Source organism: Benincasa hispida, chromosome 11 (genome assembly GCF_027475165.1).
Source record: "Benincasa hispida cultivar pf3 chromosome 11, pf3_genome.v1.1, whole genome shotgun sequence".
Lineage (NCBI taxonomy): Eukaryota > Viridiplantae > Streptophyta > Magnoliopsida > Cucurbitales > Cucurbitaceae > Benincasa > Benincasa hispida.
The window spans coordinates 7,920,504-7,979,262 of NC_143488.1; the positions used below are offsets into that span (position 1 = coordinate 7,920,504).

At 34.5% G+C, this 58,759-nt stretch overlaps 3 protein-coding genes across 4 annotated transcripts; 1 reads left to right on the forward strand and 2 right to left on the reverse strand.

The window, feature by feature from the left end:
- Nucleotides 1–13,867: 13,867 nt before the first annotated feature.
- Nucleotides 13,868–19,743, reverse strand: LOC120091229 (uncharacterized). 2 transcript variants are annotated; one of them, XM_090307431.1, is made up of 4 exons: nt 19,286–19,743; nt 18,574–18,704; nt 15,344–17,250; nt 13,868–14,465 (listed from the first exon to the last, which is right to left on the reverse strand). In XM_090307431.1, exons 1-3 carry the CDS (start codon nt 19,497–19,499, stop codon nt 17,242–17,244), a joined length of 354 nt encoding a protein of 117 aa, XP_090163557.1. In that variant the 5' UTR covers nt 19,500–19,743; the 3' UTR covers nt 13,868–14,465; nt 15,344–17,241. The 2 variants fall into 2 exon arrangements, 1 of the variants encoding a protein (XP_090163557.1); XR_016524736.1 differs by lacking the exon at nt 15,344–17,250.
- Nucleotides 19,744–25,837: 6,094 nt separating this feature from the next.
- Nucleotides 25,838–30,211, forward strand: LOC120090391 (replication protein A 70 kDa DNA-binding subunit A-like). Its single transcript, XM_039048021.2, has 2 exons — nt 25,838–26,364; nt 27,546–30,211. The coding sequence occupies exons 1-2, from the start codon at nt 26,069–26,071 to the stop codon at nt 29,827–29,829; spliced, it is 2,580 nt and encodes an 859-aa protein (XP_038903949.2). The 5' UTR covers nt 25,838–26,068; the 3' UTR covers nt 29,830–30,211.
- Nucleotides 30,212–31,276: 1,065 nt separating this feature from the next.
- Nucleotides 31,277–33,855, reverse strand: LOC120091474 (uncharacterized). Its single transcript, XM_039049516.2, has 3 exons — nt 33,394–33,855; nt 33,021–33,308; nt 31,277–32,240 (listed from the first exon to the last, which is right to left on the reverse strand). The coding sequence occupies exons 1-3, from the start codon at nt 33,532–33,534 to the stop codon at nt 31,593–31,595; spliced, it is 1,077 nt and encodes a 358-aa protein (XP_038905444.1). The 5' UTR covers nt 33,535–33,855; the 3' UTR covers nt 31,277–31,592.
- Nucleotides 33,856–58,759: the final 24,904 nt, after the last annotated feature.

Here is a 58,759-nt window from a genome sequence, read left to right on the forward strand (position 1 = left end):
GTTCATTAGCAAAAGAGTTATTCAAATTTGTTCTGCAGAACATAAAGACAACTTATATATGTTAAAATTGGCCAAAGCAAGAGCTATTTTAAATATAGAGATGTTTAAAACATATAAACCATTGAACCTTTTTTTACTAGTAAATCAAGTTTACGACCTCTTAATTACGAGTTAAGACGTGAATCAACATTAATGGAATAAGTAAGTTAAGTAAGTGTGGTGAATGATGTGTCTGAAATGTAAGAGAAGGAAAATTTTCTAAGTGATATGATCGTATGCATTCAGGTTGTAGCTTGGTCAATGCGTAGAGAGGGGAAAGTAACAATGGTAAGCCGAAAAAGGTAAGAAAATATGTTAAGTATGAAATGTTGCATTCTCGGGTGAAGTATAAACAAGTTAACACTTAGGAAAGATGGAAGGTTCCACGCGTTGGAACTATGAGGCACCATATGACTAACTTTGTATGCCATTGATAGGGCTAAGCTGGCTAGTGGTGTGGTAGAAGGTCTTGCGTTGATGGGAAAAGGCTTGGGTGACCACAAGGTCATGCGATCAAGTTTAAGATAAGAAATTTAGCTTAATTAACAAGTAAGCCAGATGCCAGCCTTGCAAACGTCAATAAAGTGATAAGATTGCCAGGTGGCAAGTAATTAAGCAAACTTTTCATGCAAACCCAAGTACAAAAAGCCTTAACCAAGAAAAAGACTGTTTTGCCAAAATTTTTCTATAATGCCTAAAAGTGAAGGAGTCTTATGCCATCTGAAGATTTTGAAAGTTGAAGAGCTCTCGGTAAAATGAAGAAGAATCTGAGGAATTTCTAATCGATTCTGGAGGAAATAATGCTCAAATTCTAAGGTAAGCAAAAGTAAGATGTTTAGGAGCATTTTCTTTGAAAGGAGTTTGGTTTAAATAATAAGGGAATTAATGTTATGAAGTCTGGAAGTTTGAATTTGGAATGATGTTGTGGATGAAAAAGCAAGTAGCTGCATATGAAGAATAAGCAAGCAGCTGACTCAGTGATGTTATGCGTTGATGCGTATAACATAGCCAATCCACAACGAAGGCTATTTGAGTATGTCACACATAGATTGAGAAGTATTTCAGCATTTAACCGAGCATCTTGGGAAAAGATTCTCAATTATTCATCAAGTTATCAAGTAAGATGGCCAAGGATAATTGATGCATTAATGATAGTTTAAATGCATCGAACTTAGCTATGATGCAATGACTATTGGTATGCAATAAAGATAAACTATGCATTGAGCTCAAAATGGAGATAAGTATACTGACCAAGGGATTTTTCCTTTTTAGGGCAAACACAAATTGCTGAGGCGTACAACCCCTTGGATAAGTAGCTTAAAACAATGAGTGACAAACTTTAATAAATGTTTTTCCAATGTTAGTTTTATGAATGGTTTTAACGCATAAACCCTTTTATATGAGATTATTATACAATGATTTTCATTAATGCATGCCTTATAATGAATGTTGACCACATGATCCATGTTTTTAAATGATGAAGTTATTTAAGAGTTTAGCATGCGTTTTCCATTAAGCTTATGCCATGTTTTATTGCATGATGAAATTGATTAAGTATATTCCATGTTTTACAAGGCACCATGTATTGACATGAAACTATGAGGTATGATTATTTTAAATATGCATATTTTGTATATGTTCTTAAATGTTCAAATGTTTGTGCCTTGTACAAACCCTACTCCAATGTTACTATCGAAGGTATAGTAAGGAACCCAGATTTTAGTAATGTTAGGGATCCTTGGCACCGAAGGTATGGTAAGGTGATCAAGACCCAATTCAGCCCTACGTGCACGTACGATTATGTTATCAACGTTGATGAGATCAAACAAAAAGGCCCTCTCTCTACTAAGGTTAATAGGGATTGAGCAAAATGGCTCTCCCACATGTTCAGGCAATGAAGTAGTGAAGTCTCAGAAAAATTCTAATAAATTATTTCATGATTTCTCTTCTTTTACATGATGCACACTTATGATTTTAGTTCCATTTTAAAATCCTGAATATGTTTTAATAAATTCTTTTTGATAAGCATGTTTATGTTAACTATGATTTAAAGTATGTTTTATTTAAGATACTCACTCATTGGCTTTTTAGCTCACTTTTTAAAAATGTTTTCCTCCTTAAGTAGTGGTCAACGTCCCAAGGCCTACCAGTTTTATTAGTCAGTCACTTCTCAGACCCTCCAAACTCCCTATGCCTGACAACCTCAAGTATGGAAATGTGCTAACCTTGCTTTCCTTTCTCATTACAATGTTGGGATTGGTATCCTAATTCTCCCGGAATCTCGTAGTTTGTAAACTTTGTACACATTTTTATTAATAAAATAAGAGTTATTTTATTTGCATTTACTCTTATCCAATAAACAAAGATTCGTGGTTATTGTATGTATACTTAATCATGTATATGAGATATACAAGTGAATCATGCCTTAAGTAATAACCTAAATGGTCTATAGTATAAGGATTAAGGAGGGACACCTTATCCTGGTGACACTACGGATACGGCCCGTTTTGTAGAGGTTTACAAGTGTTGTGTACTACTATAGATTGTTTGATCCTGACCATTCATGTGGAGACATGCGAGCAGGGGTGTCCTATACAAAGAGTTTGTATAATACCGGACCACGAGATGATTTGTCTCTTTATATAATGCCATTGATAATTGAGACTTACATCTCAATAAAATGACCATAGATGACATGACCTTAATCCTGAGTGTTTTGGGAACTCCTGCCTATGAGGACGGTCTTTTAATTAGTATGGGTGAGAGTGGCCAGATTGCCAATTCAACAAGCCTACCTTTTTGGGGATTTGCCTGATTGAGGAGCTGGGAACTTAATTACACAAGACAGAATTCACTCCTTCCCCGTAGTAGAGGCATGTAGATAGATTGCACCCTTAGTGGCTGATTCCGGGTCTTGAACATAGTGGTCACATCCTCTCTTTGGAAGAGAGGATCCAGTCATAGTAGGACTATGACTTATTATTCATTAGAAAAATCATGGTATTTAAAGAGTTAGATGTAACTACAGGGGAAAAACGGTAAATTGGTCCAACTGTACTTACGAACGATCTATGAAGGGTTATCGCACCGTTGATTGGTTAATATGGACACAGAAATATATCTGTAGTAAGAAGAGTGCAGTTGTCCGTCTTTGATAGAGTGTCCGAATGTTAACGGATGGTGGATCCCGTGACTAAAGAGTTTAGTCAGTTATTCACGTATTGTTGGAGCTTTAAGCTACAAGTTCATAAGGTTCCCTTGATAGCTCAATGGATTCAAGTTGAGAACCAGATTTTGGTGTTGATTTGAAGTGTTCAAATTAACAAGAGAAAACTCAATTATATATGATATAATTGGTGTAATGTATGAGATACATTAAATGAAGGAATTGATATAAATATGATTTATATAAAGTACCATAAAATAGAAAAAGAACTATGGTTTATATGTTTCATGAGATGAAATATTAAAATTATAGGTTATAAATATAATATGATAAGTTGGTTATCATATTTATTTATAATATGTTAATTATATGATAATTAATTTCTTTTTCTCTAATAACCAATTGAGTGGGAGGTTATTGGAAGTTTATAGTAACCGTGAGATAAAAGGAAAAATGGTTTTCCTAAATTTACAAGTTACTTCATTTGGAAAGAACTCACGGATAAGCTATCAAGTGAAAGAGTTTCACTAAGCGATAGCTTTGAGAGACTACATGTTCAGCTAAGTGATCACTTACCTTTGACTATACGATAGTCATTCAGTTGATCGTAGCTAAACGATCGTTTAAGAGTTGACAATACGATCGTTGACCTTTTGATCGTAGCTAAACAATCGAGTGGCAAGTCTATACGATAGGCTACCGTTTACTAAACAATCGAGCACATCATCTATATGATAGACATCATCTTATCTTCTACTTGTTCGATCATCCACTCGATCGTAAACCTTCAGTCTCTTCCTCAAGCCAAGATCATACAGAGCCTACAACTTCTAGATTCTCACACCAAGAATACCAAGGTAACCATTGTGGTGGTGTCCTCACTCAGTTCATGGATCGAGTTAGACTCGATTGGTTTCGTGGAGGCTGTGTTCGTGCTGTGTTCTGTTTGTTGCATTCGAGGTCTGTCTTGGACGCACGAGGGATTCGTGAAGAATGATTCTTCAAAGGTATGCATCCTCTATCCCTCGTATCATCTTTTAGCATGTTGTAATTTCTATTGTTGCATAACTTGTTAGTTTCCATTTTAGACTGTAAATGTTTGTGTTCAATTCGAATGAAATTTGGAACGATTCCTTCCGCTGCTTATGAAAATCCTCGTGTTTGATTTCCTTCACGGAATATTGTAGTTTAGGTGGCTCATAATGTTTTGTTATTGGTTCTTATGTCCATGCCAAGGGGTAGGAAAATAAAGTGGATGAATCTTGTATTTAAGTTTAGTTCATGAATCTTGTATTTAAGTTAGTTCATGAATCTATTGGATATGTTGATGTTGATATTTCTGGTTAGCAGTAAATTATATGTTTAAAGTTGTTGCTAAAATTATGTGTTAAGTTCTAAAGAATTATAAACTGCTAATCAGGTTTAACAGGTGCTAAGATTATAGGTTTCGAGAAGATTGTTGGACAGTTGTTATCATAAGAGGCTTGACAATTGTTGCATTCATATCTTTCTGGGATTAAGAGGATAATCTTGGGAAGGGTATGACAAAACATCTGAAACTCATAATAAAAGGCATAAATTTTCTTCTAATACCTATCTTTGGCACTTAAGACTTGGCCACATAAATCTCAATAGAATTGGGAGATCGGTTAAAAGTGGACTCCTAAATCAGTTAGAAGATAACTCTCTACCTCTTTGTGAGTCTTGTATTAAAGGTAAAATGGCCAAGAGATCTTTTACTGGAAAAGGTCTTAGGGCCAAAGTACCCTTAGCACTCGTGCATTCAGGCATTTGTGGACCGATGAATGTCAACGCACGAGGAGGATATGAATATTTCATCAATTTTATAGATGATTATTCTAGGTAGGCTATCTTTACCTAATGCTTCATAAGTTTGAATCCCTTGAAAAATTCAAGGAATATAAAGCTAAGGTTGAGAACCTATTAGATATAACAATCAAGATACTTCAATCAGATAGAGGTAGAGAATATATGGATATGAGATTCCAAGACTATTTGATAGAACATGGAATCCAATCTCGATCGTCAGCATTTGGTAACCACAACAAAATGGTGTACCGGAAAGAACAAACAGAACCTTGTTAAACATGGTTCAATCAATGATGAGTTATGCTCTGTTACCTGATTCATTTTGGGGATATGTAATAGAGACTACAACTTATATTTTGAACAATGTTCCCTCTAAAAATGTTTCTGAAACACCTTATGAGTTATTGAGATGGCATAGAGGTAGTTTACATAATTTCTGGATATGGGGATTCCCTGCACATGTATTAGTATAAAACCCTAAAAAACTAGAACATCGTTCAAAATTGTGCCTATTCGTAGGATATTCAAAGAAACAAAAGGTGGTCTATTTTACGATCCTCAAGAAAACAAAGTGTCTGTATTGACAAACGCTACATTTTTAGAGGAAGACCATATGAGAGATCATCAACCTCGTAGTAAACTATGATTGAGTGAAATTTTTGAAGAAGCTATAGATAAATCAATAAAAGTTGTCAATAAGATCGAACCAACACTTCTAGTCAGTCACATCCATCTCAAGAATTGAGAATGCTCCGACGTAGTGGGCAGGTTGTTCATCAGCCTGACCATTACTTAGATTTACCGAAAAATCAAATCGTCATACTTGATGATGGTGTTGAGGATCCATTGACCTATAAACAAACAATGAATGATGTAGACCGAGACCAATGGATCAAAGCCATAGACCTCAAAATGGAGTCTATGAACTACAATTCAGTCTAGGAATTTGAAGATCAACCAAATGGTGTAAAACCTATTGGTTGTAAATGGATCTACAAGAGGAAAATAGACCAAGCTGGTAAAGTACAAACTATTAAAGTTCGAGTAGTGGCAAAGGGTTATATCTATAAAGAGTGGGTGGACTACGAATAAATATTCTCTTCTATTGTCATGCTAAAGTCAATTAGAATACTCTTATCCATTGTCGCGTTTTATGATTATGAAATTTGGAAAATTGATGTCAAGACAGCCTTTTTGAATGACAATCTCAAAGAATGTATCTATATATCTCAACTAGAGGGGTTTAAAAACAGGGTCAAGAGCAAGAGGTTTATAAGCTTGAACTGTTGGGACTGGTGTCTTAATTCTCCTGATAGTCTCGTAGTTTGTAAACACTTTGTGAACATATTATTTTTTTTAATAAAATAAGAGTTAGTTTATAAGCATTTAATCAATCCAGTAAACTAAGATCCGTGGTTATTTCATGTAACTTAAGCATGTATGTGGAGACATACAAGTGGATCATGCCTTAAGTAATAACCTGAATGGTTTGTAGTATAAGGATAAAGGAGGGATACTTTATCCTGGTGAGACTACGGATACGACCCACTTTGTAGATTTTACAAGTGTTATAAAGTGCTACAAATGGTCTGATCTTGACCATTCATGTAGTGACATGCGGGCGGGGATATCTTATACAACGAGTTTGTATAAGATCTAACCACAAAATGATTAGTCTCTTTATATAACGCCGTTGATAATTGAGACTTACATTTCACTAGGATGATCACGGTGACATGACCTTAATCCTGAGTGAGTTGAGAACTCCTGCTCATGAGGGTGGTCCTTTGATTTGTATGGGTGAGAGTGGTCAGATTTCCAACTCAACAAGCCTACCATTTTGGGGATTTGTCTGATTGGAGAGTTAGGAACTCAGTTACACAAGACAAAATTCACTCATTCCCTGAAGTAGGGGTAAATAGATAAATTGCTCCCTTAAGGGTTGATTTCGGTTCTTGAACATAGTGACCACACCCTCTCTTTGGAAGAGAGGACTCAGTCACAGTAGGACTATGACTTATTGTTCATTAGAGGAATCGGTGGTACTTAAGGAGTTAGATGTAACTACAAGGGCAATTAATATAAATATGATTTATATTAAATACCATAATATAGAAAAAGAACTCTAGTTTATTTGTTTCATATGATGAAATATTAAAACTATAAGTTATAAATATAATATGATAAGTTGGTTATCATATTTATTTATAATATATTAATTATATGATAATTAATTCTTTTTCTTTAATAACCGATTGAGTGGGAGGTTATTGGAAGTTATGGTAAATGTGAGATAAAAAGAAAAACCGTTTTTCAAAAATCAGAAATCATTCATTTGTGTCGTTTGACAAAAGAAAGGACTATTGAGTAAAAACGTTTTACTAAACGATAGTGTCTCACAGGCTACACGATCGAGTACTGAGTTTACTATACGATAGTTACTCGCTCACTCGTTGCTACATGATCGAGTAGCAAAGTCTATACGATAGCCTTCTTCTTATTAAACGATCGAGTATATAGTCTATGCGATAGACTTCAGCCATCTCCCACTTGCTCGATTGTCTTCCTCCTTCATTCCTCTATCCAAAGTCACACAAAGCCCACAACTCCTGGATTCTCACATCAAGAATACCAGGAAAACATTTATGGTGGTGTTCTTGTTTAGTTCGAGGATTTTTCAATTCGTGTTGTTGGCTGTACTGATCGTGTGTTCGAGTACTTCTTTGGACGCATTGGAGATCGATCAAGGGATACTTGAAGAAAAAGTTCTTCAAAGGTTTGCATACTCTATCCCTTGTTCATCGTTTATAAGAAGCATGCTGTAATTTATAGTATATGCATAATCATTTGTGTTTAGGCTGTAATTGTCGTGTTCTTACTCAATGGGATTTGGAACGATCCGCTTCTGCTCATTAGATATCTATGTTTAGATTTCCTTCATGAACGATCCATTTATGGGTTGAAATAAGCTTATTGTTCCTGGAATATAAGGTTTGATGCTGTGATCAAATCTTATGGCTTTGAACAGAATGTTGACGAATCTTGTGTCTACAAGAAAATTGTCAACACTACTATAGCCTTCTTAATGTTTTATATAGAAGACATCTTACTCATTAGAAATGATGTAGGATACCTGATTGACATTAAGCAATAGCTAGCAACCCAATTCTAAATGAAAGATTTGGGAGAAGCTCGATATGTTCTTATAATCCAAATTGTTCGAAATTGCAAGAAAAGAATGTTAACCTTGTCTCAAGCATTATATATTGATAAACCGTTGTCCAGATATAAGATGCAGAATTCCAAAAGAGGTTTGTTACCCTTTAGACATGGAATTCATTTATCAAAGGAATAATGTCCTAAAACACCTCAAGAAGTTGAAGATATAAGACGAATTCCCTATGCTTTAGCAGGGATAGTCTGATGTATGTCATGTTATGTACATGACCTGATATGTGTTATGCTGTGGAAATTGTCAGCAGGTATCAGTCCAATCCAGGATATGATCATTGGACTGTCGTTAAAAATATCCTCAAGTATCTAAGGAGAACAAGGGATTATATGCCCGTGCATAATACTAAGGATCTGATCATTATAGGATACATTGACTATGATTCTAAGACTGATAAGAATTCAAGGAAATCCACATTATGATCAATGTTCACTTTGAATGGAGGAGCAATAGTATGAAGAAGCATCAAATAAAGTTGTATTGCTGACTCCACCATGGAGGCTGAGTATGTAGTTATGTGTGAAGCAACAAAGGAAGCTATATGACTTAAAAAGTTCTTAACGAATTTGGAAGTGGTTTCGAATATGCATCTGCCAATCACCTTTTAATGTGATAATAGTGAAACAATTGCAAATTCCAAAGAACTCAAAAGCCATAAGCGCGAGAAGCACATTAAGAAAATATCATCTCATCTAAGAGATGTCCAACAAGGAGATTTTATTATGAGACAGATTGTTGTCGAAGACAACATTGTTGATCCGTTTACAAAGGCCCTCACGAGTAAAGTGTTTGAGGGTCGTCTAGTGAGTCTAGGATTACAAGTTGTATAATCTAGGGCAAATGGAAGAAGACATGGGTATATGCCCTAGTTTATTGTATTTATATGTTTTTCTATCTTAAACTCAGCATTACATATATATATATATATATACACATATATATGATCTCGCTGGAGTTTTAGTCCAAGTGGTAGTATGTTGGGTTTTATGTTCTATATTCAATAAAATTGTTATTGATTTAGTGATTTGTAATCTTGAATCCAATAAACTAAGAACCCTTGGCTATATCATGAATACTTGGACTTTATGTAAAGATATAAAAATAGATCAAGTTCGAGCAAATAGCAAAAAATGATCTATAGTATAGGGATAAGTTTGGGTACCTTATCTTGAAAACACTATTGGACACGACCCACTTTGTATTTTGATACAAACGATGTGATCTTGAATCGTTCATGTGGAGACATGTAAGTGGAGGTGTCCTATGCAATGAGTTTGCATAAGACCGTACCTCGAAATAGTCACTTTTACTTTATAATGTCGTTTACTGTTAAGACTGACTATTTCAATACGATGACCTAGGTAACTCGATCTAAATCTTGAGCTAACTATGCACTCTTGTCTATTCGAGATTATACTTAGATTTTCATGGGTGAGAGTGGCCTAAGTTTGACGCTTAATAAGTCCTCCATTTCAAGGGTAAGACTGAGTAGATAGTTGGGAACATAGGGTGTGTGATGGATTTCACTCCTACCTGCTTCTAAGGATAGTAGAAAGGTTGTTCACTTAAGTGTTGTCTTCGAGTCTTGAACAAGAGACCCCACTCTCTCGCTAGCTTGAGATGGACTATATTTGGTGGTTAGATCACTAACCAATTGTTCATTAGAGAATCAACGGAACTTAAGGAACAAAAAGTAATTACATGGTAAAACGATAATTTTGACTCAGTTATAATTACGATCAACATGTGAAGGATTGACTTACCAATTAGGGTTATATTAAGTGGATAGAAATATACCTATAGTGAAGAGAGTGCAACTACTGGACTTTAGTGGGGTGTCCCAATAGTTAACGATTGTTGGTCAACTAAGTTAAAGAGTTTAGCTGGTTAAACTCAGACTGTTGGAGCTCATGATCTATAGATCCATTAGGTTCCCCTGCTAGCTCATATCGAGATAATCCTTAATGTAATGTGATAAGCGAATTTGAAATGTTCAAATTCAATTAAAGAGATAACGGTTAGTTATATATGATATACTTAAACAAAAAGTTATTTAATTATGAATTAAAAACATAAGAAGTATTGGAAATATTTAAATTCGATTTAAATATTGATTTTGAGAGAAGTTGTGATTAGGTGTGAAAATATTAATTTAATATTTGATATTAAATTAATTAAAATTAATTAAAATGTTTAATTAATTATCATTTAAGGTTTAATTAATTATTTAAAATTGATTTATTTAAAATTAATATTTAAATTAATTTTAATTTTAAAATCCAAAATGTGTTTTGAGAATTCAAATTAAAAAATTGAATTTAAGAAATTCATTTTAATACTTAGTGGATTTGGTTGGATATTTGACTAATCTCCTTACTTAAACACTCTCAAAAGCCACATTTTGCCACATAATTTTCACCAAATAAATTGATAAATTTGTTATCAATTTGTTATTAATCCTATCATTCATAGCTTCTTCTATAAATAGAATAAAAGAAGATGAGATTAAGAGGTGATTTTGATGATAAATTGATGAAAAATTCTCTCTCAAATTTCTTTCAACCAAGAACATCCAAACTCCAAAATTCCTCAAAATTCATCACAATTTTAGATGCCAGAATCCATTCTAAGGTCGAGAAATAATGGGAAAGAATCTTACAGTGGTCCACGACGTGTTCGTGATCAAAATCATCAAGTGATTAGAGAGAATTTTGAGCTACAAAGGTTGGTGTTCTTGAAACCCATATTTTCCTTTTTATACTAGTATGCTTAATCCATGAAATTAATGTAATCAAAGTGGTTTCGATCCAAATTTCTTCCACTATCACGTTTGTAACTCTTTCACAATCGTCGTTGCAATAAGTGATGAAAATTATTTCATCGTGACTACGTTGCCAGATGTGACGAAAATTTCAATCGACGCAGGCAACTTTGCGACGAATTGGGCTATAGTCGTAGGCTCAATTCATTGAACGAGAGTTTTGGCACATGAGGACATGTGACAATAGTCACTTTCGTCACATCTTGCAATGAATTTTTGATTCGTCGCAAACCTTTTTTCTTTTTCACTCTATCTTTCATTCACCCGAAAGTGAGGGTTTCCATTTCTTTTTTGTTACCCAAGTCCATCGTTTTTCTGAAAGAAAAAAATCCGCCATTCGCTGTCATCTAGGGAGCTCGTTCATCGTTCGTCCATTGTTTTTCTAAAATTGGAGAGCTCGTTCATCGTTCGCCCGCCATTCGTTTGAAATTGGGAGGTTTTTCATCGTTTTCGCCCTTCGTCTAAAACTAGGGAGTTTGTCCGTTGTTCCCCATTGCATGAGCCAGAAAGGTTGTATTCGTTCGCCATTCGCCTTTAATTACTTCTCTATTTCTTAAATCCAGTTAATGGAGGTGGAATTTCTATAAGTTTCTTGCTCAAATTTATCTCAAAGGCTTTGATATACAAAATTATTACTTTAAGGATTGATTATTGTAGGAGTGGAACTGACCAAATTCATGTAGGTATTGACCTTTAATAAAGAAGATGGGTAATGTAATTGAGTGGACATATTGATGTAGATGAATTGGAGATAAGCTTTCCATGTTCTTCCCATAACCATGGCTCAGTTTGGTCCCAAATCTAGTTTCAATAGTCTGACTAATTTTGTATATTTTTTTTAAAAAAAAAAGATTGGTTCTAAAACAAAGGAAATTTTGAGCAAAAGTCAAGTCTATTTTGATATTTTATTCATTTAAAAATTATCAACTTAATGTACTTGCCATATTTTTATGAAATTGACTAAAGTGAGACTTCACTGACTAAAAAAAAAAACATGTTTCAAACAAATTATATTAAAGAAGCTTTATCTGAGGGTACCAAAATGCCAAAATGTTATTATGAAACAAAAAAGACGTTGTGTGACTTGGTTTTAGGTTATACATGCATACATGCTTGCAAGAATGGTTGTATACTATTTTTGAAAGAAAGTGAGCTGAAAAAGTATGATATTATATTTTATCCGTGGTCATTTATATTATATTGCTTACAAATATTGAGTATTATTCTTGAAGATAAGGGATGATGGCACTTATTTAAGTCCCATCGACATCTTCCACCAAACTCATTGGTCTGTTGCAAAGGATGGACTGACGATGCAATACGTGAAGTTTATGTAAGTATTATTTAAAATGTTTTAACGAATAATATTAATTTCAAATATTTTGATGTTTATGACATTTGTTTGTTTTGGATCATATATGAGAAAATTGTTGCTTCAAAACTAGAGCAAGAAAACTCAAGTATGCCAATGAGTGATGAAGAAATTATGGTGACCATTTTAGGGAAAAAAATACAGATATTAAAAGGATGGGATATGGACCAAAACCACCTCGAAGTAAAAAAGAAACATACTCACAAGATTATGTCCAATCACTAGGGGCACGCCTTGTAAAGACAGAAGAACTTATGAAGAGTGAATGTCGAGAGAATGAAAGAAATAGAGCTACTGTGGAAGAAGTATTAGAAAGTCAATGTCAAGAGTATGAAAGAAGATTCGGTCAAATGAATGAATTTCTAGAAAGAATCACAAAAGGAAGTTCTTCTTTTGGAAATGTAATTGCACTAGTTCAACTTATGTTCATATTAGTCAAATTAGTTTTAACTTGTATATAGTAATTTCATCAATTGATTGTGATTGGTGATATAGTTCTAAATATTTTGTAATTTTTGCATGGAGATAGGGGAAGGGGGATTATGAGTATTTATGTTTTTTTTTTTTTCAGTGTGTGAATGTGTGAGTGGAGGAGGGAGGAGGGAAGGGAAAAATAATTATGTTGGGGGGGGGGGGGGGGGTGTTCGTTGCTATCGTGATTCGAGCAAGGAGTGTATTGTATAAAATAAATTGGAAAAATAAGTGCTAAGTATAAATGGAGCATTGATGCTTTGATGTGTTTAAGGAGTTATAATGCGTTGGTACGTTAAAGATATGCAATCAGAACGTATGACACTCCTATTAATGACGTTCAAGTTTTCCTAAACCAGACCTAAGTATAAATCCAATTTAGGTTCCTGGTAAGTACAAGGTCGAACTCGGGGATTCAGTTAAACAAACGCAGACCTTGCGTTGTAGTTATTGTAGGGGTTTTCTTAAATATATGAGAAAAATGTATTATTTACACTAAAGTGTTATGCCTGTGCAAGAAGATACAAAAGAGTTTAGTAGTGATTAAATGGATCATGCGAAAATGGTTTTTATTGTAAGTGATATGCGTCGGTCTAAGATGAGTGTACACAAACCAGAATTTGATGTGGATGAGATGAGATGATTTGCTTATCTTTGTTTATGCATTAAACTTTATTCAAAGCTTCTCAATGTGAATAACATACAAAACCTATCTCTAGGATGCATGCGTCTAACACAGAATGCAATAGACACCAGTAAGTCTATCTCTAGATGTACTAGGCGTCCTACTTGATGCGGCTTAGTTATTCTCTTGAACAATCTAAGTTAAAGATGCTTTTACCAATTGATCAAGTTGGCTTAAGCGTTGAAATGAAGTTTTGCATAAAGTATAAATGCATTCAACATAAACAAAAAATAAACAATGGCAAAATGTGATAGATCAAATATATGAATTTTATAAAGAAGCAAATTGTCTTTACAAAAGCAATATTCAATCAAATGCAATGAAAGTGATAAATGAGATAAAAGGAACTGAGTCAAGCCACAGAGTACTTGTAAATCTTTGGCTCAATTCTGTTGTGTACAATCACTTGTATAGGAGTTGGACGAAGTGTCTTTCTCAAGCTTGGCTTCCTCCGCTCCTTGACCGATGATGGTGGTGGTTCTCAACCCTTCTGATTGTCTTGGCACCACAGCACAGCTTAAACTACGACTATGCTAATTAGAGAGTGAGAGTCTTGATAAATTTCTATGTACTATCTAACTGTCTGCGAACTCTGGAGCGACTTCATTTATTTATAGGCGTTGGTCTTGTCCACTTGGTGAATGGGCAGCATTAAAGTCCATGCCCTGGTTAGCCGCCTGACTCTTGGAAGCTTTTCAGATGCCGCCTGCTGTAGATGCCCATACTGCAAGTGGTGATGTGACACAATCAGCCTGGATCAATGTATCTTCTCTGCATTGAATTCTCTCTGACGCATGGCCCATGCGTTAGAGCTTTCCCTGTGGCACTTCTTGATTATGCTTTAGCTTTCTGCAAAGATCTTGCAATACAATGCGTTAGCGCCGCAATATTTAGTAATAAAACTTCTTTTGCATGAGTTTGCTAATGTTTGAGTAATTCCATACGTTTCTACTAAAAATGAGGAGAATTTATCATTAAAAACCTTAGTTGTTCCAACTTAAGAGCAAAAATAACTTGTATTTCTATAAGTTATCACCACCCCCAAATTTGAACAATGCTTGTCCTCGAGCATTCCAAAATAATTCTTTGTTATCTCCTTTGTCTTAAGTGTACAGAGTTCGCCTCTCATCATATTCAGTCATAATCTTGAGACAAGAGTTTAGAAAATGTAACTCAAATTGACTCTTTTCTAAAAGGACTAATGTTCAGTTTCAGATGCAGCAGGCCTTTTATCAACAACTCCTTTCGTTTCTCAAAACATTCCCTTTTTTCTAAACTAGTAATGCGTCAGATGCTCCTTTTAAGATAAATGTTGGATAAAAAAAAATTATGAATTTTTAATTACCCATGCGTTGTTCCAGGTATCCCACTTTCGTTTTGGCTTGCCCTCACGGGTGTCATGCGAGCATCCAACTATGGGTGAGAACCCTTCACAACTAACTCATATCTAATATTCATGCATTTCAAGATACAATTTCTTTAGACTAGATAGAGGAGTTTTATTCTTCAGTTAAGAAAACTGACTGGGTGAAGAAAGAATTAATGTTTATATTTGTTGTTGTGAATTGAATGAACCCTTATACAATAGTACCTCTAAGCGAAAGCGAATCTTTCCAAATACATTGTGACAGAATTACCACATTTACATTTAAACATACAGATATGCATCGTACTGTAAATTACCGGCATGCTTAGAACAATAAACAATAGAGAGAAAAGATATGTACCAGTTGAAGACTCTTTTCTTCACCCAAATCTCGCTCTCTCCAAGGGAACAGGTACTCTCGCTCTCACTGGAATGTCAAGCTAATCGCTCACCAACACCCGATTGTCTCCTCATGGGCGGTCTCCACATGAACAAAAGCAAATTGGGACGACACCACCACTTAGAACCCTCGGTATTCTCGGTGTGAGAATCCAAAGAATGGGCTCTGTTGAGATTTGGTAGAGGGGAGGAGGATATGAAGATCGTATACAACGATCAAGCAAGTGGGAGAATGGAAAGACAAAATGTTTGATCGTTTAGGTGAAGTACACGATCATGTAGGAAAAAGGCAGCGATCGTTTATACAATCGTTTAGTAAATGCTCGGGCGCTATACGATCATTTAGTAAAACGAAGGCGATCGTTTAGAAGATGTGTGCGCATGTATGCGATCGTGTAGTAAATTCGAGCTATCGTATAGTCTCTCAGTTTACTAAGCTATAGGCAGCACACACTTTTCTTGAGCAAATTACATGATGTCTTGCAAAATGAAAACAATTTTCATTTTATTCTTCAGTTAAGAAAACTTATTGGAACTTCCCATTAATACATGGTTACGAAGAAAACGGCAGCCAATTATCCCATAATTGTCCAATTAATAATAATAAATATAATCATATTATATTCATTAACCTATAGTTTAATATCACATATAAACCATAGTGTTTTCTCCTCCATTAGATATAAATCATATTTATATCTATTTTCCTCCAGTTAATGTATCTCATACATAAAGTCAATCATATTATATATTATTAACCAATTCAATCACATCATATATAATCGAACTCCCTCTTGTCAATTTGAACATTTCAAATTGGCCCAAAAACTGATTCTCAACTTGAATCCATTGAGCTACTAAGGAGACCTTATGGATCTATGACTCGAAGCTTCAATGGTACGTGAATAGCTGACTAAACTCTTTAGCCACGAGATCCACCATCCGTTAACTACCAGGCATTCCACTAAAGATTGACAGCTGAACTCTCTTACCACAGATATATTTCTGTGTCCATCGGATATAACTAATCAACAGTACGATAACCCTTCACAGATGCTCATAAGTACAACTAGGCCAATTTATCGTTTTGCCCCTGTAGTTACATCTAACTTCTTAAGTACCACTGATCCCTCTAATGAACAATACAATATAGTCCTACTATTTCTGTGGCCACATCGTTCAAGCCCCGAGATCAGCCCTTAAGGGAGCAATCTATCTACTTACCCTTGCTTCGGGGAAGGAGTGAATTCCATCTTGTGTAGTTGAGTTCCCCGCTCCCAAATCAGACGAATCCCCAAAGTGGTAGGTTTGAGTTGGCGATCTAGCCACTCGCATCCATGCAAATCAAAGGACCACCCTCAAAGGCAGGAGTTCTCAACTCACTCAGGATTGAGGTCATGTTACTTATGGTCATCTTAGTGAAGTGAACTCTATGTCATAAACGACGTTATATAACGAGATGTTAACACTTCGTGGTCAGATCTTATACAAACTCTTTGTATAGGACGTCCCCGCTCGCACGTCCCCACATGAATGATTAGAACCAGACCATCTGTAGCAAGTTACAACACTTGTAACTATTCCATAAAATGCGCCACATCCGTAGCATTACCAGGATAAGGTTTCAAACTTGCAATTTTAGGAACTCCATTCTGATCATCTCGCTGATGTCTCCTTTCTGATCTTACTTCAGACTTTTCATTGGTATACTTTAACTATCATATAACACGATTTGAGCGTGGAGGATATGCATGGAGAATTGAATTAGTAATAAAAAAACGCTTGTTGGTCACTATCAGACATTCAGAGGTTTTGTATTTCCTTTTCTTTTAATTTGCAAGGAACAAAGAATTGATTGAATTACTGAACCTACAAATGGAAGACCCAAGGAACCCATAAGTTTAAAAAAAAAAAAAAAAAAGAAGAAGAGTGCTCAAGCATTTGGAAAGAGTGCTCAAGAAGAAGAAACAACGACAATAATATCCCAAATTTACCGCCTATGACACCTTGGAGAGTCCTTCTTTCTACCCAAAACTCCAAAAAAAAGGTGCACTAACTGCATTCAACCAACGCTTTTGCGTTCTGAGTTAGGTTTTGACAGAAAAACAACAGATGTAGGCCTAATCAAGTAAAAAATAAAATGATCGTATTGATCCCAAAAGTATCAAGCCTCCACCAAATATTAAGAGTATAGGCATATTAAGAAGAAGCAATACACCAATTCATTAGCCACCCAACAATTTTCCTAGAAAAGTGAACTCGAGTCTTCCTTGAAGAAAGAGACTCAAGAATTTTTTGAAAATGCCTTAAAACAGGACAAGGACCATACTTAATCGCACTGACCTCATGCCACAGAAAGTTTGATTCCACATGGGATCATTACAACGATCATTACAACCATTTAGCTAGCAGAACCTTGTAAAAAAGTCTCAGATTACTTAGACCCAACCCATCTTGATCAATCAACCATGAGACTACCTCCCACCTAATTGGACGAGCATCCCCTCCCTCATTCAACTCTTTCCAATAGAAAATTGCTCATAGTTTTCTCAAAGTTGAAAACAGAGACAATGTTTAACACAATCAGAAAGTAAGTCGGTATCCCATCCCATTGAGTACAATTTGGATAAATATCATCCTCCCCCCCTTGAATAAAAAGGTTTTTACTAGAAGCAAACGCCTTTCATAGTTGAGTATCATTAAAGCAATAATGTGTAAAGTGTATAATTTTTTAAAATTATATTTATTGGATGTATCTTTGCGGTGTCCATGTCCTAGTTTCTTAAAAATGGGACATAATCATGTCATTGTTGTGTCATATCTAAGTCCCATGTTGTGTCCATAATTCATTGCTTCCCAAAAATGTTCAAAGACTTCTAAAGGAACTAAATCCATAATATTGCTCAATAAATATTGTAAAATGACATGTAAAGCAAATGCAACCCTATAATTAAAGAATAAGGTATCAATTAGCAATCTATATATCAAAAAAAAAAATCAGAATTCATTGATGAGTCGTGGGCATGAAAAGAAGAAACACAAATCTTCAACATGGTTAGAAATTTACGTCATTGTATGATGTCTCATAAACAAATTCATAATAGCACAAGGTTATTGCCAGAAGATAAGTATTAAGTTGTGTATTGAAGCAAAAATGCCAAAGAGATATAGCTGAGAATAAATCATTTTAACCTTGAACACTGACGCCCAGTAGTAATCATAACGACATCTAAACTTATTTCTTTCATAGGGATAGAAAACATTCTTGGCTTTATAATTCAGTAGCCCAAGTTCACAAACCTTAGATGACCTAAGGTCCACACCTGCCAAAAGAAAAATCACTCAGAATAGGTGGTGAAGCCAACTGCCTCTTTTCATAGAAGACTAAAAGAATAACGAAATACCATGAATATGAAATGAGAGCTGACAGCAGTTAAAACCCCAAGTTTATTATGAATCAAAATATCTAAACTCTAAACAATTTCTAATACTTCCCCTAATCGAGAAGATAATGTTGCACTTTCAGAATACCGTCGTTTCTGTTATATGGTCATTGATATCTGACTTAGTTTTTAGATTATCCAGAAAACGGAGTCAATTCTAAGATAAGTTTGTACATATATTACTCCATCCGCTAACTCGATAACGAGATTCATTGTTTACAAAATAAAATAATAGTTATATCCATAGTCACGAGATTCACGAGAAGATATATAGACCAACCTTAGAACAGTCTACAAATCATTCTGTGATTATAAACACCTAGATGATAGAACCTACTATTTCAATGTCAGATAGTCTCAGACTCAGTATTCAGCAGGACGTCCTCGTCACTTCCAAAACCAAAACTATCAAAATTGATTTGAAAACAAACTAAAATAGAAGATGCAAAAGAAAAACTCACTGCTGGAAACAATCTTGCACTGAGAGCGCAAAGAAATGGGACTTGTAATTGACGAATTGGCGACAAAAATTGCAACTAAACTCAACGATAGAGTCACAAAAAAAAATGAAACTACTGGAAGCAAAAGCGCGGCACACCATCGCATAGTTAAAGCTAGAAAACCTCCCTTCGTCGTCCTCTCAGAGGTAGAGACCTCATCGTCCTCAGAATCCATCAGAGTACTGAAATTGAAAGCTAATCACTCCGATTTCTGTGATGTACGGCACAAAGTTCTAAGTTGTGAAGAGACGATAGCTCCGGCCACCGGAAACATCTATCCGGTGATCGGAGTCCCTTTGACCAGGTGAAAGATTAGATTTTATTTTGCAGAAGAGAGGGGAGACGATCGACTCTTTTCTTTTCTTGTTTTCTTTTTTCTTTTTTCTTCTTTTTCTTTTTTGGACTTTATGAATGTTTGGACAATGTATTAGAACTTTAAAAAGATTTATAATTCCATGGCGACAGGCCACGTGGCCTTTTCATATTTATAGCGAAAATTTTTCGATGGTTAATAAATAAAATGAAATTTTAGTTTCATTTCCAATTATATTTTTTCAAACTATTTTGAGTTTGATTTCAATTTAGTTGGGATATTTCAAAATATTACAATTTTATTTTTAAAATTTAAGTTTTGTTTTAACTTGACCCTAGATTTTATCATTTATATTTTTAACCTGATTTTTTCACTAATTTTAAATAATTATGAAGTAAAAATTTAAAATTACTTTTAATAGTGATGAAAAATAGTTAAACTTAGGTCACATCTAACTTAGTGAAAAGGTAATAAATCAATAGCAATGTGAAAAGTAGGTCTCGTTTGATTACTTTTGGTATTGTTTACTCGTGTTCGGTATTCGTATGACACATGGGCCCACTTTAAAATCTATAATAAAAAACGCAAATTGATTGACGAGTGGAGTGTGCTCAATCTAATGCATGTAGAAATTATGTCAATCATTACCATGACTGTTATAATTATCATTATTGTGACTATTATATAGGAAAAATTATGAATTTTGACATATTTACTATTACCGTTTCTATTACCATTAATGTTTGACCTTCGTATATAACAATAACAGTAAATGTAATAAAATTCATAATTTTAAGTAAACGAAATCAAAGGCAATCCAAATATATTTGCGATTCAAACTTATTACAATTTATCCATCAATGAAATTTCATTACGATTGCACCAATTTTTATTATGGTTTGGTAAATGTGACCTTGATTAATTATAATTCTTTTAACTTTTAAAATTTATTTAAATAAATATTAAACTGAAAATTTGATATTTAGTAAAAAAAAAAAGATTAAGAGCGTAAATCTCAACCTATAAACCAAATTAAAACGAAATTTAAACAAAATCTCAACCTATAAACCAAATTAAAACGAAATTTAAACCTCTTTAACATTTTGAAACATATATTCAAAAAAAGAAAGCAACCAAACGACACCCATTGATCCAAATTACTTGTCTTTATCGAGACTAATTGAAATCAAATACAAAATCTGATGACTAAAAGTGTAACGTTTTGAAACATATGAACCCAATGAAAACCATATTGAAAGGCGGAAACTTAGAGACAAAAAAGATATTGTTTTCTTCTAAAAAATAAGGTTGAAATATCACTTTAGCCAATACTTTGATTTCGAAATTTGTTAAGTTGTAGTTGGTGTATTTTCAATTATCTAATTTTAGTCCCCTACTTTTAATAAATCTCAAATTTAGTCTATCAAAATTAATTTATAGCAAAATTAATTAATAATAATAATTTTCATGTATAAAAATACAATATGTGAATATGTTTTCAAATTTTCTTGTAAAAATGTTATTAAATATTTTATATATAAAAAAAATCAACAATAAACTAGTATTGGAGACTAAATTTAAGATTTATTGAAATATATCGACTAAAATTGGATAATTGAAAGTAAAGAAACTGATATATAATAACTTTCAAGGTATATGAACTAAAATAATATTTTAACTTTGTTCAATTCCAGTTTATACACTTTAAAATGTCCAATTTTAGTACATTTACTAATATAAACATATATTTAGTTCCTAGGGTTTGTTGTTTATTTTTTCAAAAATTTTGGGTTATTTATTAGCATTTTCACGATAAATTTTGAAAATATATCTACATATTATATTTAAGATTATTATTATTTATTACATATTGTATTTAAAATTATTGTTATAATTTAGCCAATTTTGATTAAAATGAACTCTAATGACTAAGTTTAAGCTTTATTGAAAGATGTGTTATAAAATTGCTAGCCTTGCCTTGACCATTTCTATAAGCTGACTTGTATGGATGATGCGGAGGTCTACATCATCACATCCATTTAAATATTTTAACGCTATTGATGTGGAGTAGGGTTGGCAACGGGGTCGGGGCGGGCCGGGAGAGGGTCCCCATCCCCGGCCCTATAGGGGAAATTTCCCATCCTTGCCCCTGTCCCCGCCATTTGAAAGCGGGGACGGGGGCGGAGATTCCCCTTCGGGGAAACGGGTCCTGCAGGACCCCATTCCCCGTTTTCCACGGGGATTTTTTTATTTTTTTCTTTTAAATTTTTAAGTTTGAACTTGACTTTTGGACTTAAATTTAGAATTTATATATTCAATATTGGGCTTACAACACTATAAGTCTATAGTATACATTATAAACATACATATAAATAAGTTATTTTTTATATTATAAATATATATTTATAAAATATTAAAAATATAACTATATAAAATTGGGGTCGGGGTCGGGACGGGGCCCCGAAAAATTTTTCCAGTTTGACCCCATCCCCGATCAAACCGAAGATTCCCCGCCCCAATCTAGGGCCCCACAGGGAATTTTGCCAACCCTAATGTGGAGTCTATGTTTGGGAATTTGTTTGTAGTACTATAGGATTATCATACTTTAGTTGTTCACACTATAAATTTACCTTTATAATTATTTATATATCCCACATATTTGTTAGTGAATCTCATCCTAATTTTAAACATGCATTAACGTGACCTACAATAAATGAAGATAGTATGAAAATTTATCTATATTATCGTAGTATAAAAGATTTCCTCTATTTTATAAAGCTTTTAGAAGACCTTGTGGTCTTCTGTTTTCAGGTTGAGCCCATTAGTCATAGAATTCAGTTGAGAATTCTTCATGACATGAGCAGAAGATTTGTGTGAGAGGATGGATGAGTGGTTGTATTTCTTATCATTACAAGTAAAGAAGGAGAAGCTTACTACATTAGACGTAGATTTCTTTTTGGGATTCAATCACTATGAACTCTAATACATTATTTTATAAAAAATACTTAGGTGTATATCGAAGAGTACCTATTTTTATACATTTATCAGATTGTCCAATCATAATATGTCATATGGTAAATCTTATTTTTCTCTCTGTTTTTTTTTTTAAAATATTTCAATTGTACAAAGATGATAACCCAAGTATTACCTTATTTTATTTGTTCTCTATTGCTTATTTTTTATCATCTAATTCGTAATTTAGAATTATCTTTTAAGTTCATTCAAGTGTGATTTTACAAACTCAATATCTTGTTTGCTTAATTGTTTTGTCTATGTAGGTTTAAATTTGAACAAGTTTTAAATCACATAGACCAAAACAGTATTTTAATCTAAAATGTAAATTTATGATTTATTTTTAGAGATATAGATTTTCTTTCATCTTCCAATTTTCTAATTAGTTATTAAATTGTAAATTTAGTTTTTTAAACCTTCGATGTTGTATCTATGTTAATTTATGAACTTTTGAAAGCATTTTAAACTTTGTACCTAATAAGTTATTGATTCATTCGGTAGTTTTTCGGATCTGTGAATTTACTAGACACAAAATTAAAACATTGGAGTTTTATTAGATATAAGATTCAAATTTTTATTTAATAAATTAATTATTTTTTAAAATAAAAAATAAATGTTAGACATGACATGAAAATTCATGGACTTAATAAATACAAATTCAAATTTCAAAAGATTAAACTTGTAATTAAACTTATTAATAAATACTTAACAAATATTTTAAAATATTATAGTTTCAACGAAACAATAATTCTTTTCTCATTTTGTGCTCGTGTTAGAAATCAAGTTGCTCACGTAGGATCTAAAGGCAACACTAGAGGGGTGAATAGGGTTGACTACAAATTTTTAAAAAATAATTTTATCTTCAAACAATGCTCAATAAAGTTAACCCACTAATTTGATTAAAGAAAATTTATGCAAGACAAAACTTAAATCATGCAAGCTATAATAACTTCAAATTTAAAGACAATTTAATCAAGGATAAAGTTAAATAGCACACTAAAAATTAAATCATGCAATTATAAAATATTAAAAAATAACTAAGACAAGAAGCAAAAAATTGAAAACCATAAATAAAAGAGAGAGGAAGAGAAAACACCGGGAATTATAGTGGTTTGGCAAATTGCCTACTCCACTTTCCAAGACTCCTTCTTGGGTATTTCACTCAGTAGTCCTCTTGCAGGTGAGGACTAAACCGACACACGACTCTCTTTTTCTTAGGCTAAAGAGAAACCCAAGATCCTTTTTATTGGTTCAGGATCAAACCAATTTCTTTTTCTCATAACTCAAGATGTACTCACATCTTAATACAATTCCCAAAAATTAAAAGAAAACCTCACAATATTACCTCTTGAAGGCTAAATACACAAGTTGAGCACTCAGAAAAAAAAACTCACAAAAAAAACTCTAGACTAATTTATGAGCAAGGAGGACAAGAATTTGAGAGTAGAGAGAATTGAGAGCTTAAGACTTAATAGCTTTTGGTGTATGAATGAAGAGTAAAATCAAGTTGAATTTATAGACGAGGAGATAAATTTTGGCAATTGGATATGATTGCAAATGAAGGGTGAAGATTGAATAAAAATAGAAAAGGAAAGGATTTGTAATTAAGAGAGAAATTGAAAATGAAAAGGATTTGTAATTAAAAGATGAATTAAAAAATTGGAATTATTGAGATTTGGAAAATAAAAAAGATTTGAAGGATGACAATTTAGGAAGGAGATCAAATTTGAAAAGGCTGAAATTTGGTGAGAATTTGGAGAAAATTGGATCATGAAATTAAAGGAAAACAAGAGAATAAAAATGAAAATAAAAAATAGTCGGATGATATGAGCACCAAGCGCACAGGGGAGGAGATTGAGCGTCACGCGCCGCATTCTGTGAAGAAACCGCAGGCACGTGCAGTGCACGCACGCGTCCGCACGTGAAGTTGGGTGATCGCCACCTGTCATTATCTCATTCGTCCACGACCGCCACGTCACTGCCACGTCATGTGCAACGTCAACAAAAAGTGATCGGTTTGAGTGTCACGTCACCCGCCACGTCAGTTGCCACATCATCAATATTTGACCGTTTGTGTGCCACGTGTCACTGCCACGTTGGATTTCATATCCAATCTCCTTTTGCTTATAACTTTCTCGTTTGAACTCCGATTTGAGCGATTCAAATTGCGTTGGAATCGTCTTTCCGAGCTCTACAAGATAGTAACTCCGAAATTCTGAAAATATTAGTACAAAAAATCTGAGTTTGTTATCATCAAAATATTTGATTTGATTGAAGCCTTAAAGCTAATAGCTCATTCTATAGCTTGTTATCCTACCAGTTTGTCGAATTATTTTGTTTCCGCCCATTCAAAAGATTTCTTAATTACTAATTTCTCAAGTTAGATTTGTGAAATATTATTGGTGACCTTTTTTTTAACCATCTTATGTTTTCATTGCCTCAAAGTTCAACAAAAAGCTCAATTTAGTGTCGTCTTTCTTCATTTCGAGTGGTGGGCTTATTTTTTTTAATCATCTATTAAGAGTGATAACTAAGAGGTTAATCCATACTAAAAATTACAAATAACTTCTAAAGTATAAAAACATCTCTAATGTATTGGTTTCAATTATAATCATAAATTTTATACGATTTCATTTCCTTTTATCTTCTCTAAAAACAATTTTGAAAAGTTTTTGCTACTAAAATCATAGACACATATATATAGTTTATACATTGTTCAAATGAACAAAATCTAAACACAAACGATAAGTATATTAGTGGATTCAAGTTAGCAAATATATATATATATATATATATAAAATTAAGAATATTGTGTTGAAAGGAAGAAAATAACATGTATGGTTCACATATGTACTATATGTCTCTTCTGTTTATTTATTTTTCAATATATTTAGATAATTTATTTAAATAAGTATATTTAAAATTTTTTGTCTATGAATTCAACCACAAAGACCTACCCGAATTGTTTTGAAAATAATTTTCAAATTTTTTAGATTTATTATTTTTATTTTAAAAAATTCAAGGAATAATTGAAACAAACTTCATAGATGGAGGCATTCGTATAATTTAGCCTTAAATTTATATTCTAGCTTTTACACGTGGCAGTGTGACACGTGGAATCACGATTGAGTTGAGATGCGTATCGTGGAAGCTGAAGGGATACAATTGGAATTTTCATAAAAGGCCATAACAATAATAGATTTTCGCGGTTTTCATCGCAAATTCATGGCGCTCCCCCATTTTCTTTCTAGGGTTTTAAATTTCTGTAACTGATACTCTCTCGTTTTCCCCCAATCTTCTTCTTCCTGTCGATTCCACATTCTCGGATTCAATTCCCATTTCTCCGATTGAATTTTCATCTTCTAAGAACGAACTAAGTTCTTCGTTGGGGACTTCGAGTTTCGTAACCATTTCTTGAAATGGCAGCGTCAATGGCGCCGTCTAAGCTGACGGAAGGAGCAGTGATGGTGATATGCAAGCGGGAATCGTCTGCAGAGACGTTTCAGCCGATTCTACAAGTAATTGACTTAAAACTGGTTAACACTTCGCAACAATCGGGCAGCGAGAGGTTCAGATTGTTGGTTTCTGATGGAACCCATTTCCAGCAAGGAATGCTGGGCACTCAGCTCAATGAACTGGTTAAGTCCGGGAAGTTACAGAAAGGTTCCATCGTTCGACTGCGGCAGTATGTTTGTAACCCCGTTCAAGAACGCCTGTAAGTTTTTCTGGTTAACTGAATCTGTTAATTTCGATATTTGTTTGCTTTTTTGGATAGAAGATAGTTTGGAATCGATGTGTAGTGTAAAGAGATGGAAATTAGTATTCCTTTATTTAAGTTTCGAAATTTGATTACTGGGAACTACTTGAGTGCAGATTGTGTGTATATTTGGAGTTTACCTCTCTCTTCATTTTTGCCCCTTTCTCTCTTTCGTTTTCTGTTGATAAGAGATAAGTCACATTATTTATGAAAAATAGGAGTAAAGCAGATAAGAAATCTCTCACGGTTGATTTCTTTGCATTATATCCTGTGGTTTTTAACTTTCAAAGCTAGGGACTAGGTGAAGAATTTGGATTTCGTGAGTTATTTCTCTAATTTTGGAGAAGAGACATCGAAAGAGAGAAGGAAAATTTACTGAATAACCATCCCAGAGTACAAAAAATCTACATTGTATGATCGTCATTATAGTTCAGAAAACCACCCCCAAATTTCTACTGCTTCACTGATCAAGATCGTCCTTAAGTTTTTGGGGAAAACAACGTTGGAATGAAAAACGTTAAGCAGGGAGTAAAAGGCTCACTTGTCTTCACAAAACTTGATTCTCAATCCATTTCATAGCTTGTGCAAGGGTCCTCCAGTGTCGTGAATTTAAACATAGTAGATCAAGGGCCCCTTGACGTACCTACTAAGAATTTTTCTAGTGTAGCGACCCTATTGTATGCCTGCCATCTTTTCAATCTTCTCAAGTAAATCTCCGGTTCCATTCTTAAAGGAAAGCACCATTTTAATTTCTAGTTTCCAACCCAAATGAGTCATTCTGGTTTTATTATTTTGTTGTTTTTTGATGTCTAATGTTGTTCAATTGTTAGTGTACAATTTGCCTGAAGGGTTCCATCAGCATTCCTTATATTAAGGTCTTAACGGTTGTTTATTCAACTGAGTCTACAAAAAAGCACATGCATCAAGGTCATTTTATTGCTTCCTCCTTTTAAATCTACCGAATTTGCCTTTGAAGAGATGATATATATATATATATATATATATGTATGTATGTATGTATGTATATATGCATATTGTTCATGTTGGTGCTCTCTTACTCTTCTTCATATTAAATTTCCTTTTTTTAAGGGGGGTTATTATTTTACAAGCTCCATATAACTTGTTAATTCCAATCACAGGATTATAATTGTCATTGAGTTGGATGTGATAGAGGAAATGTGTGGAATTATTGGTGAGCCCGTATCAGCAACAAAATCGGCAACAGGTGCATTTATTGGAAACTCCCTATCATCTGGGGGGGCCCTGGGGGCTTCACCTGGCAGTGGAATGATTGGTAAGGTGAATGTATCTAGTGCATCTCTTGAACAGCCTAAAGTGAATCAATCACATGTACCGCATATGGGATCTTATTCTAACCCTCCTGAGACCGGAAGATTCTCTGCATCAGTTGTGCCTCCTCCTTATCCTAAGACAGATCCTGGAACAAGGTTTAACGGGCCATCTCCTTTAACTGGATCATATGGTAATCAGAAGATGGCATATCACAACAGTGGATCAGATATTCCCAGGCCACCTCTAAATTCTTATCCCTGTCCTCAGCCAACATATCAACAGCCACCTTCATTGTACAGTAACAGAGGACCAGTGGCGAAAAATGAAGCTGCCCCAAGGATAATGCCTATTTCTGCTCTGAACCCTTACCAAGGAAGGTGGACAATAAAGGCTCGAGTTACTTCAAAAGGAGAACTCAGACACTACAATAATCCTCGTGGTGATGGGAAAGTGTTTTCATTTGATTTACTTGATGCATACCGTGGAGAAATACGTGTAACATGCTTCAATACAGTAGCTGACCAGTTTTACAACCAGATTGAATCTGGTAAAGTCTACTTCATTTCTAAAGGAAGCTTGAAACCTGCTCAAAAGAACTATAACCATCTCAAAAATGACTACGAAATAGTTCTTGAAAACACATCAACAATCCAACCTTGCTTTGAGGATGACCAATCAATCCCGCAGCAGCAGTTTCATTTCCATCAGATTAGTGAGATTGAGGGCATGGACAGCAACAGTGTTGTTGATGTAATTGGTGTTGTTTCTTCCATTAATCCTGCAACTTCTCTAATGAGAAAAAATGGTACTGAGACTCAGAAGAGATCCCTTCAGTTGAAAGATATGTCTGGCCGAAGTGTTGAATTGACTCTTTGGGGAAACTTCTGTCAAGCGGAAGGGCAAAGATTGCAAAATATGTGTGACTCGGGGTTGTTTCCAGTTTTGGCTGTGAAATCTAGTAGAGTAAGCGACTTCAATGGGAAGGCAGTGGGAACCATTTCAACAAGTCAGCTTTTTGTAGAGCCAGATTTCCCTGAGGCTCGTACGCTGAGAGAGTGGTTTGAGAAGGAAGGGAGGAGTACTCCTTCTGTCTCTTTATCCAGGGAAGTTGCCAGTGTGGGCAGAACAGATGCCCGTAAGACCATATCTCAAATTAAAGATGAGAGGTTAGGAACCTCTGAAAAGCCAGATTGGATCACGGTTAGTGCAACTGTTTCATTTATTAAGGTTGACAATTTCTGTTACACAGCATGTCCTATAATGATTGGGGACCGACAATGTAGCAAAAAGGTTACAAATAATGGAGATGGAAAATGGAGATGTGACAGGTGTGATGAGTCTGTTGACGAATGTGACTACAGGTACATACTGCAGCTGCAAATACAGGATCATACTGGCTTGACTTGGGTAACTGCATTTCAAGAAGGTGGTGAGGAGATCATGGGCATACCTGCAAAAAGATTGTATTATTTGAAATACGAAGAGCAAGATGATGAGAAATTTGCAGAAATCATCCGTAAGGTTCTTTTTACAAAATTTATAATGAAGTTGAAAATAAAGGAAGAGACTTTTAGCGATGAACAGAGAGTAAGATCAACAGTGGTGAAAGCAGAAAGCATTAATTTTTCGATGGAGTCCAGGTTTCTTCTAGATTTGATGGAAAAACACAGAGCAGAGAACAATAGTTCTGTTACCCCAAAGGCAGAAAGCGCCATACACAATCTTGGATTTCATGACCCTGCATCTGTGAATATTGGTGGTGGACAGTTCGTGTCACCTATTCGAAATATTACCAATGTCGGCAGAGAATATGGTACACCCAACCAAGGTATTCAGTATGGGAACCAGTACAGCAGCTCTAGGCCTTCTCAATCCACACCACTTAACTCGAGCACATACTGCAACAGCTGTGGAGGCTCTGGCCACAGCTCAATGAACTGCCCGAGTATCATGAGCGGTCCTGTGCTCTCTGTTGGAGGGGGGATGTACTCAAGTCGATCTTCTGGCCCTTCTGGTGGTGCCTCTGGTGAATGCTTCAAATGCCATCAAACTGGGCATTGGGCTAGGGATTGCCCTGGTTTGGCCACTGTCCCTCCAGCTTACGGTAACAGTGGCTTCACGGCTAGATAATGCTCAGGGAAGTTCCTAAATTCTTTGAATCCCTAGTTTCATTTTTTTCACTTTCATTAGAAAAGATGTTGCAGGAGTAGCGCCGAGGTGGAAAGCGTGGACTTAGCTAGCTTTTTGGGGCCTGAGTTCCTGAAATTTTCTTGTACAGCTTTTGCTTGGAAATTATGTTTTGCATCTTAGTCTATTTGTAATCATAGTTTGGAGTCTACTTACCTTTGTAGTAATTTTCCTTTGATGGCTGCGTTTATATTTTGCTAAGTTAATGTATCTTTGTACAGTGTTTTAGTTTTCTTTTGCACGTATTTTTTCTCAAGTTTCTCTATGGTATATAGTGTAGTTGGTCTATTGATCAAATAAATAGTTTGTGAAAGTTTTTTGTTTACTTTGTGCAGTTTCGTCAAAAGCTTAATTCATAAACGGCTGATCCCTATTATTATTTTGACAAGAAAGTATCTTTTAATGTATGAAATTCACAAGAAAGCTATAGAATCCAAGGTATTACAATAGGCATTCTCCCTTGTTTATAAGGGAAGCATTTGAGAATGAAGCGAAAAGATAGAGAACTTTTATACCAGGATATAACAGATGACAAAGTGGCAATTTCAAAATAGCTAGGTAGTGCTTGGACTGCACTTATCCTTGTCCAGTCCAGATAATTGTCCAATAAGAAATTGTCAAATTGTCATGTGACAATTCTGTTCTAAAATTATTTATTTATTTATTTATTATTATTTTTTTTTTGTGCGTACAAGTGTACATAATAATTGCTCAACCAGTGATCCTTGCTCTGGAAGACTTTTTTGTTTCTTTCTTTCCATAAGATCCTAAAAAAGCTTTTGAGCAACCATAGATCTTTGGCATTCTTGAAAGGGTGACCTAAGAGAATGGATGTAAGGTGGCACCAAATTTCATTTGAAAGCACCGCAAAATTTACTCCAAAAATTTCAGACAAACGTGTAATGTTGGAAAAGCTGTTCATCATTAGGCCGGCACATGATACACCATTGAATAGATAAGGCCATGTTCAACATACCTTGATCTCTATTAAACATTGCAGTTTAAATTTTCAAGATCATCTAAATAAAATTATTCTTACTCTTAAAATTAACAGCAAACTAATCATGATGAAAAGTATTACGGCAGTCTAGATTTTTAACTGATGCTGATACAATTAGTTTGGAGTTTTAAACTGATACAACCTTAAATCTATTATCTTTTTCCAAATATTTTTTAAATACTTGACCAATTTACTAGTCTTCTCCGTGATGATTTTGAATGAAAAATGCCTGTAGTACGAGGAAAAGCACCCTCGAACATAGCTCAAAGTAAACAAGAACACTTGGACCTAAAAAAATTTGATCAATCTGAGTTGAAAATACAAAGATTGAAAGAGCTCTTATGATAACACAAGATCTTCTCAACAAATCATACACGGAAATTCACTATATATCAGTGCACAATAATTACGGTCTATTTCATTCCATAATCGCCATCTTGTAGGGGCTCTGTAAAAGGCAACATGAACTGGGATTACATTACAAGATCGGTTTTCACATTCAACCAGTCTTTAATAAGGATTTTTCATTTATGTTTAGCTAAAGGGTAACTTTTCAAAAGCGTAATGCATAACATTATATGATAGCCAGCCATGACAAAGGTTGAATATCTATTAAATCTACATTTCATAACAAGTCCAGTCCCATTAACAATATCAATGGCACTTCATTTATTTCGTAATATGCTTGTATCTATACGAAGTCACCTTACGAGCATACATTTGCCGGTGAAGACGTTTGCCTACCATCCTTTCGGAGAGGATCAAACACCATTCTTTCTACACCACAACGACCACCTACTATGGCATCCACCTGGGTTAACTCATAGCTTGGAGTAGACTCTAGTGCTGGTATAACTGTTGTTGCCTTTCCCTTCTCGGCAATAGCTTTCAATCGCATACGTTCAGCCCTCGAGCCGATAACCTGCCCTAGTACAGAAGCAGCTATGGTCATCGCCATGGCTGTCTTTGGCATCAAGACAGATTTCCGAAGCATGGCAATAAAGGGTACAGCTGCATGAATTGCCACAAACCATGAAAATGAAAACTTCTGAGTGTGTTCTCTCCATATACCAAGAGGAACGTTTGCTGCCATGCCTAAGGCCGCAATGACAAGCATTTTTGAAGGAAGGGGCTGAGGACGCAGATTTTTTACAAATGCTGTACGAGCGAGGGCAGCACGAGCAGCAACTATAGCAGGCGGGCACTTAAGCTTCATACCAGGTGGTAGCTGAAAAGCTGTTGCAACAAGTGGGAGAACTCCGCTAACAGCTCTAAAAGACTTAGCAATTGGACAGTTTCCTGTTTCCAACCATTCATTTCCCAGAGCCTCGTGCTTGGATGAACTTTCTTTTTTCTGGAAAACATGCAAGAAACAAAAATGAACTAAATACAGAAAGAAGGCCAATGAGCAACGGCTTACCAACTTCAATCATGCACGCAACTGTAATACAAACTGAAACTAGAACTGATCTTAAGATTGTTGTGTTTGGAATAAGAAACATCTGCAATTGATTTGATTAAACAATTTTGTTTGGACTGTTTGCGAGAAACGAAAAGAAAATACGAATTTTACAAATATAACCATTTTCATCTTTTTATAAAAAGGGGGCAGGCAAGAAGAGAACACTTTAAAATCTTAATTTGTGAATGAAAAATGAAACCTAGTGAAATTAAATTAATAATTGACTAAGAAATCTTTTTTTGTTTTGATGAGATAATTTTCTTTAAAATCTGGTATACTTTGACCATTTCAACGGATGACAAACGAAAATTCTCATTTCCAATCCAATGGGATTTAGGACCCTTCAAATCCCAAGGAAACAGACAGGGCAAATGTCTTCCAAACATCATATTATCAGACTATCTCCTCCACATGTGACGTTTCACAAGTTCAAGTCCCATATTTTCTAGCTTTCCTTCATAAACATGCTAGATTCAAGATATTCATGCATTGTCAAATTCTTGTTCTTTTTTAGCAATAGAATTGAACGTCAATCACATTTTCGTAAGCAAATTAAATTAAATTCTGAAATTCAGTCTCCACGTAAGTAGGCATCCCATAGAAAAAGTACTATGGATGATCCAACTTTGTGTCCCAAGTTTAAAGGTTAAGAAGAATGCACATCTAGTCTACCTTTGACGAATGATCATTCTTGTTGGATGCCTCAGACTTTTGTTTCTTCCATTTCTCAGAGAAGTTACCGAAGCTGAATGGCCCTCCTGGTCCAAAAGCTGACAGACTGATGGTTGCAGCTTTTGCTGCCAAGGGGTTGAAATGAGGAGCCGTCTCTGGTTCTGACGATATTTTCTCAAAGCCGGTTCTCTCAGATAGTGGGACAACTCCATCTTTACCATGAAAGAGCTTAAATGCTGTGTCAAAATTAGGACCATCCTCAAAAATTGGCCCTTTCGCTCCCCGAACCTGAAATTACAAAATCATATAATGAATTTTCTAAAACAGATCTGCCATTGCACATGTGTAGGGGTAGAGCAGATAAGGAAGCTACCGGTAAGGTGAAACTCAAGGTGGAGAAGGAAAAGCAGGTTGGTTTATTGATATTTCTGAGGAAAGGGCATCTTTGAATGTCCATTTCATTAGAGTAGCACTCAGATCCCTCATCATTCATTCCTCTTAATATAAACTCCATTACTGTTTCTTAATAAGAGTTTTCCTGCAAAAATATAGGGTTTAGAAACAAAAGGGGATAAAAAGTAGAAAGGTCAGATGCCCTCTAGGATAAATGATTATCAACTTCCATATGCTAAGACACAAAAGGAAAAAGCAAGGCACGAGTGAACTTTACAAAAGATAACACCATAAAGATATCAGTTCAAATCGAATCATAGTAGTTTCTCTCCAAATTCAATTTGCTTTGTATACTGTGAGTAATCGATATCTTATATGAACTCCAACTAATCTCACAAGATAAAGGTCCCATACATACGCCGAACTTCCCTCCCCCACCCCCTGGGAGTTTGATCCTACCCCAAAGTCACTTTACTTATTATTATTGTTATTATTACTATTATTATTTTGGTGTCCATGAATGTCTGAACCAACTTACGTGCACCTCGACTAATCTTACCAACCTGCCTGACTTTACAATATTTGGGTGTCAAAGAAACTCGTAGAATATAAAATCTTTTATAAAATTTTTTTAATTACAAAAAGCCAGATATGTTGTAGTGTGTTTGAAGATTAAATCGAACGTTTTGACACTATGCAGATTAAAAACATTACGTAATTGCAAGTGTAGGAAACTAAATCAAACCTAAACCTAAACAAAATACTTTATAGTTTCCATACTTCACTTTAAGTATGAGTTGCAAAGGGGAAAAAAATTAAAGAAATATTAGTGAAATAGGTTGTTTTAAAATCATTTTTTTTTTTTTGCATATATATATATATATATATCCACTCAAGTCTTTTTATTATATAGTTGAAGTTCTCAATTATTATAATTCACATTTAGTTACAATAAAACTATTTAAAATACATATATTTTAATTTTTTTAAAAAAAAAATTGAAAACCATCGTCGTCAATTATGCTTATTTTTTTTAGCCATGTTTCTCCTTATTTGTGTAATTTAGACTAAAATAATTTACATTTTAAACGCATAGTATTATAAGCCACAAATTATATTATTCAATAACTATAACAACCAAGTTAGTGTTCCAAACAACCCATAATATTTTAAATATAGTGAATTTGCAATTTAACAATTTATCTAAAGATAAATATAAGGAAAATATTTTAAATGGTAAAATTATTGAAAATATTTTTAAATATAAAAAAATGTCCCTCTATCAATGATAGACACTGATAGACATTATCTATCAATATCTATCATTGATAGACAGTATCATATTGTTATATTTGTAAATATTTTGGTTAATTTTTCTTTATTTGAAAATAGCCTATAAATATTGTTCACACGAGGTTTCCGGAGAAACATGTTTCGTGGAGTTGAACTTGAGTTGGTGTTGATGTTGGAGTTGATTTGATGCGATGTGGTTCGATTTCTAATACTTGATCCTTTGATTCTCTCTCAGTTGGGTGAATATGCTTGACTTGGAGAAGGAAAGCACCGAACGTTCTTGAAGTAGAAGTCTTGGAAGTTTGGAGTAGAAGTCTTGGAAGAGTATTTGTGTCTTCAAAGGTCTTCTGCCTTATAGGAGTGCAGCTTCAGGAGTCTTGAAAGCTTGAAGTAGAAGTCTTGGAAGAGTATTTGTGTCTTCAAAGGTTTTCGACCTTATAGGAATGCAACTTCAGGAGTCTTGGAAGCTTGAAGTAGAAGTCTTGGAAGAGTATTTGTATCTTCAAAGGTCTTCTGTCTTATAGGAGTGCAGCTTCAGGAGTCTTGGAAGCTTGATGTAGAAGTCTTGGAAAAGTATTTGTGTCTTCAAAGGTCTTCTGCCTTATAGGAGTGCAGCTTCAGGAGTCTTGGAAGCTTGAAGTAGAAGTCTTAGAAGAGCATTTGTGTCTTCAAAGGTCTTCTGCCTTATAGGAGTGTAGCTTCAGAAGTCTTGGAAGCTTGAAGTAGAAGTTTTGGAAGAGTATTTATGTCTTTAAAGGTCTTCTGCCTTATAGGAGTGCAGCTTTAGGAGTCTTGGAAGCTTGAAGTAGAAGTCTTGGAAGAGTATTTGTGTCTTCAAAGGTCTTCTTCCTTATAGGAATGCAGCTTCAGGAGTCTTGGAAGTTTGAAGTAGAAGACTTGGAAGAGTATTTGTATCTTCAAAGGTCTTCTACGTGCAGCTTCAGAAGTCTTGGAAGCTTGAAGTAGAAGTCTTGGAAGAGTATTTGTATCTTCAAAGGTTTTCTGCCTTATAGGAGTGCAGCTTCAAGAGTCTTGGGAGTCCTCTACTTGTTAGTGAATTCTCTCTGGGCCTTCTGAGTGTAGAAAATGTTACCCTCACAAATGAAGAGAACTTCTCTATTTATAGAGTTCTCAGATGGGCTTCGTGGGCTTGGTTGGTCCATGGGCCTGACCTTTGGGCCCAATTAGTTGCTTTTGGGCATGATCTGGAATTTGGGTCCAATTCAACTTTTTTTTTTTTTAGTTTGGACTTTAAGCCCAAATAGTAATATCAAATTGGACCAATTTAATCTCATCTGATTCATCTGCGTGACGTCATCAAAACTTGTCTTCAATTCATTTCGGGACATGTGTCCACTTCTAATTGGACCCAAAGTCAATGATTTAGAAATTCGTCATTAATTACATGGTGATTTGTGATTGGTCCAAAATTTCTCATTCAACGAATGTCCCCTTTTCGAGATTTATGCACGTATATGGGTGGATGAATCTCGAAAAAAAAATGTAATTTGAGATCAAAGTATGATTTTTTTACTCTTTTAATTTGATGCATCATCATGGTCAAAATATGAGAATTTAGCTCAAAATTTTGATTTGAAATCTTGTTCGTTTGTCACACTTTTGCTAAGTAAACTTTAATTTGAACTAAAGTAGAATTTATGTTCCACTTTAATTGCAAATTTAATTTAATTCGAATTCGGAATAGAATTTGGGGTGAAATTGAATCTTGATCAATTTTGGTTTGAGATAAAAATTTGGGATATGCTCAATTTTACTTGGAAATGAGTATACAAATTAAGGTTGATTTAAATTTGAGATAAATTTTTGAATTAGCCAAATTTTGACTCGGCATTTAATTCATAACTCAATATCAAGGTTAACCATTCAATATTGATAAAATTTGGGATATGACCAAATTTTAATTTCAGACGGATTTGACATTTATCTCACCCGATTTGGTTGGCTTGAATTTGGAATAAAAATTTGGATTAGAGGCTTTAGATTGAGATTTGAAATAACAGTTGATTTTAATTCCAATTTGAATGGAATATGAATTTGAACTTAAATGGAAGAGATTTTGGAGAGCCAACGTATTGGAAGACAGCCTTACTAGCGAGATCAGGCCATTACCAGCGATACCAAGCCATTATCAGCGAGATCAGGCCATTACCAGTGATACCAAACCATTATCAGCGAGATCAGGCCATTACTAGCGTGATCAGGCCATTTCCAGCAATACCAAGCCATTACTAGCGAGCTCAGGTCATTACCAACGATACCAAACCATTACCAGTGAGATCAGGCTATTACCAGAGATACCAAGCTATTACTAGCGATACCAGGCCATTACCAGCGATACCAAGCAATCTCCAGCGATACCCTACCAACTTCATGGTGATACCCTACCAACTTCACCAGGAACTTAATTTGAGAATTGAATTCGATTCGTTTAACAGCTGAAGAAGGAATGATACTCTACTGTCGGAGACAAGAAGAAGAAGAGGACGAAGAAGATTGTAGAAACATAGAAAATCTACATCTTCAAGGTGCTAAAGCAAGTTCATCCAGACATGGTATTTCCAGCAAGGCCATGGGTATCATGAACAACTTCATCAACGATATCTTCGAGAATTGGCCAAACACGTTGTCTCTGAAGGCACCAAGACGGTGACTAAGTTCACAAGTTCCTCTCCTTTCATAATCTTCTGTTTGTAGTGCTTGCAATTAGCACGTGAAGTTTGTTGGAGAGAGCGAGACTTTGAGCGAGAAAGTGAGAGAGAGCGAGAGTGGAGAGAACAAGATTTTAGGAGAGAGCGACACTGGAGAGAGCGAGATCGTGGGAGAGAGCGAGATCAGCGAGAGCATTTCGAGCAAGATTGTGGGAGAGAGCGACACCAGTGAGAGGATTTCGAGTGAGATTCTCCCTTATTATTATTATTATTATTTATTAATAATTTTTTTTCCTTTCTTTTTTATCTCAGGCAGCCGTCTGCTTTGTGGCTAGCGATACCAGCCTTAGCGAGATTTCCTTCTCCATATTGTTGGCTTATACCAGATTCCCTCAAGTCTTAAGCTCAAAACTTCTCGCCGTTGAATCTGGGATCCAAAACTCCATCGTGACCCCTAATTCAGGCAGCCTCCAATCGAGCATGATCTTTTTTGTTGACTCTTAACTAATTTCAGCAAGAATCAGAGTTCCACAACAAAATAAACAGTTTTCAGTTCGAGTAACCCGTGATTTTATCAGATTCCAACTGATTAGTAGAAAACAATCCCATCGAACTTAGCTATATAAATACTGGCAGGACGCATGCCCTTCTTCATCTTGTAGTGTGATCTCCTTCGTTCTTACGTCCTTTGCAGTTTGAATTGTGATTCTCTTTCGATCTTACGTTCTTTACATCCTTTGTCAATCGGACTCGGATTGTAAATCAGCCTTGAATTACAGTAAGAAGCTGTAAGTGAGGAAAAAGGAGAAAGAAGGAAAGATGGGGAATTAGGGCTTCCCTTCCTTTTTTGTTTTCATATATATATATATATATATATATATATATATTTTGCTTCTTAAATTTTGTTTCTTTTTTTTTTCACACTTTTCTCTTCTTTTTTTTTTCACATGTTTTTTTTTTTCTCTTTTTTTTTTCCAGAAAAGTTTCTTTTTTCTTTTTTTTTTTAATTATTATTTTTTACTAACTTGCCCCCTACTATTTTTTTGTAGGAGTTACGGTGCAACCAAAGGAGTACAACAAAACAAGTTTTTTTTTAATCTCATCGACCCGTCTTTGGTGCGCTCGTGTATCCTGATCATCATGGGAGGGCCCCGCAAAGGCTTACAACTCTCCCATTCGATCACCCTAGGTGGATCCCGGAAAGGTCTACTTTGTAGCACCGTTCGTACATCCTGATCATCATGGGAGGGACCCCGCAAAGGCTTACAACTCTCCCATTCGATCACCTTAGGGAGGATCTCGGAAAGGTCTACCTTGTAGCACCGCTCGTGTATCCTGATCGTCATGGGAGGGGCCCCGCAAAGGCTTACAACTCTCCTATTCGATCGCCCTAGGGAGGATCTCGAAAAGATCTACCTTGTAGCGCCACTCGTGTATCCCGATCGTCATGGGAAGGGATCTCGCAAAGGCATACAACTCTCCCATTCGATCACTCTTGGGAGGATCCTCGAAAGGTTTGTCTTGTTATGTTACCCCTTGATCAAAATTTGAAGATAAGGGAAATATGTCATTGAGTATTTGAAGATGAAGTGGATATGCCATCAAATCTTGAAGATGAGAAGAATGTGCCATCAAGATTTTGAACGGAGCCAGGTTGGCTAGAGTTGATCTCGCGTACAAGGCGGAGCCAGACAGATCGAAGTTGTCCTCGCATATGAGGTGGAGTTGGATGGACTAAAGTCGTCCTCGCATATGAGGTAGAGCTAGACAAACCAAACTTGATCTCACATATGAAGTGGAACCACACCCACATTTTTTGAGAGGAAGCGAAGCTACACAAATTTTGGAGAAGAGGTGAAGTTGTACCAATATTTTGAAGAGGAAACGAAACCGCACCACGACTTTGAAGATGGAGCGAAGTCGCATCATCAGTTTGGAGATGAAACGAAGCCACGCCACGACTTGAAGATGAAGCGAAGCCGCGTCATTAGTTTGGAGATGAAGTGAAGCTGCGTCATGATTTTGTAGACCGAGTCATTGAAGATGGAGCCGAGCCATGCACACCGACCTTGAACTTGAAGATGGAGTGCAGTCATGCACACCGATCTTTAACTTGAAGATGGAAGTGGGGCCATGCATGCCAATCTTGAACTTAAAGATGGAGAGGCATCAACGAAGCCTGAAGCCTTTGAACTTATATATGGAGAAGCATCGACGAAACCTTCGCACTTGAGTTTGACAAAGCATCGACAAATTCTTCGCATTTGAGTTTGATGAAGCATGAAGCTTTGGTAGTAGGCTTGACTTTGTGACTTTGAGTATGAAGATGAAGCATTGATGGAGCCTCTAAACTTGAAGAGGGAGGAGCGTATAAGTTTACTTTTAAAGAGGAAGTGAAGCGCATTCCACGTGTGTGCCTTTTATTTACTATGTTGGCTCCTTACGAGGGATGAACATCTTCAACCCATTGTGTTACCCCAAATAGGGATGAACATCTTCAATCTGAAGTGTCATTCTTTGACAGGGATGATCAACATCAATCTTGTAGTATTATACTTAGGTCATTGTGGTACCTCTTCTAATGGACTAAACTTAAATTTCTTTAACTTTCCTTCGTACCTTTAAAGAAAGGGATCGAATCATGACGTAGTTCAAGTTTTTTTTTTTAAACTAGACTGAACTTGAAGTTTCTTTCAAGCTACCTATATACCCTTCTTAATGATAGGGATCAAGTTATAATGTAGTTTGAAGAGAATTTTTTTTCTTTTTATGCACGATTGAACTTAAATTTCTTTAAGTTGCCTACGTACCCTTTATAATGAAAGGGATCAAGTCGTAATGTAGTTCATACAATTTTTTTTGGGTCGTTCACATTTTAAGCTCATGTGGGCTAGAAGCATCATGCAGTTTAGGCTCGTGCGATGAGGAGCTTCTTCATTTAAACTTCAGAAGCTCTTATTTCATCATGGTTTTGATTATCCTCTTTATTTGTAGGATTCGTCAATATGATAAGTTTTGGCTTCACTATCAAGGAACCTTCTGTACTTATGTCAACAGAAAATTTCCTCTTCATGCGTGAAGGGACACGACTGTGAATATTTTCGTCATTGTTTTCTTCATGAAATGACGTTGGCTTCAAGATTTTCATCCTTCCTTTATGTTGATCACTTGTTGTCTTGAGACGATCAAAAGCAGATGCTGGAGGCTGAGACCTTTCTTTGATGTGGATATACTTAGCCTTTTGAAGGCTAAATTTCGAGCAGAAGTAGTCGGGACATTGATCTTCTTCTCCTACCGTGGCCATACTCAAATCTTTGAAAAACTGAAGATCGAGCACTTGAAGGCTTAATACGATCGAAGACAGAAGTTATTTGCTTCATTTCTTCTAAGACTTTGACTTTTTCAACAGTCACATGATTGTTGTCGACTTCCACTATGCCGACAATGTGACATGCAATAACTTCTGATACTTTCTCTGGATGATTATTGAGAAAGCTTCTTAGGAGAAATTCTGTCGAAGTTGTCGGCCATTGGAATCGAGGTAAGTCTTTGTCTTCTTTCTTAGCAGGATTAGGCTTCCATGTTATCTTTTTTCCTTTCTTTTTATGAGTCTTGTTTCTTCTTCTATAGCTTCGATAGGAACGCGACTCTTTTTGGATGGAGTTTGGTTGTCTTCTCTTTCGATGAGTCACTTCTATCCACCCTTCGTTGTCATCTTCAACAAGCTCATCTTTGTTTTCGGAATTTGCTGTTTGAATCTCTTGTTGGAACCGAACAACTATAGGCTCGAATTCTCCAAACTGGATCGGACTTTGTCTTTGAGCATGGGACACAGACAGTATTGGAACATTTGAAGTCACTGCTATTGTAGCGTGATTTGTCTGAGCTACTTCATCCAAATCTAGCTCAATCTTCTTTTCACGAGCCAACTTCATAATTTGTTCCTTCAGCACGAAGCACCTTTCAACTGGGTGATTAATGACCCGATGATACTTGCAGTAGTTAGGATCATCTATTTTTCCTTCTTGTTCCGACCGCTTGCATTCCGGTAGCTGAATAAGTTGCTTCTCTATTAGTTGCTCCAACATATCTGCCACATCAGAGTCAGGGAATGGATAAACCTTGTCTTGTCGTTTTTTAAGAGTTGGACGACGCTTCTCGCCCTCATTGTGCCTTCTTTCAAATTTTGTTTGTTTTCCTTTGGAGGAAAATTTCAGCGGGGTTACATGAACGATCATAGATTCTTTTGTGGCACTACCCATGATCTTTTCAGTGCCCTTGGCATCATTTTTATATTTTCTCCCTTCAGAGACTAGGAAATCTTTAGTTCCCCTATTGGCAATGCTCAGCTCCATATCATGAGCGCGTGTTGCCAACTCCTCAAACGTACAAGGTTTTATCCCTTGTAAGTTGTAGAGAAGCTCCCAGTGCAAGCCTTGAGTGCACATCTCCACTGCAGATAATTCAGTAAGTCTATCTTTGCAATTCAGACTTAAAGCTCTCCATTGGTTGATGTAATTGATGACTGTCTCTCCCTTCCACTGTTTGGTATTTGTCAGCTCAATCATGCTAAAATATGTCTTGTACTGTAGAAGCGGTTCAGGAACTCCCTTTCTAGTTGTTCCTAACTGATCACTTCTGGCTCTAAATCAGTATACCAATCGAAAGCATTTCCTTTCAAGGTACGGACGAACTGCCTAACTAGCTGGTCTCCTCTGGTTCCTGCATTTTCACAGGTTTCAATGAAGTGTGCAACATGTTGTTTTGGATTGCCCTTTTCATCGAGCTGTTGGAACTTTGGAGGTTGATACCCAGCTGGCATTCTCAGGTTGTCGATTCTCTTGGTGTATGGCTTGGAGTACATAAAGGAGCTTTACAACGGTCCTTTGTACTGAACTCTTATAGAGTTTGTGATCATATCCTGGAGCTGTTGAATTGACAGGGAGGCAACAGAGGTGGATTGTGGTGGCTGACTTTCCTGCAAGACAGTCTTTCCTTTGTCATTGGCTTGTGTAGCTAAGGATTGACTTGATTCAGCAGTATCTCGAGCCTGTATCTGATCTCTTAAAGCAGCGATTTCATGATCTTGCTCCTCTACAGCCTTCATTAGGAGATTTATCTTTACCTCCATCTCTGCCATGGTCAACTCAGTCGTTACGTCAGTCATCATGACAGACACTACATCAAAATGTGATTCTTTCTTTGATAGATTAGTAACAGAAGCATAGTTTTCAAACAAGGGATTTTCTCTGATGACGATCTCGCCTTTAGGAAATTCCATCAGCTGGCCCTAGATTTCCTCTGTGATGATAGAGCTTATGTAAGTGTTACTTGCGATAGTAGCTTTGGATGCAACTTTCTTTGGTGCCATTTGTAGATTTGTTGACTCGGATGACGAAAGAGAGATGAGAGGTAGAGAGGTCCCACTGGGCGTGCCAATTTGTTCACACGAGTTTCCAGAAAAACGTGTTTTGTGGAGTTGAACTTGAGTTGGTGTTGATGTTGGAGTTGATTTGATACGATGTGGTTCGATCTCTAACACTTGATCCTTTAATTCTCTCTCAGTTGGGTGAATATGCTTGACTTGGAAAAGAAAAGCATCGAACGTTCTTGAAGTAGAAGTCTTGGAAGCTTGAAGTAGAAGTCTTGGAAGAGTATTTGTATCTTCAAAGGTCTTCTGCCTTATAGGAGTGCAGCTTCAGGAGTCTTGGAAGCTTGAAGTAGAAGTCTTGAAAGAGTATTTGTGTCTTCAAAGGTCTTCTGCCTTATAGAAGTGCAGTTTCAGGAGTCTTGGAAGCTTGAAGTAGAAGTCTTAGAAGAGTATTGGTGTCTTCAAAGGTCTTCTGGCTTATAGGAATGCAGCTTCAGGAGTCTTGGAAGCTTGAAGTAAAAGTCTTGGAAGAGTATTTGTGTCTTCAAAGGTCTTCTGCCTTATAGGAATGCAGCTTCAGGAGTCTTGGAAGCTTGAAGTAGAAGTCTTGGAAGAGTATTTGTGCCTTCAAGTCTTTTTCCTTATAGGAGTGTAGCTTCAGGAGTCTTGGAAGCTCGAAGTAGAAGTCTTGGAAGAGTATTTGTGTCTTCAAAGGTCTTCTGCCTTATAGGAGTGTAGCTTCAGGAGTCTTAGAAGCTTGAAGTAGAAGCCTTGGAAGAGTATTTGTATCTTCAAAGGTCTTCTCCTTTATAGGAGTGCAGCTTCAGGAGTCTTTGAAACTTGAAATAGAAGTCTTGGAAGAGTATTTGTATCTTCAAAGGTCTTCTGCCTTATAGGAGTGCAACTTCAGGAGTCTTAGGAGTCCTCTACTTGTTAGTGAATTCTCTCTGGGTCTTCTAAGTGTAGAAAAATGTTGCCCTTACAAATGAAGAGAACTTCTCTATTTATAGAGTTCTCAGGTGGGCTTCGTGGGCTTGGTTGGTCCATGGGCCTGACCCTTGGGCCCAATTAGTTGGTTTTGGCCTGATCTGGAATTTGGGCCAAATTCAACTTTTTTTTGTAGTTTGGACTTTAAGCCCAAATAGTAATATCAAATTGGACCAATTTAATCTCATCTGATTCATCCGCGTGACGTCATCGAAACTTGACTTCAATTCAATTCGGGACATATGTCAACTTCTAATTGGACCCAAAGTCAATAATTTAGAAATTCGTCGTTAATTTAGCAAACGACGTGGTGGCTTGTGATTGGTCCAAAATTTCTCATTCAACAAATATCACGATACGATAAGGAAAGAAAATAATTTATTTTATTATATTATATATAGCGATACAACAAATCATAATTCATGTTATCTCAGAAGAAAATCATAATTTATGTTATTTCAAAAGAAATAAATTGGAGTGTTAAAAAGTTATCGAAAATTTTCCTATGAAATGACTAGGCACATGTATGTTTTTTTTTTTTTTTTTTTTCATTTTTTGAAGTGTGAAAACATGTTTGGTGCAATATGACTATTTTTTTTTTATTAGTTAAACCGTATAAAACTACTACATCTTAAGGTCTAGAAATTTTTTTTTGAAAAATGTTTTTTTCTAAAAAAATTATTATTATTTAAAGGACTCTTTTTAAATATAAAAAATATTTAAAAATATTTAAATTTTATAGGAAAAAGTTCCAAAAGTACAAGCATTTCTAGAATTTTTTTCTATAAAGTGTAAATATTTTTTGGATTTTTTTATTTATAAGAATTTTTCTTATTTTTAAACTCTTTTGATAAAATCTATTTAAAGTACATTATGAAGGTGTTTCAAAAGCTATTTTGAGTGTTTGTCAAACACCTCATTTTTTTTTTTCAAAATGACTTATTTTCAAAATTAAACATTTATACATATGTTATACATTTAAAATCATTCTCGTCTCTAACTTATTTGGTTTGAAATCATTTTCGTACAAATATAAGTATTAATACACATTTGAAGCTACGTCATTAATTTAATTTGTTAAAATTAACATAATGGCAATGACAAAAACAACTATTTATTAAAAGTTCAAAATTTAAAATAACATTCTAAAATTTAAAAGTTCAATGACCAAAATAGAATAAGCTTGAAACTTCATAGACTAATATATGATTTTAACTTAAAAAAGATTTATTTTCGTCTAGGTTACGACGTCAAAACCCCATACCTCTACTTGTATTCTTAGAAGAAAAAAAAATTGTTTTTCTTACAATTCGATTCAATTCAATTTTTAAAAATTAGTTTAACAACATAGGAACAAGAAGATTTGAATCGTTGATCTCTTGGTCCGTTATATGTATTTGAACTATTAGAACTATATTCGGGTTGGCTCAATTGGATTTATTTCAATTAATAATGATACTTAGCCAACTTGAGCACAACTCATTTAATTTAGACAGGTATTCTTGATTAAAAAGTTTCTATTAATCTTTCATTCTTGTATTAAAAAAAGAAAAGAAAAGAAAAATAATGATACTTCGTGAAAAGTACATTTAACACAATTTATAAAGCCTTTAAGAAAAAGTCATATTATAAATATGTTAAATTAGGTGAAATGTAGATGTTCATTATTAGTATCCATTGGTCATGTATCACCTTTACATTATCCCATGTGTTGTTCACGTGTCTCAAAATTACACACTATTAGTGTCCATGTAATCCGTTTCCTATTTCCCAAATTGCCTATAAATAGTGTCATTTCATGGGTTTTGAAAGACACACATATTGGTGATCAATCCAAAAAGATTGGAGAAAATGGAGAAATCCATTCTTTGTTATTTTATTTACTTTTTGTTATTTATTCATTTTATATATTATATTATATTCATTTTATTATATTTTATTATTATATTATATTTTCTCCATATCCGTGTTCTCGTTGTGCATTGTTGTGCTTCTCAAATTCACAATAGTTATTAGCACGAACTCCTACAATTTCCAATCCCTAAAGGAAAAAGAGAAAAATGTGGAAGTAAATTTTGCATACTAGGATAATGACATATTTAACCTATCCCATATGAAAAATTTGGACGCGGCGGACTTCTTTGACTCTCCTGAAGAGGAAATCGGAATTAATGGAACATCAAGTGTTTCCTTTAACTTTGAAAATATCTAGACATAATGATGTTTTTTATTCATCTCCATGTTTTTTTTCCTCTTAGTAGATGTTAACCTCTGTATATTCTAAATGTTATTTTTATTATTGTAATTATTTTCTTTTAATCAAGAAACTTGGATCATTTTCATATGTTGGATGACTAAAAAATGATTAAAGAAGATCTATATCTGATAGACAATGCAACTACACATACAATACTTACAAGTAGAATATATTTTTTCAAACTAACAATGCTGGAAGCAAAAGTCAATATAATATTAGGTTCTGCAAACCTAATTGAGTAGTTTGGAAAAGAAAATATTATTTTACCTAGAGGAACAAAATTTACAATTGACAATACATTGTTCTCTGGTTAATCAAAGAGAAATCTACATTGTTCTCTAGTCAATCAAAGAGAAATCTACTTAGTTTTAAAGATATACATTGCAATGGTTATCATATTGAGATTGATGGAAAGAATAATATGGAGTATCTTTATATTATATCTACTATCTCATATGAAAAACGTATACTAGAAGAGTTGCCTACTTTATCTTCTGGATTATATTATACTTATATATGAGTAATTGAAACATATGCAACAATGAACCTAAAGTTCATAAATCCAGACATATTTACAATTTGGCATGACAGATTAGGTCATCCAGGGTCTATAATGATGAGAAAAATTATTAAGAATTTAAATGGGTATCCATTGAAAAGCTAGAAGATTCTTCAATCTAATGAATTATCATGTGATGCTTGCTCTCAAGGAAAATTAATCATTAGATCATCACCAGTTAAAGTGGAGAATGAATCACCTACATTTTTAGAACGAATTCATGGTGATATATATCGACCTATTAACCCATCAAGTAGACCATTTAGATATTTTATGGTATTATAGATGCCTCGAGCAGATGGTCACACATGTGCTTATTATCAAGTCGAAATCTTGCATTTGCAAGATTATTTGCTCAAATAATTAAGTTAAGAGTACAATTTCCTGATTATACAATTAAGATCATTCGTCTTGATAATATTGGTGAATTTACATCCCAAGCTTTTGATAATTATTGTGTGTCAATTATGAGAATTGTTGAACATCCTGTAGCTCATGTTCATACACAAAATGGTTTAGCATAATCATTCATAAAACGTTTACAGTTAATTGCTATACCATTGCCTATGAGAGTTAAGCTTCTTACTTATATATAGGGACATGCAATTTGCATGCAACGTCACTTGTTCGCATTAGGCCAGTATTTTATTATAAGCACTCGTCATTCCAATTAGCTTATGACCATGAGCCAAATATTTTCCATCTGAGAATTTTTGGATGTGCAGTATATTTTTCAATTGCTCCACCACAACATACTAAAATGAGTTCTCAAATGAGGTTAGAAATATATATTAGATATGATTTCCCACCAATTATCAAATATTTTAAACCCCTTGACAAGTGATGTATTTACTGCACAATTAGCTGATTATCATTTTAATGAGACAAATTTTTCAACATTAGGGGGAGGAATTCAGATATTGGAAAAAGAAATTACATGTAATGCATCATTATCATCTCATTTAGATCCCCGTATAGATCAATGTGAACTTGAAGTTTAGAAGATAATTCATTTTCAAAATAAATAAGTTACCAGATGTTGGGATTGGTGTCCTAGTTCTCCCAGAGTCTCGTAGTTTGTAATATGTACACATTGTTATGAATAAAATAAGAGTTATTTTATTTGGCATTTACTCATATTCAATAAACAAAGCTCCATGGTTATTGTATGTAAACTTAAGCATGTATATGAGATATACAAGTGGATCATGCCTTAAGTGATAACCTAAATAGGTTTGTAGTATAAGGATTAGGAAGGATACCTGATCCTGGTGACATTACAGATATGGCCCGCTTTGTAGAGGTTTGCAAGTAATGTGAACTACTACAGATGGTAGATCCTGACCATTCATGTGGAGACATGCGAGCGGGGGTGTCCTATACAAAGAGTTTGTATAAGATCGAACCACAAGATGATTCGTCTCTTTATATAACGATGTTGATACTTGATACTTACATCTCACATAAATGATCATAGGTGACATGACATCAATCTTGAGTGTTTTGGAAACTTCTACCTTTGAAGGCAGTTCTTTGATTAGAATTGGTGAGAATGGCCAGAATGGCAACTCAACATGCCTACCTTTTTGGGAATTTGTCTGATTTAAGAGCTGGGAACTCAGTTACACAAGATGGAATTCACTCCTTCCTTAAAGCAGGGGTGAGTAGATAGATTGCTCTCTTAAGGGCTGATTTCGGGTCTTTAACATAGTGGCCACAACTTCTCTTTGGAAGAGATGACTTAGTCATAGTAGGACTTTGACTTATGTTCATTAGAGGGGTCAGTGGTACTTAAGGAGTTAGATGTAACTATAGGGGCATAACGGTTATTGGCCAACTGTACTTACGAGCGATCTGTGAAGGGTTATCGCACTGTTGATTGGTTGATATAGACACATAATATATTTGTAGTAAGGAGAGTTCAGTTGTCCATCTTTAATGGAGTGCCCGATTGTTAACGGATGGTGGATTCCGTGACTAAAGAGTTTAGTCAGTTATTCACGTATCGTTGGAGCTTCAAGCTACAGGTTTATAAGGTCCCCTTGATACAATGGATTCAAGTTGAGAATCAGTTCTTGGTGTTGATTTGAAATGTTCAAATTGACAAGAGACAATTCGATTATATATGATATGTTCGGTGTGATGTATGAGATACATCAAGTGGATGATTAATGTAAATGAGATTTACATTAAGTACCATGAAATAGAAAAAGAACTATGGTTCATATGTTTCATGAGATGAAATATTAAAACTATAGGTTATAAATATAATATGGTAAGTTAGTTATCATATATATTTATAATAATATTATTTATTGGATAATTATATTTTTTTTTCTCTGATAACCAATTGAGTGGGAGGTTATTGGTGGTTTCATGGTAACCGTGAGATAAAAGGAAAAATGTTTTTCTAAATTTAGAAGTTGTTGTGAGAGTTGCCATTCTCGAAAAGAAACTCACGGTATGTTGTCAAGTGAATAGGATTCATTAAACGATAGCTGAAGAGAGACTAAGTGATCGTGGAGTGACACTACATGATAGTTCACTTAGCTGGCCATTAGCTAAACGATCGCGGAGTATTTGCTAAGTGATCGCGGAGCTTTTGTTAAACAATTGGGCATTCGTCTATACGATAGAATTTTGTCATCTCCTACTTGCTTAATCGTTTACACAATTGTTATGATGGAACTCATACTTAGGATTTAATTACACTCTAATTGCTTTTAATTTAAAGGAAAAATAAACATTAATTAGCTTACCTTTGTAGCTCCCGAAAACCGCTCTTCCTCGCTGAATCTCGACCCGAACTCTTTTGGACCACCACTAGAGTTGACCTACTATCCTCTGGACTCAGAACCGGGTTGTGGGACCCGATGGATGAAGAAAATTGACAGAGAGAAAAGAGATGGAAAATAAGAATAAATTTGGGTTTGGGTTTTTTTTCACTCAAAGAAAAGAGAATTTTCCAGCCCAAATTTAGAAAACTCTTTTGGCAAAATGGCAAAAGTTTTTTCATCCAAATTGAAAGCCCAATTTATAGAAAAAACTATGCAACAATTGCATGAACCAAATCCATAAAAACTCAATACCTATAATCCACTATCTTAGTGGGCTTAATGTCTCCACTATAAGCCAACACCTAGCCCACTATTTTGTTAGTAGAATTATCCAACAAAAGTATGAATTTTTCCACTAACTATAGTCGAAGGGAAAATTTGTCATTTGGTCAAAGTCAAACTTTGACCAAAAGTCAACATTTTGACTTTTTATGATTTTTTTCGTGTTGACTAATTTTGACCTCCCGAGCATGAATCCGCATTCATTTTCTCGAAATTCAAATCAAATTTGAATATAAGGTCGGTCAAAGTATGACTTCTCAAAGTCAAAAAGTCAACTTTTTAACTTTTTACATCTTTGACCATTTCCAATATTTTCGAGCTTCCGAATATGAAAATATTCATATTCTTGATATTTAAATCACATTTAAATATTAAAGTTGTATCTCTAAACTGAAAACCCGACTACTATATCACATATACTTGTTGGTTTCTCTCTCTTCACCTAATTCGAACAATTCAAATCATTCTATCATACTGTTCTAAGTTTATTCCATATGAGCTAGTAGGGAACCTAATGGACCTATAGATCATGGGCTTCAACGATCCGAGATTGGCTAGCTAAACTCTTTAGACGAAGCTAATCAACATTCGTTAACTAATGGGTTATTCCACGATAGTCCCGTAGTTGCACTCCCCTCACTATAGATATATTTGTATCCATCTGATATAACCATGATTAGTAAGCTAATCCTTCACAGATTGTTCGTAATCTCGGTTGGGTCATAAAAACCGTTTAACAAAAAGACTACATCTTGTTCCTTAAGTTCCACTGATCCTCTAATGAATAATTTGTTTAAGGTCCAACCTATAAACCGAATCCCTCTTGGGCCAAGGAGAGGGTGGGGCCCTTTGTTCAAGACCTGGATTCAGTACTAAAGGGAACAACCTATCTACTATCCCTATAACGGGTATGAGTGAATTTCTTCTTGCACCCTATGTTCCCAACTATCCACCTGATCTTACCACTGAAATGGGAGGTTTATTGGGTCAGCGATGATGAGCTACCCTCACCTATGCAGATCTAAGGATAATTCCGAGTAAACAGGAGTTCATAGTTAGCTCAGGATTAAGATTAAGTTACCTAGGTCACCAATTAACGAAATAGTCAGTTTTATTCATAAAACGACATTTAGAACGTAAAAAGTGACTATTTCATGGTTCAGTCTTATGCAAACTTATTGCATAGGATGCCCCCACTCATATATCTCTATATGAACGATTCAGGATCACATCATTTATACTAACTACAAAGTGGGCCGCATCCATAGTGTCCCCAGAATAAGGCGCCCAATCTTATTCATATACTATAGACCATTTTGGCTATATATTTGAACTTGATCTACCTTTATGTCACTACATAAAATTCAAACTACATTAAATAGCCTTAGGACCTTGGTTTATTGGATTCAAGATTACTATTTCAATAACAACTTTATCGAAAAACAAAACAGAATATGTTTATTAATTTACAAACTTCGAGTTTTAGGACATAAAATCCAACATGTTATTCCTCCGGTCTCTTCCTCTAACCAAGTCCACACAGAGCCCACACTCCTGGATTCTCACATTAAGAATACTAAGGTAGTCATTATGGTGGTGTCTTACTCAACTCGACTAAATCGAGGTTTTAGAGTTTGTTCATTGAGTTTGCGGTGTTCGTGTGGTGGATGCTGATTGATCATGCGCTGTGTTCGAGCGTTCGCGTGTTGCAGTCTTGGAGATTGAATGAGCGTTCGTGATCAAGGGAGTTTGAAGATGAGTCTTTAAAGGTATGTATTATCTTTCTCTTGATTATCATGTAAAGCATGCTGTAATTTCGTTTTGTGCATGACCAGTTAGTTTTCATTTGTGTACTGTAATTGTTGTTGTTCAATTTCTAATGGAATTTGAAACAATCATTCTGCTGCTCATGAAAATCCTCATGTCAGATTTCCTTCATTAGATGCATTCATAGATGCAAAGAAAATAACTAAGTCACATATACCAGCTGCAATTATTCCATCAAAAATTGATATCCCAACACAACAAGTTGTCACTGATGAGTTTAAAACATGTCAGAAGCGTGGTAGACCAATGGGTTCCAAAGATAAAAATGATCAAAAAAGAAAAATAATTAATAGTCAAGAAAAATTGGTAAAGGATGTGAATACCCATGAAGAAATTCATGACATGACTAATGAGGAAGGTGAAATACATAAAGATAATAATGAGATTTCAATAAACTATGTCATGATAGGAAAAAGATGGAACCGAACTCATATAGTTATTGACAACATTTTTGCATATAATGTTGCTCTTGATATTATATCTGAAAATGAAGATTCTGAATCAAATTTTTTTGAAGAATATCGACATATAAAGGATTGGCTTCAGTGGAAAGAAGCAATCGATGTAGAATTAAACTCACTTTCAAAATGTAGGGTTTTTGGACTAGTAGTTTGAACAGCGGAATGTGTCAAACCTATGGGATACAAATGGGTATTTATGAGGAAAAGAAATAAAAATAATGAGGTCACAAGATATATCAAATAAAGCAAGACTAGTTGCACAAGGTTTTACACAAAGACCTGGTATTGATTATAAGGAGACATATTCTCCAGTGGTGGATGCAACTACACTAAGATATTTAATTAGTCTGACTGTGTATGAAAGTTTGGATATGCATCTTATGGATGTAGTCACAATATATTTACATGAATCTCTTGATAATGATATATATATAAGAATCCCAGAAGAATTTAAGGTACTTAAAACATATAAATAAAATTCTCGGGAATTGTATTCAATAAAGTTATAGAGGTCATTATATGGATTGAAACAATTAGGACGAATGTGGTACAATCGCCTAAGTGGATATTTGTTGAAAGAATAATATCAAAATAATCCAACATGTCCGTGTGATTTTATATGGAAATCACAGCCAGGATTTGCTCTTTGTATATGTTGACGACTTAAATATAATTGGAACTCCTGAAGAGCTTCCAAACGTAATAGAATATCTTAAAAAAGAATTTGAGATGAAAGATCTCAGGAAAAAAAATTACCTTGGTTTGCAAATTGAGCATTTAGCAAATGAGATATTTTTTTCATCAGTCAACTTATACAAGAAATTTTTTAAAAAGATTTTATATGGTCAAAACACATCCATTGAACATTCAAATGGAAATTTATTCATTAGATGTGAAGAAAGATATATTTCAACCTCGAGACGATGATGAAGAACTTCTTGGTCCTGAAGTACCACATCTTAGTACAATTAGTGCACTTATGTAACTTACTAATAATACAAGACCAGATATTGCATTTTCAATAAATTTATTAGCAAAATATAGTTTTTCTCCAACAAAAAGACATTGGAATGGAGTTAAGCATATACTCCGTTATCTCCAAAGAACGATAAATATGAGTTTGTTTTATTCAAATAAATCAAATTTCGATCTAGTTGGTTATGCAAATTCTAGATATTTGTCTAATGCAAACAAAACTAGATCTCAAATAGATTATCTGTTCACATGTGGAGGAATTGCTATATCATGGTGATCGATGAAATAGACCATAACAACACTTCCTCAAATCATGCTGAAATTCTTGCAATTCACGAGGCTAGTCGAGAATGTGTATGACTAAGATCAATGTCTTCTAGTAAAAGTCTTCCAACAATGTTATATGAAGACAAAACAACATGCATATCCCAAATCAAATGATGATATATTAAAGGAGATAGAACAAAACATATTTCACCGAAGCTTTTCTACACTCGTGATCTTGAAGAAAATGACGACATCACTGTACAACAAATTTGTTCGAAAGATAACCTAGCAGACTTATTTACAAAGGCATTACCTATCGCAACCTTTGAAAAACTGGTGCAACATTAGAATTCGACGACTCAAAGATCTCAAGTGATGTTTCCATGAGAGGGAGTAAATATACTTTTCAAAAGTATCAGATTATATAAAATATTTACTATTTTTTTTCAATAAGATTTTTTTCCCAGTATGTTTTTTCCTATTAAGGTTTTAACGAGGCATATTTCATATATAATGGACATCTAAGGGAAAGTATTATAAATATGTTAAATTAGGTGTAATGTAGATGCTCATTATTAGTGTCTATTGGCCATGTGACACTTATCCATTACCCCATATGTTGTCCATGTGTCTCAAGATTACACACTAGTGTCCATTTAATCCATTTCCTACTTGCCAAATTGTCTATAAATAGTGGCATTTGGTGGGTTTTGAAAAATACAATTAATCCAAAAAGATTGGAGAGTGGAGAAAAAATCATTCTTTGTTATTTTATTTACTTTTTGTTATTTATTTATTTTATATATGTATATATTATATTATAATTATTTTAATATTTATTTAGTTTATTTTATATTATTATTATATTATATTTTCTCCATATACGTGTTCTCGTTATGTCATTGTGCTCCTCAAATTCACAACAACTCAATTTATATAGTTATTTTTTCAAGAAAAAGAGAGAGAGAAAGACCTTATTATAGAGATTGAATTGAAATTTTATGTCCTATAAACTAAATGGAAAGTAATATCAAATCCATAGACCAACTCAACTAGATAATTTAAGAGGGAGAGGGAAAGAAAAGGATTCATAAATTTTCAAGGCAAATATTCATTTACATCTTTGAACTTTGGAGTTGTATCAATTTAAACTCTAAACTAATAATTATATCAATTTAAATCCTTAACTTTCATAAGTATATCAATTTAAATCTCAAATTAATAATTGTACAATTTTAAACCCGAAACTTTTATAAGTATATCAATTTAAACCTTAAAGTTTCATAAGTGCATCAATTTAAACCCTCCATTAAGTTTTATTTGGATACACTAATGAAAATTTAGGGTTTAAACTAATATACTTATATACAAAATTTAAAGGTTTGGTTGGATTGACTTGAAAAAAAAATGTTTTTTTAAGAAACTCATTTTTATTTAAATATTTTTTTATAAAAATTGATTAAAATACACATAAAGAACTATTTGAAGTAGATGCCAAACACTTCAATTTATTCTAAACTGACTTATTTTTTAAATTAAACACTTGAAAATATATTTCAATACAACCTAAATCGATACAATTATTATTTTGAGATTTAAATTGATATTACCTCAAAATTTAAATTTTTTAAATTGATGCAATAATTAATTTAGAATTTAAATTATACCATCTACAAAATTCAAGGATACACGTTGATATTTGCCCTAAATTTTCACCTTACATTTTCTTTAGAAAGCCCAAGGGCTCATCAAATTCTTATGATTATGATTATGATTTTTGTTAGACGGGGAAGTTTCATGGAATTTTTTCAACAAAAGCATTGGAAGTGTTTTAATCTTCACTCAAAAGATATTTTCATATTTGGTGGTCCACTTGGAATCTACCACCACTTATTCTTACGAAATTCAAATTCTGTTAGGTTAAACCTCATAAAAAGACAAAACTAGGGCTGGTGGATAATCATTCAACCTATTTGATAATCATTTTCTTTTGAGTTTTTAGTGTCTAAAATCAAACATAAAAATACTTATTCCAATTATGTACATTTTTATCAATATTTTTAAAAATTAAGTCAAATTTTTAAAATAAAAAAAAATAGATTTAGAAATTTATTCTTTTAGAAATTGACTAATAATTCAACTTTTTTTACCTAAAAAAATCATTTTAAGAAATTAAATGAAAAATAGACATAATTTTCAAAAATCAAAAACAAAAAACGAAAGTCACAATGGTTTTTTATTATTGAAAATTAAGTCTTATTTTCTTACCTTTTTTTAATCTACTTCTTACAAATATTTTAAAAAATTAAGTCAAGTTTTGAAAACTACAAAAAAAAAATGTTTTTGAAATTTAGCTAAGAATTCAACTTTTTTACTTAATATGTAAAACATGGAAAGAAATTGAAAAAAAAAAAACTTAATTTCTAAAAACCAAATAGTTATAGAATGAAGCTGAAATAATTACCAAATGAGATTTTGGTTTTTAATTTTCGATTTTTTAAAAATATGTTTGTTTTTTCACATTCTTTTAAAAATGATTTTTGTCATTCCAAAGTAAACATTTGAATCCTTAATAAATTCCAAAAAAAAAAAAAAAAAAAAAAAAACCAAGCATTTTTTTTTCCTTTCAAAACTTGGCTTACATTTTGAAAACACTTTTTTAAGTACAATCATTACAAAAATGAGGCATTGAACTTCAATCAATGGAGTGCATGTCAATTATCCATTGACTACCATTCAGTTAAACTCACTTAGGCAATAACACTCATAGAAGGTATACAACAAAAAAAAAAAAATAGATAAAAATAGTTCTCATAAGCTAAATTTTCAAAAGCAAAAAAAAAAAAAAAAGGTATTGCATGAGGTCTAATATAAATTTTATTTGAGTTAAACTACTAGTCTAGATAAGGCCTTGTTTTTATAATTTCGTTTTCGATTGTTTAATACTAAACTTATAAACAATACTTCAACATATAGTTTTTTTTTTTTTGCTTCATCATTTATCCCTATTGAGATTGAAGGTTCAAATCCTCACATTTCCATTTATTGTACTTAAACAATGAATATCATTGTCATACTTTTTCTTTTCTTAAATTATAAATTCTTGCATTTTAGAAAAAACATAACTAACTTATTTGATTTAAAAATATAGATCTTCTTGTTATTTTCTAGGATTCTAAGGGTTAGATGTGTGGTCTCAAATAAGAAAAGCAGAAGATTTGGAAATCTTTCACTATATTTTCTTGAATTTCATAGAGGTACAGAGGCCTATTTTATACAGCATTTTCCCCTAATTTAAGGACAATAAAAATAATAATAAATGAAGGAATATAGGAATAACAAATTGTACAGATGGCCCAATCAGAGTAAGAGAATGGGAATCAATATAACAACCTATAACAAAATGAATAATTGGGGAGGTTTTTATACGTGGCCTTCTTGCCTACTTGGCACCTTTGTGTGTGAGTTGGTTGTATTAGATTTGCTGACCTCTTCCACTTGGAAATTCTCCCTAATATCCCCGTGTAAAACTTGAGGGTAGTTCAACGATCCCAAGTTTGTTACGCAACATAAAAATCTGTGAGTGAGTAAGGGCCTTTGTAAGACAGTCTGCAAGCTGATCAGTGATGGAAACATATCTTATTTCAAGAGTCCCTTTGTGAACTTGATTTCACACAAAGTGAATATCAATCTCGATATGTTTAATGCGAGCATGGAATATAGGATTGGAGGCAAGAGCATTCACACTAAGGTTATCACACCAAAGAATAGGCTTGACTGAACATTTCATATTGAGTTTGCCTAACAGTTGTTGCAACCATACAATTTCAGAAGAAGCTTGAGCTAGGGCCCTGTATTCTGACTTGGTGCTTAAGCATGCCACAGCTATTTACTTCTTTGATGACCAAGATACAAGGTTGGTACCAAGGAAAACACAATATGTAGCTGTAGATTTCAGATCATTAGTCTGCATTAGAGAAAGCAGAGATATACAAGTCAGAGCTAGGCTGAAAAATTATAGTCCCACTGATGTACCTCAATACCCTCTTAACCGCTTGCCAGTGAATATCAGTTAGCTTTTGCATAAACTGACTAAGATGATTTACAACATAAGATATATCAGGTCGTGTTGTGGTAGGATATTGAAGTGCCTCTACTGTGCTTATGTAGATAAACGGATTTGCAAAAAGGGTCCCATCAATTTTTTAGAGATGTTTGCCTTGAACACAGGGAAAATGAGTGGGTTTGAGGTCAGACAACTTCAATTTGTGAAGTAGATCGTCAACATATTTAGCTTGATGAAGTATAAAGCCAGAATCAAGATACGTTACTTGAATACCCAAGAAGTAGCTAAGATGTCCCAAGTCTTTTAAAGCAACAGTTTTATCCAAAACTTGTATCAATTGAGTAATTAGGCAATGACCATTCCCAGTTAATATAACATCATTCATGTAAACTAAAAGAAAAATAACAGTGTCCTTCTTTCTATATATGAAGAGAGAAGTATCAGACTGTGAGTGAACGAAGCCCCATTGGAGTAAGACCATTTTGAGTGCATTGTTCCAGGCCTTTGGAGCTTGTTTTAAACCATAGATTGCCTTATTTAGCTTACACACATAATGTGGATAACAAGAATCAATATATCCTTGTGCCTGTGACATATATACATCTTCGGAGAGCTGGCCATTGAGGAAGGCATTATTAAAGTCAAGTTGCCTAAGCTTCTATCCTTTTGATATAGCAATACCGAGAACGACACGAATGACTGAGGCTTTTAAAACGATGCTAAAATTTTTGAAATAAATTAACACCTAGATGTTGGTGAAATCCTTTAGCAACAAAGCGAGCCTTGTATTTCTATATTGACCTATTGGCATTGCGTTTCAGGTGAAAAACCCACTTGTTACCAACAACATTAAACATTGGTAAAGGAAGAACCAGCTGTCATGTATTGTTGTTGACAAGAGCAGAGTATTCACTATCCATTGCACTTTTCCACTGTGGAGTGGAATAGCATCACGTACCCTAGTAGGTTCAGTGCACGTCCAATCTATTAGGTCTTTAGATAGAAAAACCTTTGGTTTGAAAATTCCAACCTTGCCTCTTGTGATCATTGGATGAGTAGGAATGAAAGTGGGATTTAGAGGTTTATGTTGAGGAGATGGAGTACTTACGGCAGAAGGAAAGGAAGTAGGGTTGAATGGTGCGTATATTGAGGCTGGTGTTAGAGTGAAGGATAGTGGGTTGGTGGAGACATAGGGTATACAGAATCAGGAGCATTAGAAGGATAAGTTTTAGTAGCATCAGGGGAATGATCTAATGTGGTTGTCGGGGCACCAGGTGGGCCAGCATGCTCATGAGGAGAGGGGCTGATGGTGGGCTGAGAAGGTAGTGAGGGTGATGGTTATGATGAACTGGAGAGTTGGGCCTGATTCAGGTGAGGAACATTATTCAGGATAGTTTGAAAATTGAGTTGAATAGGCAAGTTGGTCTCCGAAGTCTTTTTAGACTGAAATTCAGACGCAAAAGCGAAATCCTGTTCATTGAATTTCACATGGCGA

Bases quoted from the DNA above. Each gene is read 5' to 3' on its own strand.
- LOC120091229 (XM_090307431.1), bottom strand. From the start codon at position 19,499: ATGGATTCTGAGGACGATGAGGTCTCTACCTCTGAGAGGACGACGAAG. The intron at 18,705-19,285 runs GTGAGTTTTTCT...TTCTTTTGGCAG, and splicing joins GTGCAAGATTGTTTCCAGCA to GTGTGGACCTTAGGTCATCT.
- LOC120091474 (XM_039049516.2), bottom strand. From the start codon at position 33,534: ATGGAGTTTATATTAAGAGGAATGAATGATGAGGGATCTGAGTGCTAC. The intron at 33,309-33,393 runs GTAGCTTCCTTA...TTGTAATTTCAG, and splicing joins CCTTGAGTTTCACCTTACCG to GTTCGGGGAGCGAAAGGGCC. The intron at 32,241-33,020 runs GTAGACTAGATG...CATGTTTTCCAG, and splicing joins AGAATGATCATTCGTCAAAG to AAAAAAGAAAGTTCATCCAA.
- LOC120090391 (XM_039048021.2), top strand. From the start codon at position 26,069: ATGGCAGCGTCAATGGCGCCGTCTAAGCTGACGGAAGGAGCAGTGATG. The intron at 26,365-27,545 runs GTAAGTTTTTCT...TTCCAATCACAG, and splicing joins AACCCCGTTCAAGAACGCCT to GATTATAATTGTCATTGAGT.